The following is a 72,089-nucleotide window of genomic DNA, read 5'->3' as shown; positions in this document are numbered from 1 at the left end:
TTCACCTCTAGTTCAGTACTTCTAGAAGTTCCTTTCAAATTATTTTCTCTTTAATTTGTAGTTAAATACACATTGATTTTTGAGGAGCTCATCTAATATAAAACTGAATATAGACCTGTGGCGGAAATCTTTGCACACAGTAGGCATTTAATATTTTTCTGACTAAAGATCTGGAAATACAATTATTTCCTCTTGAGTATGTTCAGTAAGGAATCAACAATTAACCAAAAGTATTTTCAAACTTTTGTCCCCTCCCCCCCCACAACCCTTGATTCAATACTGCTAGGAGACCCTTCCAAAATATCAGTCCTTCTTTTCAGGGTCTGATCTGCAGTTCCGTTTCTTAAACTCATTATGAATTTGGGATTGTATGAATGACAAGCTACAGAGCCTCACTACTGCACTAGCTATAAAGGAAGAATTTACTGAGAAAATTAATATTGTAAACAAGGTTTCAGGGGTCGCGCTTAACCTCCGCAAGAGAACTGAGCACACCTAGTATAAATCAATATTGCTGATTACAAATGATTTATGTTTATTCATTAAAACAGATACCTCAGACATCTGACAACCTTTTAAAGCTGTTAATTCAAGTTATTGAATATACTCAAGAGGAAAATGTCTGCATTTTAGATTTCCATTCTATTCTTCAGTCAGAAAATATTTACTGAATGCCTGCTACATGCAGAGTCCCACTATAGGTATATCTCAAATTATATAATAGATGTACTCCTTTAAAAGGTGTATATCTTCTGGGGAGGCTAGGTGGCTCAGTCAGTTAAGCATCTGACTCTTGATTTTGGCTCAGGTCATGATCTCAGGGTCCTGGGATGGAACCCCATGTTAAGCATCTGACTCTTGATTTTGGCTCAGGTCATGATCTCAGGGTCCTGGGATGGAACCCCATGTTGGGGTCCCTGCTCAGCATGGAGTCTGCTTGAGATTCTCTCTCCCTCTCCCTCTGCCCCTCCCCCTGCTCCTGCTCTCTCTCTCTGTGTGTCTCTAGAATAAATAAATAAATCTTAAAAAAAAAAAAAAGAAAGAAGGGCAGCTGGAAGAACAGTAATGCTGTGATTAGGAGTCAGGAGCTGAGAGAATCAATGTTTCTCAGCAAGCAGCATGTAAAATGCAAAGTTCATAAAAGCTTAATTTACAAGACTCTAAATTCCTTGGGGGCAAAAGGCTGATCATATCTTATTTGTCTCTCTAATCACATGGCTTGGTGAATGGTTGAAAATTCAAAAGACACCAATCAAGCTTACAGGTGATTGTACATGGTCACAGCTTTGTACTTAGCAGGACTTACTTAGCAGATGGCAAGGAGGGAAAGTCTGGAAATTGGATGACTAGTTTTCAAAGTTCAGTTGTAGACTAAAAGCAAAGTTTGAGCTAGGCAATCTTCAAGAGCTGAAGAATGTTATTGATACGGAGTGGTGATTGGTATCTGGGCAGCCTAGTAAGTGCTATTACATAAAGGAGTCTAATTTCCTGCTCTGTATTTTTATCAGAGATTCCAGATGGAGAATTGGATCATAAGTTTAATGAACCCCTCTTGTAAGAATTTGTAGTAGATAGGAGGGTGGTTTTCATCAAAGCTTAAGTGGTAAGGACAAAGGGACAAGATCTGAGGTTGTTATAGGAACCTCTTTCCTCTCAAGGGCTATCAGCAGGATTAAATAATGGCCATGGTGCACACTGCAATAGTAAGGACCACAGAGTCTGGAGAAGAACAAGATGGAAAAGAAAATAAGTAGGAGTAGGAGACAGGGGAAGAGAGAAATAAAAGGAGGGAGGGTGCTAGTGCCACCACTAGCAACTTTAATCACTCCATAGTCATGGTTTACCAGTCTCTGAACCTTCTCCATTGTCTCTTTTCACCATTTGAGTCTGTGTTCTCAGGCCACAGTCAGGCAACAGATAGCTACTCAGTGCCTGTTCTGTACCACCTACTATGGTAGGTGCTGTGAGTGATACAGACATAATTAGAATATGGTTGTGGGGGGTGGGGAAGAGCTTTGCTTTGCCTGGCACAGGAGGCTGATAGCTTTATTCCAAGGTGGGATGAAAAATGCCAAGAGAGGGATTCAAGCAAAGTGCTCAGGTTGGAGGAAGCAGAGAAGACTACCTAAAGGGAATGGTATTTGAGGTGTTCCTTGAAAGGTACAAAGGGCTTCAGTAGGTGAGTTTGGGAAAGAACATTCAGGGAAGAAGAAATGGACTGAGCAAAGAGAGGAGATGGGCATAATACGGGTACAATTATAGCAAACTCTTGCCCTTTTTGTTGTTATTTTCAATACACCAGGAACTGTGCTGAGCACTCTGGATGCATTGCCTCATTTAGTCCTTATAATAATCCTATGGGGCAGGATTCCTCTATTGTACCTATGGTATGGATTAGAAAACTGAGACCAGAGAGGCTATATAAATTGTCCAACATCACACAACTATGAAGTGGCAGAACTTGGGCTTATCTGAGTCCAGAGCCGATGCAGCAACTAACCAATAAACTATTTGCCAGTCAGGGTATGGAAAGCAACAAAAACACAGTGTGGCTGGAGCATAGAGCATGTGGAAAGGAGGAATGGCAGCTGCAGTCAAACTGTGGAGCATCTTACTGGCAGCCTAAGGAGTGGGGGCTGGATCCTGTAAACAACGGGAAACCACGGGAAGTTTTAAAGTAGTAGAGTGACAGTCAAAGTGGTACTTTAAGAAGATTAGTCTGTCAGCAGTACAGAGGATGGATGGGAAAAGGGAGACACTGGAGGCCGTTAAGAGGCTATTGCAATATAATAGTCTGGGTGTAAGGTAGTGTATTAGTGTATTAAGCACTTGAGCTAAGAAAGCCAAAGAGGGGAATGGACAAAGGAGAGACATTGTGAAGGGAAAAGAAAAAGAAATTGTGACTAACTGGATATGGGGGTTGAGGGAGACAGAGAGGTAAGAATTAAGTAAGTGACACTGAGGTGTGGAGGCTTTCTAACTAGAATGGTAATGCCATCATGGAGTTGTGGGACTGCTGGTTTGGACTGGAGATTGAAGCTGGGAGAAATCTCTAAAAAGTGATCCTGCAACTATGGAAATTACTAGATTAATGTGGGGAGAGACAAGAGCCAAAGGTAAAAGCTTGGGGGATGCTTCCATTGAGTTGATGTGGCAAAGAGGGACAGTTATAATGGAGATTGGCAATAAATGCTATTGGGAAGGGGAGGAAACCGGAAATAGTGGAATAGGGATTTGGGGAAGGTGGAGTGATCAACATTGTAGATATGGGAGAGGGGTCAGAGAAAAAGGAGGATGAGAAAATATTATTGATTTGGGTGATTAGAAGATCTTTAGTGATTGACAAGGAGCAGTTCCATAATAGAGCAAGATTTCAAGGGGATGATGAAGAGAGAGAGTAGGGGTCACACATCAGAGACAATGGCTATAGAGAATGCTCAGAAGAATTTTTGTGATGAAATTAAAGGAACAGAATAGATACTTAAGGGGTATTAGGATTACTGAAAGACCTTCTTAGGGTAAGCATGATCCTAGCACACTTGTTAGCTAGGAAGGAAAGTTAATTACCATGAAGGAAAATGTTAATTAACATTTGCTAGTGCACATGTAGAGATTAAAGACTTGGGGTCAGATCGGGAGTAATAGTGGTTGGAACAAGATCCTGATTAATGTACAAAAGGATCAAGAACTAGGCGAAATGTTTGCTTTGGCAAATATGGGAGTGATACCTTCTTTGGAAAATGAAAAAAAAAAAAAGAAAAGAGGCCAACTGAAGTTACATAAATATTTAGAGATGGAAAGATGACATTAAACTGGAAACATTCTGAATTTTCAAGGAAGTTTGTATGCCATGTGCTGACTGGTCTTGGTGTTGCCAGTAGATTATCTGCAGAAGGAAAGGAGAGTGGACATAGGGCTGAGAGCTTCAGGAGTGTGTCCCCAGCAACTGGCACAGTTCCTGGCACACAAAGTGCTCAATAAATAGTTTTTGAATAAATAACTGAATAAGTAGACAAGATTTAGAACAACCGCTATGAAGCATGAATCATGATGTCATAGTAAGTGAATAAAAATATTACAGAACAACAGCCACTGGAATGGAGAAGATGAGAAAAATAAATGACACCAGAGTTGGTGAGGATGTGGAGGAACTGGATTGTCCACACTATGCTGGAGAAAGTGTAAACTGGTACAATCACTTTGAAAACATTTGGCAAGCAATATCTACTGAAGCTGAACATATGCATACCCCACGATCCAGCAATTCTACTTCCAGGTATACACCCAAGATAAATGAGTACATTAGTTCACCAAAAGACATGAACAAGAATGCCCATAGAAGACATAGAAAATTCATACACCCATAAGGGTTAGATGACCTGCCTGAAGTTGCTTAGGTCATAAGTGGAAGAACTGGGATTTGAACTCAGGGCTTTCCCCCTATAAAGCCTATGCATTTGCCTCTGCACCACACTGCTACTGGATGTCATTTATTATGCCCATCACTTTACATGTATTGTTGCTAATACTTACAATCTCACAATATGTATAGTATTACCTACATTTTACAGATTAATAAACTGAGGGCCAGAATCTGCTTGCACAAATTCACACAGCTAGTGAATGGTGGGTAAATTTTCCCACTCAAGAGCTACAGTGTGAACTCAGATTTGCCAAGCTCCAAAATCCATGATCTTTTTCTTCCATCAAGAGATGGAGGCTTTTCTCAAGTTTTGAGAAGTTTTAAGAAGAAAGTATGGTGAACTGATGTAGTTGAAAACATAGGAATGGTTCAGTGAGAGAATCTTGGCTAGCCTAAAAGGCAAAGACCAACATCACAGTCAAGTAATGTCCTCCTCCATCTTTCTGTGATCTACTCACTTTATTATAAGTGCCTGGGAGCCAATGATGGCTCTAGATATACCGGTCAAGTGGACAACTATGGTTTTAGCAGTAACCACTCACCTCCTTTTTCAATCCTTTCACTTACTGTAGGCAACCCTCTCATATATTTGGCACACACACACACACACACACACACACACACGTGCACGCATGCACAGTCCTCTAAAACTATCTCCTTACCAATCAACACTTTACTGCAGTGGATTTGTTAAATACTCAAAGTATTAAAGCCTGAGGTGACTTAGTGGCTTTAGCCATCCAGTTTAAGGATACAGATCAAGAACTATCCCCACTCACTTATGAACCAGTTTGAACTCCCTTCTTGGAGGGGGTGTTCAGAGTTTTGTGGTAAGTATCTCAGACTAGTTCTTCCCCATGCCAAGAGCACCAGAACACTCCAAGTGTAACCCTGATTCCCCATGTTCTAATATCTTTTCCCTAAAAAGGCCCCTCCCTGACCTTGAATCATTGCTTTAATAGAAGCAGTTCTGGGACGGGAGATCCTAACCAAGGTGGACTGAGCCTCAGAGGACAAAGCAAGTTTTGAGGACTCCAGGTTGGGCATAGAGGCTCTGACCTCTGTCAGGTCTTCCCTTACTCCCAAACCAGAACATTGCAGAACAAGCCCTATTGCTCTTTCTATCCCTTCTTTCACCCTCCCTCCCCTGAATGGGAGATGTGAATTCGTTTTCATGGCAACCTGTGGCTGTGCCTGATAGTCTCTTCTCTCAGCCGGTTCTAGGCCCTGGACATCTGTTCTCAGTTCACTTCTAATACTTCCCAAACTAAGCCCAGTACCATATGCCAAGTTCCACAGTTTCTGTGTGTAGGTGATGGAGAGTCCTTCATCTACATCCAAGGTAAGACAAACAAGAAAGAGGAAGCAGAGTGCTTAAAATTTGCTTTCTGGGGACAAGGAGGTGAGGGCCATTAATTTAAGTTATTTAAGGGTTTACTACCTGCCAGTCATGGTAATGTCCTGTCCCTTCTTTCATTTAATTCCCTCAAACAACTTTATGAAATAAGAATCACTATCCTGATACACTGCAGGGATGAGGGAAATGGAAAGTGAGAGAGGCAGTGATTCGCCTAACATTGCACAGCTGTGATTTCAACTTAGTCTTTATCTTAGTTTCTAAAACACAGTCTCATTGGAAGACACTGATTTGTGGTTCTTCATTTTTTGGAAGGAAAGTAAGAGCTACAGAGAAGTCTTTCCCCAATCCCTGTGCCTATGAATTTCTCACAGCCTTTCCCTGGGAATAGGCTCCTTCCTTCAAATGTGGCCCTTTTTCAGACATCACCTTCTCTTTCATAGCTCCTTTCCCCCTCTTCATTAACCTCTTTCTACCTTCCTGAGGCTTCTACAATTTCTGGCCACTTTTCTCACATTCTCAGGAAGATTCCTGACATGGGGCTTCTTCTGTAGCATGGGAAGGAGAGTGGGATGGGCTGATTTTCCTGACACAAGCAGAACAGAAGACTCTTGTGTTAGTTTCCTATTGCTATAACAAATTACCACAAAATTTAGTGGCTTAAAGCAATACAAATTTATTCACTGGGCTAAAATAAGGTGTTAGTAGGGCTGTGCCCCTTCTAAAGGCTCCAGAGGAGAATCTGTTTCCATGTCTTTTCTAGCTTCAAGAGATGCATTCTTCGTGTTCCTTGGCTCATGCCCACTTCTTCAAAGCCAGCAGCCTAGCATCTTCAAATCTCTTTGTGAGAGATGTCCAGGGCCTAAAACTGGCTGAAAGAAGAGACTATCAGGCCCACCTGACTAACACAAGGTAATCTCCCCATCTCCAGGTTGTTAATCTAATCACACCTGCAAAATCTCCTTTGCTCTATATAAGGCAACATTCAGAGTTTACAGGAATTAAGAGCTGAATATATTTGGGGGCCATTAGTCAACTGACCACAGCATCCATGACAAATAATTGTACCCTTATAGTGGGAACTGGTTGTCCTTCATCTCAAGTAAATGAACTGGGACCTCAGGAATTAGAGACAGAGTAGAAGGCATAAGCATGTATGAAGTTAGGAGAGTTATATAAACTTGACTTGTTTTGAATTGAAGTGAGGGACGTAGCAGGTGACTCCTGCTCTCTGAGGAGAAGTCTCTTTATTTGCATACTACCCCTGCAGAGAGAGGTAGAAAGGAAGGTAGGGCTTAGAGGTGAAGGCTTCTCCCATTCTCTTTTCCAAAATGGTTGCCTTATTGTTCTTCTGTCTGTCTGGGTGCTTTCCTGGCAGAGGAAGTTGAAGGAAAGGGTGAAGCTCTGGCTCCATAGACAAAGGAAGGGCAGCTAGAACCCCTCTCTAGTTGAGCTCTATTCTCCCTCTCCATCTCCATATTCAATCTTCCCTTTCCTATCTTTGTGGTCAGTCAGGCACCTCCTGATTGTTGGGAAGTGAGGCTAAAACAAAGTGAAGTCCAGGGTAATAGAGAACGGAGAAAAGAAGGCTTCTGTAGGAAAAGCCCTCATGTTGGCCCACCCCAGGACAGAGAAGCCTCCTCCAATCAAGCAGTCTGAGGGAGGAGAGGAATTGGGGATGTCTGCCAAGAAGAGTAACCAGGAGTTACAGGGTCATTCCTTGATAACAATTAAATTCTTTTCCTTAGCACTGAATATTGCTATCTAGGATGTAGAGACCTTCAGAAACCCCTTTCCCCAGGTTCTTTGCCTGATGTTTATCACAAGGAAGAGCTTCAACCACATCTGGCAGGTCTGAGCTAAAGCCTAGTAAAGAGAGTAGAAAGTAGGAATTTGGGACACTCAGACTCTGAAAACCATGAAAAGACTGTTTGGGATGGGAGTGTGGGGGTGTGCCTGGCCCCAGACTAAATTTTCATGGTCTTGGAGTGTCGGCAACAGCATCACAAGCTCAGTGAGGTTTTGATTTATGAGCACCAGATGCAGAGTTGTGAACTGAGGTTTTTTGTAGAGTTCGCAGCTGGCTTCCCATATTTCGACATCACATATTATATTGTTCAATGCTCCTCCTTATATAAAACCTCATGACAAATTCTTATCCAAAATCAGGGCCAGGAAAAAAAGTTTGCTTTTCCTAGTGAATGTGTCTGCTTTCCTTGGCCAGACAATGAAAGCAATGAAACCCATCATATGGAAGTACCCCTCCTCCACACCCTAGCCAGAGGGTTGACAAAAACTCTCCAGCTGTGTGAAAAATTTTGGGTCTGCTGAGAGGAGGAATGTCAGAGGTGAGGAAGAAGCCAAGGACAGCTCATATAGCTCCCCCCAAATTGGAGAAACAGGGTAAGCCACAACTTCTGAAGAGGACTGACTAGCCGTATCCAAAAACCTAACAGGTTGTTATGAGGAGCACTAGGTGTTAAATGTAAGTGATGAATCACTAAATTCTACTCCTGAAACCAATACTACACTATATGTTAACTAACTAGAATTTTAATAAAAATTTGGAATAAAAACAAACAAACAAACCTAACAGGGAATCTAGAGAATTCCTCTGGCAACAATGATGGCACCATCAAATTCTAAGCTGAATCATGCTGGGGATTCTCTAGCAGAAAATTAGGAGCTGGGCCTGGCCTCCACAGTTAGGAAGAAGCAGGAATATGTAGGAAACAGATCTCAGGTGAGTCTTCCCCTTGAGTATCACTGATTTGAAGGACCAAGAAGCTCTGGAAACTGGTAGTGCTCAGGCAAACAGAAGAAAAGGCCTAACTGTCCATGGGAAGTATATAAGAAGATCTGCTGATCTGATAGCTTTATAGAAGTACACTGAGGCGGCCATGATGGGGTATAAGAAATATTTGATTTTCTAAATCCTACTACCTCCCAATTCAATTATACTTTCTTACTACCCTTGTTAATTGATCATGAGACAAATGGGTCGCATATTGCAAAAATCCATGTGGAGACTAGCATGAATGGTACTATCATAATCCAAGTGTTAACATAGTATTTTGATTTTCACCTTGGTTGCCAGGAAACTCAGTTATAGATTGTATGCTCAATTGTTTCAGCATTCCAGAAATATGAGGGGGGTTAGTGTACTTTGTCTCCATCTCCTTCCCTTTGCACTGCTTTTATTCTTTGTTGACAGATTTCCATCTAATTGTACCAATAATTTACTAATTGTTTTTTTAAGTTTCTTTTTTAAAGTAGATAAAGAATAAATAAGCATATAGATATGATATTTTCTTTGTGTGCTCATCAAATTCCTCATATGCCCTTACTTAGATTTAATGTAGTAGGGATATTGACTTTGACTCAGTCTATGCTCACTTTTGTTCTGCAGATTTGTTGCTATCGGCCATGAGGGGGTCTGGACCAGTGTATGTTCTGTTAGCAATGGGTACAGTCACTGCTGCAAAGGAAAGAAAGTACCTCCTTTTGTTAGATGCTTTTATTACCCGTGGCATCACAATAACACTTTCCTCAGGTTTCTTGCCTTGGGAACACCTAATGGCAAGATGTTTTTGGTACTTCAGTAACTAAAGCTACTTTAATGGGGTTCATGATGGACCTGCCTTGTTTTGTTCTATAGAGAAAAATGTTATAAGGAAGTTGCAGTATATATTTTGTTGGTAACGATGCCTTAAGCTATTAAGGCCATTTGTTATTTTCTGAAAAGCAAGAGAGATAATGCTCACTAATAAAATTCACCGCACTGCAGGTAGCCCTAAGTTTCTTCCCTACAAAGTGTTCCATGGCTCTCATGGGTCTGCCTCCTGTATTCATCTTTCTTATGTCCTTAGAAGATGGGGAGGGGGCATAGCTCTTTCAGTGCCTGGGAATTGGACTTCATCTGAATCACAAATAAGTCACAAATAAGAGCCAGCTTAGTGCAAACTGCACTACCTCCTTACAGTCCCCCTCTCCTGTCCCTGGCTTCCCCGTTTGCTTCTCCCAGTCTCCTGAGTCCAGCCTCCTTGGGCCATCTCCCTGAAGACCCTGTCCTTTACTCTATTCCTGCTCCTTATCCAAGATTCTGGCATTGAAGTTCCCCTTAACCCAATTTCTCCCCGAATTGAAAATGCAAATGTGCCTGCTTTATTGTCTGTATGTATTAAGCTTCTACAAAAGGCTTTGTGCTGAGCACAATGCTCTGTATGGGGCAGTACAGGAAGGTGGGTGTGGAGGGAGAAGAGTGGCCTCTGAACCGCTGTGGGTCAGCAGCTGGAGTGCTTTGCACTATTCAGGCATTGACTGGGGTGAGAAGAGCAGAGGGGGGTGGATGGGGACAGAAGCAGGGACAGGTACTGTGGGCTCCATCATGAAATCGGAGGGAGTTGAACTGGAAATTTGAAAGCCATTTCAGGGAGATGAAGTGCAATTTCCATCTTACTCCGTCTCTAGGCACAAAACTATTCACAATTCTGTCATAAGAACTTCAGCTCCTAGTAATGGGAGAAAGGCACAGAAGAGGGTGGCAAAGGAGAAAGATTGTGAGTTTCCCATCTTCCAGACCAAATCCAAGAATCTGGAAAATACTTTTCCTCAGATACAATGCTGTGCTATGTTACACACAGGGACCTGAGGCCAATTCCACATGAGTGGGACTCTTGACAACTTTGTGTGCTAATAGTTCACCTGTAATACTAATTCATGATGTTTATTTCCCTAGCTTCTGTTTTAAAAAGCCACTGGAAGTTTGACAATATGAAGTTTCAGCTTTGACATCTGATAGATTAAACCCACTCTAGAGGGCTAAATTTTATAATCACTATCTGACTGGACTCAAGTGTATTTAAAAATAGAGGTTTTCACAGGGAACAGGCAGGGGTGATGGCAGTATGTAATACATAGATGAACAGAACATAAAAGCTATTTCCAGCCAAAATTCTCAGAAACACTATAGGAAATTAGTATAACTGATTGACGGGATCTAATCTAAAAGAAATGAGAGTTGAAGCTTTATCCCTCCAGAACAGGTGATTAGAGGAAAATGAAGGGCAGGTTCCCATGGCAACCATTTGGCTATCTCAGACCCAAAGGAGGTCTCTGAAGAGGAAGTTTGAGAAGGAATACAGATTTTCAAAGGGAAGAGATAGTAGGCCTTTGTCTTTTAGGCACATGGTTAGGGAATTAAGTCCATGTGGAGGTACCTCTAGAGTTGTTCTGTGAGTGCTAGGGAAAGATTTTACTGTTCCAGTCTCTTGATGCCTGAGAATCACTCCTTCATTTGGTTATTCCTCTCATTGGAACCTCCTCTGAGGGGAGCCAATGTCTCTCGACAGTACTGCAAGCCTTCTCAGGGCCATGGTGGCTGTGGGTGTCAGGTGAATTCATTAAGCTCAGACCCCTCCTTTCACCCCACAGATCTGCCCTCTCCTCCTTGAACTCAACCAGTCATTCTAGCCCAGAATGGGTTTAGGAGAATCTTTGGGGTGGCAGTGCTTGTGCTGAGGGAGGTGGGGCAGGACATGACACTTCTTTTTGTGAAGATGTGTGGCTGAGAGCTCCCTGCTGGTTCCCTTTTAGTCGGTTAAGGTCCTATTTCATGGTAGCCACCAGGGGTGGGGGGAAACACCCAAGGGGCATTGCTCTTCTTACTCCAAAGACTTCTCTAGTTTCCCTTGATCACTCCTAAACTACAACTTCTGCCCTATCAACCTCTCTGTCCTGCCTTTTTCCTCCCTCCTTTTGTAAAAGTATTACAAAGACTTCTGTTCTTTTCTTTCCCTAGCTACTTTCACTTCTCCATGGTTCTACCCCCCAACTCCTACCCATTCCCCTCTTCCTCCCACACATACTCCCAAGTCCTTTCCTGACATCTGAGATGTCAGATTTGATAAAAAAAAAAAAGTCTGTTTGTCTGTCCCCTGGAATCTCGGGGGCTTTAAGGGGATCCTGATCTAAACCAACAGGATCACTGAAAAACAAGGATAGGTGTAACATTTTCTAAATTCCTACTACGTGCCTTCACATATGCTGACTCACTGTATCTACAGAACAGTCCAGCAGAGTAGATTTTATTAGTCATTCCCATTCTGCAGATAATGAGACTGAGACTCTCAAAATGCAAGTGACTTCCCCAAGGGATTAGAGTTTGTAAGTACAAAATCAGGATTTGCATTCCAGTCTTCCAGCTCCAAAGTTGGCCCACTCCCTTAGGAGAGTGGGGAGCCTTGAGGGCAACATGTTCCCAGGAGATGTTGTTGTTGGTTCCTGAAGGCCACTGGAGCGTGGGAGGAAGACCTTCAAAGACTCATTCTGTTTGACTGTTACAACTCCAGGGGCCTTGCCGTTGTGCCTGACCTTGAGGCCTCTAATCTGTTTTCACTCAGGGTGACAGCAAGTAATTCATTCTCTTTCTCCCATAGGAGAATATCCTGTTCCCACCATAGGCCTTAGATGACCTGAGTCAGAAGTTATCACCACTCTGGCTTCTTGATTTTAGTCATTCATTCCTTCATTTGCACATTCATTCATTCAACTCCATTGAGTATCTCTTGGGTGCCAGATACTATGCAAAGAGTTGAGGGTCCAATGATAATAAATCCATAGCCTCTGCTTTTCTGTAGCTTATGGATTTCTGGAAGATTAGAGACTTTGGTAGATAATGACAATGTGATATGGTAACAGTGATACAACTATGGACTGATTTGTAGAATGGAAACTTTGACCAGAGTGGGGAGAGAGGGCCAGTTGTGAGGGTTTATCTTTGTAGGAAACAACCTGGCTCCCAGTCACCCCCTCCCCATCTCTTCCCCAGGTTCTTATGAGTAGCAAATGTTCAAAGTCGATACTTTATTTTTTAAAATAGGGTTATTTTTTGTGGGATAGGGAGGGTATGTTCATCATATGAATCATCTATCAGTGTCTTTAAAGAAAACAGAAAAAATATAATGCCCAAATGCTGTTTCCCATTGAAATTCTGGGAAATATGCCAGGAAATTAGCCCACAACTGACTAATGTGATCCCCTCTAAAAGAAATCGTCCTGTACAAACATATCCAATCAATCTAGAGAATGTGGATTGCCTAGGTTCGTAAAGAAGTAAAGGGGATGCATTTTTTTTATTTACCTGCTTTGTAAATAAATGTCCCTGTATTAGAACATGATCTTTAAGTGCTGTCTTCTATGCAACCGTTTTCCCGTCTTTCTCCCTAGGGTGGGTGCCCATGTACACAGCAGTGACCTTTTCTCCCCTCTAATCTCCTTCTTTGAAAGCTTGTTTTCTCTGTTTGTTTTTCTGGAACAGACCTGATACAGAAATTTACACTGTGGTGTGAATAGATGAAAACAACTTAATGCAGTACCTTTCATATTTGCATTTTAATAAAAACCAGTCAGTTAATTTGGAGACAATAAGTCTTTCTTTTAAAGTTTTCATGCCACAGTCAGCTTATTTTTTTAGAAACCCATGCAGAAGTCTCCACATTCCAGGTCTTTCAGACTTAAAATTCTAATGGGAAGATTTCAGAAACCTGTAAATTTGACTCATGAGGAAATATTTTGGAGTAGAGGTGGTTCTTTCTCCTCCCTATCAAATCCCAACTCTGGCATGGTTGCTTGGGGTGACATCTGTAATTTCTCTCCCTTTCTGGAAGTACTTTTGGCTCAGCAGATCTCTTATGTCTTCACACTCAGCCATTGAATACTTCTAGTCCATGCAGAGTGGAGTGGTGAACTGAAGGTGTGCCTCTATCTTTTTTGAGGCATGACGATAGGGAAGATATTACATTGCTGTTGGACAATTGACCTGATTCTGATTGGTTGTTAGGATAAGAATCAGCCTCTTCCTGTGCATAAGCTCTGTGCAGGTAAGCTCATATGTCAGTTCATATATGCATGTGACCACATGTGCTCTTGCATGTATTTGAAGATAAAAGGGTTTGGGGGTATTGCTGAAAGATGGATAATAATAATGGTTTACTATGCTGTAGACCCTGTGCTAAGGGAGTTATATATCCTCAGAACATCCACATGAGGTAGGATCATTATTACCATTTATTAGGTAACCTTTCTGCCCAACATGGGGCTCGATCTCATGACCCTGACATCGAGTCACACACTCTATGGATTGAACCAGCCAGGCGCCTGTGTTATTGCCATTTTAAAAACAAAGAGACTGAAAATCAGATGCATTAAATAAATTTCTTAAGATCACACGTAAGGGGAACCTGGGTGGCTCAGTTGTTAAGCATCTGCCTTCGGCTCATGTCATGATCCCAAGATCCTGGGATTGAGCCCCACATGAGGCTCCCTGCTCAGCAGGAGGCCTGCTTCTCCCTCTCCCACTCGCCCTGCTTGTGTTCCTTCTCCTGCTGTCTCTCTCTCTGTCAAATAAATAAATAAAATCTTTAAAAAAAATCACACAGTTAAGTGTGAGAGACAAGATATGAACTTCAGTCTTGATCCAAAGCATATGCTTTTTTTTGGATTTAATCACATTTATTAATCACAAAGTTTCATTCATAAACACATATATCTGCCATGCACCCCAGTCCAACATACAAACTTGTCCATAATCTATTCAGAACTTCCAGTTTTCATCATAGTGAAACATGAAACAAATTCAGTGGTGGATTCAAGGGCATATACTCAAAGAAGTATCATTTTCACAACTAATTAAAAACTCAAGAAGCCTGCTTGCTACTTACTGTGTTACTTCTGTATGTTCTTTTTTTCCCTCTATGTACTTTTTTTTTATTATGTTATGTTAGTCACTATACATCACATCATTAGTTTTTGATGTAGTGTTCCATGAGTCGTTGTTTGTGCATAACACCCAGTGCTCCACGCAGAACATGCCCTCCTTAATACCCATCACCAGGCTAAACCATCCCCCCACCCCCTCCCCTCTAGAACCCTCAGTTTGTTTCTCAGAGTTCATCGTCTCTCATGTTTCGTCTCCCCCTCCAATTTCCCGCCCTTCATTTTTCCCTTCCTACTAGGAATCTTCTCTCTTTTTTTTTTTAAACATATAATGTATTATTTGTTTCAGAGGTACAGGTCTGTGATTCAACAGTCTTGCACAATTCACAGAGCATATACTTTTGACCACTATACTGTACTACTGCCTTTCTATGGGAGTGGGTAGAAGGGTGAGGTTGACTATTCCAAACTGGAAGGAGATATAAGTCTGAACAATGTTCTAGGGGTAAGAATGGCCAAGGTGTGGCCACAGACACTAAGTATCCCAGTCCAGTGTGACTAGAGGCAAGAATTCTTGTAGGGTAGTAGAGGGAAGAATTCCTGTTGTCTGGAGCCATATTGTGAAGGGTTCAAAATATTTATCTAAAGAATGTATCCTTTGTACTTCAGTTATTAAAGATCCAGTTTCAGGAGCTAAAGAAATTTTCAGAAAGTATAAATGAAAATATTTTCAGAATTGTATGGAGGACTTTGTAGATAGATCAAACACTAAAGCCTGAACAGAAACATATTTAATAAAAGTAATCATTCAGCACCATAAGGCATTAGATGAGGTCTATTGTGAATTATTTTCCCTTTGCTCATCACAGAAAAAAACATCCAGTATTGTGATTACCAAGGTAATTTGTCTTAGGGTTAGTAGGTGGTAGGAGAAAATGATGTTTTGTTGTGTTCCATTCTACAGGGGCCAAAAGGTTCTGTTTGGCTTATATAGCATTTATAAAGAAGGTACTGGTCTAGTAATCCCCAAATGACAATCCTGGTAACATCACAAAATGCCTCCTATTGTTGGTGGAACAAGAGGGATTCTAGGTAATAACAGGGATGACTACCTATGCGATGTTCCCTGGCCTGGGAGACTAGGGGTCTGGATTCCAATTCCAGTTCTGCCACTAATGAACTGTGTGACTTTGAGACAATAACTCAGTTTCTTTTGAGGTTGGTTTTTTTCACTTATAAAATGTGGGAGTTGCAGGAAAACCCCTGACTGTCTTCCTTGTCACCTTTTTGTGTGTTTATTTTTTAAATGTATTTTTTAAATTTCACAAGTAATATTTTTTTTTCTCATTGTAAAAATGTTAAACAATACCAAAGTCCCCCTTCAGCCCTCTACTTCATATCTCTTCCAAGATAGAAATTATATTTGTAGTGCAATATTCCAAATAATTGTTACGTATCTATAGACATATAGATATATATTATTTTGTGGGGGTTAGTTTTAAAATAAATGGTATCAAACCACATTTGTTGTTCTACAAATTGACTTTTTCATTCAACAGCACGTCTTGGGGATATTTTCATGTCAGTGCATATAAAACTGTCTCATTTTTAATAACTGCTGCATAGTATGCATATACTATCATTGGCTTAGCTATTTTTCCTACTGATAAATATATAAGTTGTTTACAAATGATCACAGTTACGATTCTGCAATGAACAACCTTAGACATCTCTTTGTACACACGTGCAAGTATTTCCTTGGGGTATATTTCTCTGATGTGGAATTGCTGGTTCTGAATATTTCAGTTTTATTAAACACTGTCAAATTGCTCTTGAAGCCAATTTATACATATGCTAGTAGTTTCGTGGCAACTTTATCAAAACTTTTTCATTTCATTTATTCTAATCATTCAGTGATTCTATTGACACAGATAGGGACTTTTTAAGCATGACTCTACTTATTCATTATTTTATGCATTTAGGTATTAATCAAAATTTAAAAAAATTTAGAGTGTGAACATGGTTGAATTATATATAAGAACTCTGAGGAACCGTGGAAGATAAGCCAATAAAACTTTATTAGAGAGATCAAATAAATGATAAGATAGAAACTAAACTCCAAATCAACAAAAATAGAACCTTGTAGAAAGGGAAATGAAAAGAGTGAAATATTAAGATGAATTAACCCAAAGAACCACGTTATAATAGTCAATTAGGTGTAATCAACATGGAAGAGCAGAACTTGGAAGTATGTGTTACAACTGGAAGCTCAGGGCACTGAAAAAAAAAGTAATGTTTTATGGGTGCTAAAATATGATCTGCTACAATGGTGTGTGTCATGTTGGGAATAGCTCATGAAATAATTTGAGGCATCAAATTATTGGTGATTATATAATTTTTTTAAAGATTTTATTTATTTATTTATTTGACAGAGAGCGCACAAGCAGGGGGGGTGGCAGGCAGAGGCAGAGGGAGAAACAGGCTTCCCGCTGAGCAGGGAGCCCTATGTGGGACTCATCCCAGGACCCCGGGATCATGACCTGAGCCGAAGGCAGTCGCTTAACCGACTGAGCCACCCAGGCGCCCAGGGATCATATAATTTTTATATCACAATCTGTTAATGTAGTGAATTGCATTAATAAATTAAATAATATTAAGCCATATTCATTTCATGGGAAAAGTGTTATTGGTCATGACTCATGCTGTATTTTCTTTGAACACATTCCTGGACTTGAAGTGCTCATGTTCTGCTTAGTATTCTGCATCTAGGCTCAGAAGCAAGCCTGGCTCCATAGTTCTCTGTTTTCTGGAATCTTTGCCCAATTTTTGGCATCGAAGTTTTGTTAGATTTGCAAAATGAATGGAGAATATTTCCTTTTTTCGGTATGCTCCAGAGCATTTTATAGTGCACGAGAGTAACTTGTTCAGTGAGGGTTTAATAGAACTTGTCTACTTAACTTTTGGGTCCTGTTCCTCTTTTACAGGGTAGATCTATGATTATCTTCCAGATTATTGGTCTGTTCAGGTTTTCTACATTTCCGTCAATTTTAGCAATGCGTGTTTCCCTAGAAAATAGTTCATTAAATATTGATTTTCAAAATTTTACTGTCAGAAAATTATGCATAACTACATTTAGTACAACATTAAATATCCTCCCTATATATATTTGTTATAGCTATTGTTTCAAGCACTGCTTATACTTCCCATCTGTTTTTCTTGTTCAAACTACCCCAAAGTTTTATCTATTTTAGTACCCTTTTCAAATAAATTGCGTTAGATTTTATGGATCCACATTACCTTTCTCTTTGTTTTTGTTCTTATTAAAATTTCTTTAAATTATGCTTTTACATTTATATTCACTTTTATTTTCCCTGAGTTAACCTTCTTGTTCTTTCCCTAACATCTTGAGTTTTCTAATACACTTATTTGGACTATGATTTTTCCTTTCAGTGCCATTTTGGCCATGTTCCAAAAGTTTTGCTATATAGTGCTTTTTAAAAAAGTTTATTATTATTATTATTTTAGTAGTCTCTACACCCAACATGGGGCTCATATTTACAACCTTGAGATTGAGTCGCATGCTCTTCCTACTGAGCCAGCCAGGTACTCCACTAAATAGTGCTTTTATTCTTGTTTATTTCTAAATAGTTTGTAATTTTAATTTTGATATTTTTCTTTAACCTGGAGTCATTGAAAAGAAACTTTAAAAGATTTTATGGAGAAATTTTCAAAACTTCTTTTCATTCAACAGTATTACTAATTTCCAATTGTATTGATATGTTCAGACTATATAGCCTTAATGTTCTCTGCTTTTCCTAATTTGTTGAGATTTTTGTAACTTTGCACAGTCAAATTTTGTGCATGTCCCATATATGCTTAAGTAATGCCAATTCTCTGCTTGTTGAATACATGCATGTTCATGTCTGTTGTATCAAACTCATGGGTCCTACCAATTCTCTTCTTTTGTATTCATGTTTCTACTTGATCTATTGCTAGGTTTCTGAGTGAGAGGTGTGTCAGAGTTTCCCATTAATGTTGTGGATTTCTGGTTTCTTCTTGTTTTCTTATCCATATTTATTTCATTTATTTCAGTTATGTTTTTATAACTAATCTAATAATTGGTATAATTAATTGACTAATTGGTATGGTAATCCAGTAATTTGTATATCCTCCTGGTGGGTTATACCAATCTGAAATATCCCTTTTGTCCCTTTTAATTTTTGTTTTTGTTTTCTTTTGCTTGGTATTACTATTGTTACACCTGACTTCAGTTTTGTTAGCATTTTCTTCATGTGTCTTTCTCAATCTGTTTTCAAGTTTCATGTGTCATTTTGTTTAAAATGTGTCCCTTTTAAACTGGATATGGCTAGATTTTCTTTATTTCTCCAACCTGAAATTATCTGTCTTTTAATAACATTTATCTATGTAGACTGATATAATTCTTGATGTTTATGATTATTCTCACTGTTTCACCTTTTCTAATTATCATGACTTCTTGTATTGTTTTTTTCTTTTCAGCACCCTTTTGGAAGATAGCATTTCCTGTGTTTTATTTTGTGTCCTCTAGTAGTTTTTTTTGGAAGTTTTACATTATATCTCATATTCCAGTTGTTACCCTTAATTTTTTAAAAAGTATTTAAACAGTTATTTTCCATACATTTCTAGAATGTATAATTATTTATATCCTGACCTTGAAAAAGACAACAACCATAACAATAGTTTACCTCCTTGTTCTCTTTTTTCCTAAACCCCTTAATTTCCCATGTAGAGATCATCTGGGATTTAGTTCTATATTGTTATTGTTTTCAATCAATGGTTACTTAGACTTCATTATAATTTCTACAGACTTTTGGATCTCATTGCTTCTTTTACTGCACATCATTTCCTTGGGTTCATTTTTCATTTTTGTGAGAGTACATCCTCAGTAATTCATTCAAAGATAAATCTCAGGTGGGAAAATATCTGAATCTTTGCGTGCCCAATGAAAAATATCTTCATTTCACCCAGGCCCTAACCCTTCAACTGAAATACTGGTTTTTCTGAGTATAACATCTTTAATTCCAAGTTCTTTTTTCTCATTAATTTGAGGCTAATCCATTACTATTTTTAAACATTGAGTATTGCTGATGAGCAATCTGATGCTGTCTTTATTCTCATTCCTGTGTAGGTTGTCTATTTACTGCTTGGAAACGTTCATAGATTTTGTTTTCTCTCTCTTTGGAGTTCTGAAATTTCACCATGATGTGTCTTCAGTTTGGATACCTCTCCTGGTAATTGGTGTGTGCTTTTTATTTGAAAATTTTTGTCTTTCCTCATCTCTGAGAAGTTTTATCCTTTTCTTCTTTGTTAGATCAATTTTCCCTTCAATTTTCTTTGTTGTTTTTAACTCCTACTCTGTTTCCTGGAGCATGAGTCCTGATTCTTGAGTTTGGCAACTTTTTGTTAGGCTTTCCCCCCCACCAATGTTTGTGGATTTTTAGTTAGTTCTCACCTTGGATTTTGAGAACCCCTATTTGCCTCCAGATGATGTTTCTTTTTCTCACAGTCTGCACAGTTAACAAGAATTTAAGAAAAAACAGGGCATACTTCTGAGTGGAATGTGTAAGTAACTCATTTTCTGGTCTTGGATGCTTCCTGTTTCTCCTGGGTGTGGTCAACCACTTAGGTCCCTGTCTTGCTTCTCCAGCCCAAGAATCCATAATAATTGTTCTAGACTGGGACAAACACTTATGCCACACATTACTTGACACAGCTGGACAGGGAATTCAGGGATTAAACCATTTAGCTTCTCAAGGGGCTTAGAAATCATCTGGGGTCATACCCACCTTATTCAGCCATTCTCTACAATGTACATTTTTTAGGCTGTTCTTTTCTCCATTAATCTTATTCTCTCTACCTTAACACTGAAAAAGGATTCCTCAAAATTTGTTTTAGACAAATTATACTTCTTTTTAATTCCTGTTGGAGAGATATTAACTTCAAATATATAATTTTTTCTGGATTTAGGGCTTGAGGGAAAACCTGACATGTGAGCCCAGTCCACCTTTAGTTACTTTAGTTACTTTCTGGCTATAGGCATACTTCCCTTACTTCCAACTACATCCCACCTCCAATACAGAAACAATTTTTTAGGAAGTGCTTCATGCAAACTTTGAAATTGTGAACAAAGTTTAACAATCCATAAGATGATGATTTGTGAGGAATGTCCTGTGCTCAAAGGGAGTAATCCTCATAGACTACAGAAAATGACCTGCACTCACTTTTAAATTTGTTGAGTCCAGATACAGTGCAGAATCTGCCAAATTCCTAGACAACTTTGTCAGTTGATTGTTCTCATAGAACATTGACTTAAGAGACCTGTCATTTAGAGTTTTTATTTATTTATTTATTTATTTATTTATTTATTTATTTATTATTTATTTATTTAATTAATTTATTTAGGTTTTTAACTTGCCTTAATACTTAATCATTCTTTTTTTCTAAGTTAATAAACATAAATCATCATTTCTAATTCCTGCATATAATTTCTGCCTATTTCTGTGGCATAATTGTTAAACAGTTATTTTTGTGTGTTCAGATTTTTTTCGGATTTTTTTTTAATTTAAATTTTACTTAAAGTACAGTGCAATATTAGTTTCTGGAGTAGAATTCATCACTTACATACAAAACCCAGTGCTCATCACAAGTGCCTTCCTTAATACCCTTCACCCATCTAGCCCATCCCCCTGCTCACCTCCCTCCATCAACCCTCAGTTTGTTCTGTATCTTTTTTTTGTTTTTGTTTTTGTTCTGTATCTTTAAGAGTCTCTTATGATTTGTCTCCCTCTCTGATTTCATCTTGTTTTATTTTTTCCTCTCTTCCCCTATGATCCTCTGTTTTGTTTCTTAAATTCCACATATGAGTGAGATCATATGGTATTTGTCTTTCTCTGACTGACTTACTTCACTTAGCATAATATACTCTAGCTCCATCCACGATGCTGCAAATGGCAAGATTTCATTATTTTTGATGGCTGGGTAATATATATATATATGTATATATATATATATATATATATATATATACCACATCTTCTTTATCCATTCATAGGTTGATGGAAATTTGGGCTCTCTCCATAGTTTGGCTATTGTTGATAATGCTGCTATAAACATCGGGGTGCATGTACCCCTTCAAATCTGTATTTTTGTATCCTTTGTGTAAATACCTACTAATGCAATTTCTGTGTCATAGGGTAGTTCTATTTTTAACTTTTTGAGGAACCTCTGTACTGTTCTCCACAGTGGCTGCACCAGTTTGCATTCCCACCAACAGTGTAAGAGAGTTCCCCTTTCTCCACATCCTTGCCAGCACCTGTTGTTTCTTGTGTTGTTAATTTTAGCCATTCTGACAGGTGTGAGGTGGTATCTCATCATGGTTTTGATTTGTATTTCCCTGATGATGAGTGATGTTGAGCATCTTTTCATAGTCTGTTAGCCATTTGTAAATCTTCTTTGGAGAAATTTCTGTGCTTGTCTTCTGCTCATTTCTTAGCTGGGTTATTTATTTTTTGGGTGTTGATGAGTTCTTTATAGATTTTAGAGCTTTTATTAGGAGGGCACATGATGTGATGGGGACTGGGTGTTATACACAACTGATGAATTATTGAACACTACATCTTACTATATGTCAGCTAGTTGAATTTAAAAAAATTAAAAATATCCATTTTCTTAAGGAAAAAAGTAAAACAAATGAAGAAAAGGGTAGTTTTAAAATTCAAATTTGTAAACACCTACATCTTAAAAATTCAACTCTTTCCACAGATCTGAGATCTTCAATTGAAGATAAGACATGAATCCAGTGTCTTTAGTGTGTTAAGGCAAGAACTTTTATTTATTTTTTTCAATATTTTTTAAGGATTTTATTTACTCATTTATTTGCCAGAGAGAGAGAGAGAGAGCACGAGCAAAGGAAGAAGCAGAGGGAGAGGAAGAAGCAGGCTCCCCGCTGAGCAGGGAGCCCAATGCAGGACTGCATCCCAGGACCCTGGGATCATGACCTGAGCCGAAGTCCCCTGGGATCATGACCTGAGCTGAAGGCAGTTGCTTAACTGACTGAGCCACCCAGGTGTACCAAGGCAAGAACTTTTAATGGAGTCAGGTCATATTGGAAGTAGTACCAGTCAGGCAGTTTGGTGGAGTTGGATAAAGAGTGTTTTGCAGTGTCAAAGTGGCTTCACTAAAGAATAAGAAGAGGTCATTTGCAGCTAAAAATTTTGTATTCGCTATAAAATTAGCATACACATCTGATGGGTTCTCATCTAATAAAACTGAAGGTGAGTGCTTGGTATCATAAAGGCAAAACAACTTAAAATTAACCTATACGTTTCCATGTGCTTAAGTACTGCAAAACTTCAATGATGCATTTTTCATTAAGTAACTGGGTAAATATAATTGTCTATACTAGAAAATCTAAGTCCTTATTCTAATTTATTTAAATTAGAAATAAAAAAACTTATTTAATAACTCATCAGTGTTTGGGAGACAGAGGAGGGGGCATCATTTTATTGTGGTTCCCATGAATGGATTAAGAGGGACACTTTGAGTTCTAAATAGGCTTGAGCCAAGAAGACTATTCTAGGACCCACTGGTTCTTTCCAGATACTTTTGTCCCAGTCCGAAAGGGCTAGGCAAAGCTCCTGCTACCCCCATCTAACTTTTCCAATGTATGATGGACTTTCTGCCATTTTGTAAGAACCAGACTGAGCCAGGAAAAAGGGAGCTAGGCGAGGGTGTGACCTTTGTATTTTTGTCATGATCTGCAGGATAATCCTAGCAAGGGAAAGACAGACCAGGGGCAAGGCCAACCTAGCCAGTGCTATGTGTGTTGGAGGGAGAGAGGAGTTAAGGAGCAAGCTCCTGCTTGGGTTGATGTGAAGAAGACCTTAAGATGGAAGCCTCTTGTCCCAAAATATATGCCTCATTTGCCAGTCCTTTTTACCAGAGATTCCAACATTAGTCATTCAATCCTTTAAGAAGTCTCCTTTTAACATGCAAGAACTCTGGAGAAGTATAAATTATTTATATCTCACCAGTACTTTAAAATTCTGGAATCAGATCCATATCCAAATTGTCACTTGTCTTAGGTATATTCTTGCTTTAATCACAGTTTACTCATCTGTCAATGGGGATGATAATCTCTACCTCAAAGACTGATACATTAAATAAGAAAAGCAAATGTAATAGCACCTAGGAAAATGCCTGACATGCAAGAGATGTGTCCTGGCTTCATCTGGATCAGTCATCTTAGGAGGGAGGTGCCAAAGTGGGATACGAAAATGGCCTTCCAAGTATTTAGAGGAGTGGGCTCCGGCTGGAGAAAGTAAGATACAGAAAGACCAACTCTGAATCAGAATTATATCCGGAGTAGGAATTGCTGTGGACCTGGGGCCTGGAGATAACAAGCAGCAGCAGCAGCAGCAGCAGCAGCACAAGCCTACTTCTGGGCTTAGCCTTGGTTCTCAGCCAGTAGAGGAGGATTCTGCTTCTTAGTTGGATGATATTGGGCAAGTTACTAACCTCATTGAGCCTCAATTTCCTCTTCTGTAAAACTGAGAGTATAATAGTGCTTTCCTAAAAATTATTGTTAGGCTTAAATGAGTTATTATGCATATAGTGGTTGGCACAAAGTAAGTACTCAGTAAATATAACTTGCCATTAATATCATCAGCCTCTCCATTATAGCGATTATTTTTTTAATATATATGTGCATATATTTATTTTACAGGACCTTTAAAATATTTATATTTTTCTCAATAAATGCTATTTAAATTCAATTCAATTCTGGAGTCTTCTGGTTCATCACTGAATATTACCTAACATTTTTCATTATTATTATTATAGCCTAAGGTTAATAAATTAGTGGGAATTTCCAGAGCATTCATTTCTGGGACCAGATTTCAGATAAATTTGGAGAAAACAGAAGATTCTTTCTGGTGTTATTCTACTTCTTGTTTCAAGGTCTTTTTAGGTCTGGTGGTACTCTCTCCCCAAGGGTCCAATGCCCTGTTTCCCTCTCTATTCTTTGCTCTTTCCCAAACTGTGTCCTCAGAGTTTCTGTAGGGAAGACCCCAACACTAATTTATGCTAAGTAAGACATGAATGAGTATTAACTCAAATGCTACACTTTCTATTGAGTATACACTTTTAATAAGGACTTAATTTCAGAGTCTATTAGTTATTTCATTCCCTTCAAACTCCGGGAATGGATTAGCAATAAACAAGTGGCTCATGTACAGACTTTTATGGTCAATTTTTCATACAAACTAGGAAATGAAAAACAGCTTGTGATGGAAGTAGCTTCGACCAACATGATGAGGGCATGTGAGGAATGACCTGGGTCCAAAGAGAGAGATTCTAATAAACCAGGAAAATGACTTTCTTAACCCCCATTGTTCATTGACGTCAACCCCCAAAGCATAGGCCCAGGTGCTGAGCAGGCTTGCAAGTCACACCAATTTAAGATCCTTAAAACTGGGGTTTCTTTTCAGCCAGACAAAATGGGGAAAAGAGAGTTTGACAGTATGCATTTAAAAACCCCAAATCAGAAGAATGCAGAGGTACATCTTGACCTTCTTTTTGCCATTTCCTCCCCCAAAGTACTTTTAATCACGTAGATGTTAAGTTTGGAGTCAACAGAGGATGAGAAGGCACTTTGGGCCCTGGAATCAACTATTAAGTTCTTTAAATGAAAATATAATATCCATATGTTCTTTCAAGATAAAATTCTCAAAGACACTCCAAAGAAATTAGCCTTTAACAGACTGATGTAATCTTCTCTAATTTAAATAGTTCCCTACAAATATGTCCAATGAATCTGGAGAGTCTAGATTGCTGAAGTTCTGGGAAAGATGCGTAGGATGATGTATTTTGTGATTAAGTGGCTTGGTACATCAAAGTGCCATGTTAGAATGTTAGAATTAAGAGCTTTCCTCCATGCAATTCCTTGCTCCAGCATTCCTCAGTGATCCCTCTTTTGCCCTTTACTTCTTTCCAGCCATCCCCTCAAAATTTGTCAGAGACATTTTTTTTTGCATTGAATTGGGCAACAAAAATTCACACTGTGGTGTGAATGAATAAAGGAACCCAGCTCAAAGAGATGTTTGCATTTTAATAAAGGACATCAAGTCCTAAAGATAGAATTTCAGGCAGTAGTAATTATGGAGTAGGGGGCTTCTTGGCCAGATGGAGCTTTATGATGTCTCTTTTTACCATGAGCCTGCAATATTTAATTAGGCTCAGGTCATGTCTGTCTGGCCTTTTAAATCAGCTAGCTTGGGAAGAGGTTATAGGTAGCAAGCAGTAGCTGATGAGAAGAGGCTCCCACTGGGTTAGTGGTAGAGTTAACAAAATGTGGCACATACAGGTTACTAATTGTATTCCAGCAGGCTATGTTCACCAACAGAGGAAACTGAAACCGTATCTGGCATTCTTTCAACATGTATAGAGTAAATGCTACTATGTTCCAGGCACAGTGTTAGATGCTGGGTTACAACCATTAGTAAAGTAGGGCTCTTTTCTTGAAAGAGCTCAGATTCTAGTGGAAGGGACAAATGAATATTAAAAAATACAAAGTGATTACACAGCTGGCTAGCCATTCAAATAAAATACCTGAATCTGTACCTGATCCCTTACACCAAAATAAATTCTGGATCACTTGACAAATATTTAAAAAAGGAAAAACAAGGTACTAGATGAAAGCAAAGGTGATTGTTTTTATAATCTTGCAATGAAAGAGACATTTCTAACTAAGTGTACTACAAAAACCAGATACTCTAAAGGAAAAGATTAATACATTTAACTACATAAATATTATCACTTATATATGGCAACAGCGAATGAATAAGCAAGTCAAAAGGCAAATGACAAACTAAGAAAAAAAGGGTTACACATTTAACAAGATTTTTTTCAAGCCCTTTTTTAAAATTTAAAAACAATAATTAAAAGTATATGTACCAATATAATAAAATTTAAAAAGTATATGTACCAAAAACTTTTACAGTGCATGAAGGGAAACGACCCCACAGAAAAGTGGCTAAAAATTTTAACAGGAAAAGAAATATAAATGTCCAATGAATATAAAAATTCGACTCAAATATGCTGATGATTAAGGGTAAATCAAAACAATGAAGTATAATTCCCTCTACCACACTTGAAACATGATAAAAACCTAATGCTTTTGAGGATGTAGGGATACAGTAACTCTCATTTGCACTCCGCTGGAGTGTAACTTGAGGTACACTTTTGGAGGGCAATTTGACGTATTTATCAAGACTGTAAAAGGCCATACCCTTTAACCCAGTGGTTCTACTTCCAAGAATTTATCCTAAGTGCATATGCATATAAAGAAGCAAATATATATTTGTAAGAAGATGTTCATTACAACACTGTTTCTAACAGCAAAGAAAACCAAAGCAAGAGCAACAGCAAGAAACCAAACCAACAACAAAGACAGACTCCTGGATAGGTAAGGAAATCATGATAATCTATGCTTGAATATTTTACAACAGATTAAGAACAAATACATATTTCGATATGGGAAGTTCTCCAAGATCTTCAGAGTGAGAAAAGAAAGGTGCAGAGCAGTATGATTCTTCCTATGTGAAAACGAAACATATACAGATATTCTTGTATATGCATCCAACATTTCTGGAAAAATACAATGAAAAGCAGTTAACAGAGATTACTTCTGGAGATTAAGACTGTGGTGGGAGGGATATAGAAATATTCTATTTTTTCACTTCATAATCTGCGCTGCTTGTGTATTTTAACCATGTGTGTTTATTATCATTACTACTACTATTCTGATTAAATACATACTATTTTAGACGGAACTAACATATAATAATACATGCCATAAGTATTATATATATATGTGTGTGTGTGTATATATATATATATAATCATCTATATGGATAGAAATTCAGATAAAAACAGAACTGCTGTAATAGCACAAGGGACAGTCCTCTAAGCCAGACAGTAGAGCCCTGTGTGTGGTGGTGTGTGGGTGCCTGGGAAAAGTTCACTGGAAGGAGGTTGGCATCTGTACTGAATTTTGACTGACAATTAAGAAGTAAGTAAAAGGGATGCAAGGGTTATTCCAGGCAGAGGGAACATTAACATATTCGAAGTTGTTGGTTTGAACTGGAGTGTGGTAGGAGGTGTTAGGATGGAGAATGGGGGCAATTGAAGGGCTTTGCCTGTAGTCCTGTAGTCCTAACTACATTAGGATGAAAGTCTCAGAGACTAGTTTTCTTGGAAATGATGAACTAAAAGATTCACACTGTGGTGTAAATGAATCAAAACAGGTATTTGCATTTTAATAAAGTACAGAATGTTCCAAAGGTCCAATTTCAAGCATTCACAATCAGGGAAGAGGAATCTCCCGTATGTCCCTCAATTCACACATTTATGAGAAGATGACACACCTGGTTGTCTGGGTACCAGACTGTTCTACTCAGTGGGGAACCTGCCACCCTACTGGAGGTGGGAGAGAATTTTATTTTCCTGAAGCCCCTTTGTCCAGGACTGGTAATAAGAGCCTAGGGGAGAGAGGGTGGCTCCCATGGTAACCAGTCAGCCATGCTCTGAATCCTGCAGACTTCCGCAGACTTCTGGGGTTGAGAACTGGAAGGCAAATAGGTGTCCTAACCAGCTCAGTCAGCTGGTTTCCTTCCATTGCCACTACATGCACAGTGCAGGGAGAAGTGCACAGGTTTTGGAGTCAGACGTATTTGGATTTTCATACCAACTTTGCCACTTGTTAGCCCTGTGACCATGGGCAAGTTATTTAATTTTTCTGAGGTGCAAGTTCCTTGAAGGGTTGTGTAAAATAACACTTACAAAGTGCTTAGCACTGATGTGTAGGGAGTAGTTGCTAAGTGTTGCTTTTATAATCACGATTATTCCCTCTTCTACATGAGCCCATTAAGGATTACAGTGATCTTTGCCACATTAATTATAATCCTCATGATCCATTCTTAACCATGAATCTTCCGAGAACTTTAGTCCTCTCCCTCCACAAGGCCACCACATATTACTATTATTGTTGTTTTTATGATCATTCCTTCTTCCCTATGAGCCTATGGTGGATTATTGCTACTGTTGTCATTTTTATTATGGTTGTCACTGGGGTTATTAATTGCTGTTCTCCATGAGTCCTAGGACTACACTCCTCACCCCGTCTCCACCTCATGGCTTCTCCAGACCCCACCACTGGAGGGAGCAGCAGAGCTGACACACCACTCTGTGGTCTTTTCCAGAGCCGCCCAGGGAGCTTTTAGCAGGTGTAGAGGAGGGGCCAAAAAGGCAGAGGTGGAAGGACTGCCTTTCTCTGCCTCCCATCCCGCCCCTCCCACTCCTGCTCCGCAGGGTTGCAAGGTCTCTTACAGTTTTGGGGTGTGTTTCCTCTGCTCCTTTCTTCCTTGGAGTGATTGAGATAAGTAAGCTCAACCGATGGGTGGAAATATGTCAGCTCAAATTTTCCCATAAAGCAAAAGAGGACCTAGGAGGAAAGACAATGTGAAAGAACTCCTCAGATGTGGATGGTATCCATGAACACAGCCCTAGAAATTCACAGACCCAGGAGGTAGGAACACAAGCTAATGAGAGCAACTTCCTTTTACTGAGCTCTTAGGCTGTAACAAGCCCATTACATCCTTACTACAGCCATAGGAATCGGGTAACCTGGTTATTCTCCTTCTGCAGATGAGGGAACTGAGGCTGGGGGAAATTAAGGGACTTGTCCAAAGTCATAGAGCTGGTAAGGGACACTGATGGCATGTGATCCCAGGCTTTTTTGACTCCTAGACCAGGGACTTTCTTCTCTACCCCAGACTGCAGTTTAAAGAAAAAGCAAAAATCTTGAACTTCAGCAAGCCTGGAGCAGAGACAGCTCAAGGTTATTTCTATTCATATTTCAGTGATTACCTCAGGTTGTGATTTTTATGATTTTTTTCTTGTATGTTCCTTTCAAATTGTTGTGACTTTGTAGCCTTCAACTTTTGTTTGCAGTTAGTATCTTTTAAACCTCACTAGTTGTTTTCTTTATAGTTGCCACAAGAAAAGTCTAGAAAAAATAAGGAAAACTACTACTTATTGACCATTTACCTACTGCATGCTAGGCAGTTGACATACATAATAACCAATCCTCATAACAACCCTTTTAATTCGGTACTATTAGTATTCATTTTTATTTGACATAAGGAGGGACAGAGGTACCAAGAATTCTAGTGGGCATGCAAGGGTGTGCAGCTGGTAAGTGGCAATGGGGGATGCAAACCCTGGGCTTGCTCCTTCACTCCGAAGCTCATATTCTTCACCACATCATAAAATGAACTATTTGTGTACTGTGCCACTTCAGAAGGGTTCGTGGTTTGCTTTTGGACAAATGTGGAGGATTAAGAGTATCATTGTGTGTTAGCCTTGGGGGAATGAGCGGGCACAGTCTAATAGACAGTGTGGAACAATGCCTAGGGCCCATGCAAGAAAAACCTCTCAGACTAGTGTTGTCTCTTTCAGAACGGTGATCCTTGAACTGCTGATGCCACGCTGAGCGGCATCTGGAACTAAGATGTGTTACAAGGGAGCGATTTTTTGTTCTCCTTGACTTACCAGGCTGATGGAAAGTTTAGAATGAAATGCTGGAAGAGGTGTGGAGGTGTGAAGGGAGTGAGAAGTAGGGATGAGCTCAGTTCTGAAGGAGGGGGCGATAAGTACAGTCCCATCTCTTCTTTGTCCTTGGGAGGTTCTCCAGGAGGAAATAAATCACTGGAGAATCTTCTGACAGGGCCCTTCCTTCTTTGCAGGAGCTACAAATTCTCCTTCCCAGGCCTTCCCTTTTTAGATTCTTTAATGTATGCCCAGGGCATAAAAAGAAGGAATTTGCTGAAAGTTGACTCTAAATGTAAAATGGTCAATAATGTAATAATGGTGATCTTATTAGCAAGCCTCAGAGTGGCCCTTTTCCACGTTGTCCCAAAGGATTGTCAGGTCTGGCACCAGCAAGAATTGCTGCCGAGGGAGGATTCTTGCCTAGAACTTTTTTGAGACCTGCCACCATCCGGTCTGCTCTTTGTTCCTCTTTGAGCCTGGCCTCATTTGGCCGTTCTCCCTCTGGTATGCCTCTAGCTAGAGTGCCAGCCAAGCCATTGCCCTTCACACACCCCACCCGCAGACCGATGTGCTTTCTCCCTGTGCTTGGCTGCCAGGAAGAGGATTTATATCAGCATTGCTCAACTAAGAAATGCTCAGATCTATAAAATTCCAATGGCTGCTCTCTGTTATAGTTTTGTTCTTTCATAGTGTTGATCCTTAACTTTTATGTTGAGGAATCTTCATGGAAGAGACTATACCTTTGGATGACTTGTCTTTGAGTCTTATGGTTTCATATAACGTGTCTCAAAGTCTTTTAGTTCCCTGGGATAGCTTGTCTCTCATGTCATTAACCCACTATCAATAAAGACAGAGTTTGTTTAACAATAAAGCATATTCTGTTTTATTTGTGTATTCACTCTGATCAAAAGAGAGATGTTTACTATAAGTGGAGTTTTCTGTGGCAGTCCAAGCCAAACCACAACCTGACCATTTCTATAGTACTTTCTAAATTGTTGCACAAGTGGTAGTGTTATATAAAACAACCCACTGGGGAAACGTGAGTTTCTATTGCTACAAAACTATTTCTAACCTAACCTTCCTCCCACACATGTCACCCTACTGACCCCTCAATTATGGTGGTAGGCAGCAGTAAGAAAGCAAAAGTAACCCTAAAATTACCAACATTGAAATATAGTCTCTTACAACACTTCCAATACTCTTGGTTAACAACATTCTACTAAAAAGGAGTGTCTTTATACATAAGCTTATAATAGCTAGGTTCTGCAGTTGCATGAGTCAAGGGATAAAGTTTGAGTTCTCCTGAAGACTACTGGCCAAAAGATTAAAGATAACTAGTTTTAGAAGAGTGCTCTCAACCTCGGCTGTGCATTGGAATAACCCGAGGAGCTTCAGGAATACCCATTCCTAGGTCCCAACCCCAGAGATTTTACTTTAGTTAATGTGGGGAACAGTTTGGTCATGGAGGTTTTTAAAAGCTCTTAAGGTGATTCTAGTGTATATCCAAGGTCTAGAATGATTAATCTAGAGCCTTGCTATGCAAAGTATAGCCTGTGTACCCACAACATGGACATCACCTGGGAGTTATGCTTAAATTCATACTCTTCCCCAGATCTACTGAATCAAAGTCTTCATTTTAACAGGATCCACTGGTGATTCATGTGCCCATTAAAGTTTAAGCACTGCTCTAGAAGTGTGAGCTCTTGTAAAGCATCCCCTGGAAAGGACACTTTTACATTGTTAACCAATCTGCCATTGACATCCTGGGTTTTCTAAAATAAGACATATAAACTCTATAACCTCAATTGCAGAGGGTGTGTCTATGTCAGTCTAACCAAAATGAATTCTCCCACTTCAATAAAATGAGGAAAAGTGAAAGACAGCTTAGGAGCTAGCATTGTTTCTTTTTGGTCTGTCTTATAAGCTTGGATATCTCTGTTGGTAGTCTCCAAAGATTCATGGATCAGGAGAGAGGTGCCAAAAGACTAAATGAAACAATGATTTTTTTTTCCCCCTACAAGGCAAGGAGAATCTACAAATGCTAGCCTGGTGAGTTTGACGTCGATCCCCAGCAAATTTCTAGAATGGATTATTAAGAAGATGATTTCTGAGCCCTTGAAAAGGGACTTACTAATCACGAAGAACCAGCATGGGTTCATTAAGAGCAAGTCATGCCAGACTAAGCTCATTTCCTTTTGGATGGGCTTACAAGAGGAAGCTGCAAAAATCACTTACCTGGGCTTCAGCAAGGATCTTGACAAACACTTCTCTGATGTTCTTTCAGACAGGGTAGAAAAATGGGGTAGGCTGATAGTATGGACAGTTGAATGTTTAACTCATTAAATGATCATATGCAAAATGTATGCATTTAATAAATTGTTTCAAACCCAGAAAGGCATGTACTTTCAATTTTAATGAAGATAAAGGGAAGACATTGACCAAATTTGGGATTAAGGCCAAGTTTGGGGGGATATATGTGTACATTGTACAATACAAAATAAGAATCCTCATTGTCGTCATCATTAGGCCTTATAGTGGCATGATACTTTTCTAATTACAGGGCACTTTCACATATGTTACTCATTTCATCCTTACCACAGCCCTGTAAAATTAGAATAGTGATTATCTCCATTTTACAGATGTGAAAACTGAGCCTCACAGATTCAGTAATTTGCCAAGGGGACAAATAGCTGTTAAGCCAAACATCCAAAAAGAAGAAAAAAAACCCTTCTTACTCTAATGTAGTTGGGACAAATATGAAATTGTATGTTTCAGCTCTAAAATTAACTACAGAGTGAGGGCAAGGCTTAGAAATACCTCTTTAAAAGGCATGGAAGGGGCGCCTGGCTGGTTCAATCCATAAAGCATGTGACTCTTGATCCAGGGGGTTGTGAGTTCGAGCCCCATGTTGGGTGTACAGATTAATTAAAAATAAAATCTTATGGTTCGTCTCCACCTCTGATCCCCCCCTTCATTTTCCTCTTCCTTCTCCTAATGTCCTCCATGCTATTCCTTATGTTCCACAAATAAGTGAAACCATATGATAATTGACTTTCTCCGCTTGACTTATTTCACTTAGTATAATCTCCTCCAGTCCCATCCATGTTGATGCAAAAGTTGGGTATTCATCCTTTCTGATGGCTGAGTAATATTCCATTGTATATATGGACCACATCTTCTTTATTCATTTGTCTGTTGAAGGGCATCTTGGCTCTTTCCACAGTTTGGCTATTGTGGACATTGCTGCTATGAACACTGGGGTGCATACGGCCCTTCTTTTCACTACATCTGTGTCTTTGGAGTTAAATACCCAATTGGAGGGGGAGACGAACCATGAGAGACTATGTACTCCAAGAAACAAGCTGAGGGTTTTAGAGGGGAGGGTAGTGGGGAGATGGGTTATCCCAGTGATGGGTATTAAGGAGGGCACATATTGCATGAAGCACTGGGTGTTATATGCAAACAATGAATCATGGACCACTACATGAAAAACTAATGATGTAGTGTATGGCGACTAACATAATAAAATAAAATAAAATCTTAAAAAAATAAATAAAAGGCATGAGAGTTTTGGTTAGCATCAAGTTTTGTATTGGCTCATGGTGTTATGTGGTTGCTATATATGCTATTGAGATTTCAGGGCTATATTAATGGAAGTATAGTGTCCATCACATTGGAGGTGATTTCTTTGTATTTAAAGTTGGTCAGAGCATCTTTAAGGTATTGTTTTACTCTGGTTGCAACATTTGAAGAAATGTTTTACTTGGAAAAGCAAAACTTAAGGAAGGATTTTGTGTTAAACATTTTCTGTGGGCCAATGGGTACAAAAGCTGAAAGAAGGAAGCTTTCAGAACATTAAAAGAATTTCCTCACCATTACAGTTACCTGATAATTGAAGGGACAACCACTCCTTAAGACTCCCCCACCCACTCCTACACTGCCTGCACCCCTCTTCCAGAAAGTTTCAAGCACAGGTTGGTCAGCCATTTGTTTGGTATGTTGTAGAAAGTTTGTGCATTTTATCATCTCTGATGGCCTTGACAATTCAAATATTCTTCAAGTCTAGGATTCCTTCACTGTGTCCAGATGCGTATGGTCAAGTCTAACTTTAGGACAGCAATTGATGGACTCCCCAGGATTGACTGCTGGGTTAAAATGGTACAATTGCTTGGGTAATGATCCTGCAAAATAAGGGAACTTCGGCTAATTTTGAAAAGTTTCTTATGACATGCCACCCTTTACAGGATTTGTTTCAAGCTCAAAATTAATTCTAGCCCCTGAGATACATTTTGCTAGCCTATGATATTATATGGATCATCCTTGGGCCTTTAACATATGGTGCCAAAGATGGCCTTCTGAAATAAGGGATTTCCTCATTAAAAGTCATCCTTGATGGACCAATAAGTTGTGTGAATGGCTTCAATTTCTCCATACGTCCTTACCATGCCCAGTTTAAAACATGACTCTAGCCAGGATCCTATAGACTTAATTTACCATAGTCTGATATAATGGTGTGTGGTCTAGGGGGCCACAGTTCAGGGTGGTGAGGTGGCTGAGGGAACATCCTTCTTCTCCTGGCCACTACTAACATGCCACCACCAGCTAAGTGGGCTTTTTTTTTTTTTTCAAATATTAACCCAGAAAGGGGATCATTTAATCACATTGGGTCCCTCCTTAAGGAGGGGGCTTGAAAAATTTGGTCTACGTAAGAGCAGTGTCATGGAGTTCTGGGAGGAAGGGGAGAGATCAAGACTAAGTTTGGGGACATGAGCAAGTTTTCCTTCTTACTAAGCCTGGAGACCAGCTTTCATCGATGGGAAAGGGAAACAGAAAAGAGGGAGGCCCAACTGGATTTCAACAGGAGGGCCGTGGGTTTAGTACTGGGCAGTGGACGGTGAGCTAGACTGAGGTACCTCCTTCCCTTGAGAGTGCAAGGTCAGGATCTCAGAATAGCCTGAGACAGCATAGCTTAGTGGTTATAAACACAAACTCTGGAGCCAGACTGCCTGGGTCCAAAGCCCGTCCCCAACACTTGTTGGCTGTGTCACCTAGACATGTTGCTTAATCTCTATGTGGCTCTGTTTCCTTCTTTGTAGAAAATGTGAATAATGATAGTACCTATCTCATAAATTTATTGTAAAGATTAAGATGCCTAGTAAATATAAAGCTCTAGAACAGAGCCCGAGAAATACCAAGTGAATATGAGTGTCAGCTCAATAACATGAGTAAAAAGTAGGGTGTAAAGGTGGCCGATTTAACAAATATTCAATGTGCACCTACTATGTTCCAGATACTGTGCTACCCAAGATTTAGCATGGGAGAATCTGGCTTTGGAATCAGGCAAAATTGTATTCTAATTCCAACTCTGCCCTTGGCTATGAGTTGGGTGGCCTTGGGCATGTTACATAACCTGCTCAAGCCTCTGTTTCCTCATGTGTAAAATGTGGATAATAATAGCACGGGGCCACACAGAAATGCTGTTAGGAGTAAATGAGGTAGGTAGTGGTTATATGCATGGCATATTGAAGGAGGCTCATTAAGTGGTAATATATGATGTCTGTAAGCTGGGGCCTGTCTGATGAAATGTAACAGGAATAAATGTCAGGTCTTATATCTGAGTAAAAACTCAGTTGCAAAATAGTACATCACTTGCACAAGAACAAGAAAGGATTGAACTGGGAAGAAGATCTGCGTGAAAAATATCTGTGGGTTTTAGTTGACCATAAGTTTCCTATGAGCCAACAGAGTGATCTGGCCGCCCAAGGACTAATATAATTTTAGATGGCATTAATAGAAATGGTGAGTTGAGATCCTGGAAAATGATCGTTTCACTGTCCTTTGTGCTCTGTGCCAGTCAGGTCACTTCGGATGTGCAAGATTGCATTTTGCTCACAGTATTTCTAGATAGACAATGACAAACTCATTGACAAACTGTCCAGAAGTGGTGACCTGGCTTGGGAGGCATTGGAAAACTCTTTCTTGAGGATGAGATTAAAATAACCCGGGGAGGGAAACACTAAGGCAATATTTGAAGCTGTTCTTTCTTAAATGAAGATGTTTACAGAACACACCCACATCCAATCTGTCAGCAAATTCTGTTGGCTCTTTTCTCAGATTATATCAATAATCCAACCATTTCTCATCACCTCTCTGCTACTGTGCTGACCTAACTCCCCACCCCCTTGCCCGATTATTGCAATAGCCTCCTAGCAGATCTCTCTGCTTCCACCCTCGCCTCTCAGTCTACTTTCCATGCAGAAGACTAAACAGTCCTTTGGAAATGTGAGTCTAATCATGTCACTCCAGTGACTTCCTATTTTATTCATGGTGTAAGTCAAAGTCCTTACAAAGACCTGCAAAAGTCTTGCTTGGCCTGGCTCCCACCACCTCTGTGACCTCATCTCCTGTTCTTCCCCTTACTTACTCAGCTCCAGCCACTAGAGTCTAGTCACAGTTCCTCCAACTAGCCAGGCATTTTCCTGTCTCAGGGCTGTTGCATTTGCTGCTCCCCCTGACAAGAACCTGCTTTACCTAGATATCTGCGTGCCTTGCTCCGCATGCCCCTCAAACCATAAGTCAAATGTTATCATCTTGGTGAGGTTTTCTCAGCCACCCTTTTTATTTTATTTATTTATTTATTTTAAATTTTTATTTATTTGTCAGAGAGAGAGGGAAGAGAGAGCACAAGCAGGGGGAGCGTCAGGCAGAGGGAGAAACAGTTTCCCTGTTGAGCAAGGAGCCCGATGTGGGACTCAATCCCAGGACCTTGGGATCATGACCTGAGCTGAAGGCGGACGCTCAACCGACTGAGCCACCCAGGTGCCCCTCAGCTACCCTTTTTAAATTGCAACAATTTCCCCACCGTACACACACTTATGTATTTCCTTTCTCTGTTTTATTTTTCATCACATCATTTAATCGTTGTTTAATATTCTATAGCATATTATTCTATACAGTAATAGATAAAATATGTAAAAGAGTTGCTGTGGTTGAACCTGGCAGGAGTTGGGTGGGCATGAACTCTACCCCCTCCGAAGCCTGGGTAACTGAGTTAACTACAGAGAGATACATTTACAAATGAATGTTGGCCGAACCCTGGAAACAGCACTAGTGGGATATTCTGAACGCAGGGAGGCCAACTTATATTTTCTGGGAGTTGTAAGACTATTATATGTAGGAAGTAGATTCCGTCTGGGTTGCGACTTGAGGCAGAACTAGAGCTAGTGAATACAAAGGGAATGTACACAGGCAGACATGGGATAAATCAATTTGAAATTCTCCGGTTTTGTCATGAAGTAGTGAGTTCCCCATCCCTGGAGGTGTACAGAAAGAGGCTGTAAGCTCTGCTGTGGGGATTGTGTACTGGGTTGGGGATTGGACCACACCACCTTGACAATTTTTGTAGCTGTGAGATGCTGGGACCAAAGGTGTGTGAGCTCAAGGATTAGGGGTAATTTACATTTGTTTTTTAAACATGGGGAGAGGATCTTTGGCCTGTGTTCCTGGAGTCCCAGAGACAAATTCTGCTCCTAAAGGTCCATTCCACCCTAATTGAGATTCCATTTCCCAGAAATTACCCGATGCTAGGCTGATGATTAGAGGCCAGCCAGGGGTAAAGGGACTGATTCCCATGGCAACCAGGTTGAAAAAAGTGCCATGTGGAGCATTGTCAGCAACAAGCTAAGGTTGCATTATAAATAGATGTTTAATTCATTGAGATAGTTTGTGACGACTTCTGCATTATAAATAGATATTTAATTCATTGAGATAGCTCTGACAGCGAGTAGGAAAGTTAAATCCCAAAGCCACTCTTTGTCTTTAAGTATTTCACAGTTAATTGACAACTATTTTTTTCCCTTCTAAAACATGTAGAACTTTGTTCTCTAAGTGAAAGAATGGTATATGCGAGTGTTTTTAGAAAACCAACTAACAGTCCAGTGTCACAATATTTCTCACTATTTGTTTCTCATTGAAAGGTTTATCAAAATTTTATCTGATTCCATGAGCGCCTGTATTTAAATCTTTTTCACATAGGAGACCCCAGGTTCAATGTCTGGATTTCATAGGAGTCTTTTTTTCTGTCATTTTTGCCTCATCTTCTTCCTGCTTTTCTAACTCAGAGGCTTCTCTAGATTTCAGACCTTGGCCCTCTGCTCTTTTCTTCCCATTTCTCTTTCCCTTGGTTAACAGCTAAAGTAATCGCTTGCTAACTTGCACAGCCCTGCCCCTAGCCTTAATAATACACTTTGGAACACCTGATGATTGGAAAACAAAATCAGACCTGAGCAAAGGACTTCTATCCTAAAACCAAGGACCAAGAACAAGCCTCCCTTTAGTGTTCAAAATGTACAGCTTGATTGAGGGTTAGGGATTAAGAGTTTGAAGGCAGAGAGTAGTGCTCAGCAGAAAGCAACAATTAGGTTTTGCTAAATTCAAGTGTAAAAGCACTTTTGAAATGTAATTTTTAGAAACACCATAAGAAATTAATATAAACGACTAACAGAATCTCATCAAATGGAAATCAGAGTGAAACTTTGTACTTCTACATTCCAAAGAGCTTAATGCAAATTAATCTATAGTATTCCATGTTTCATTCTGTAAGGATTAAGGGAAATGGGATGCATTTTTTTCCATTAAGTTGCTGGGTAAATAAGCTCCTTAATGTAAAATTTTATTTTATTTTACAATAAAATTTTATTGTAATCTGGAATAAACAACTCACTGTGTGCAGCACCCTTGTGCATTGCTCTACTGAACAGTGTTATCTTAGAATTAAACAGTGTTGGGAGGTAAGGAACTTTTGGGTTCAGGTCTGAGGAATCATGACCTCCTCTAGGACCTGTAGGTCAATTCTTCTGAGATCTTGGACAGGTTCAAGGAACTAGGTAAGTCCCCTTCCCTAATCCAATCCCCCTGATGTATATATACTGAATTCCCACCCATGAAGCAAATGGCATGTTGATCCAGGGAGGAAGATCAGGGGCTCAGAATGCAAGCTGGTCTCCATCTGGAGTCCTGGGAGCATGCCCCCCCCCACCCTTCCCACTCCAAACCAACCACCTCAACCACCTCACTTGCTTACCCACTCCCTGAGATCCCACTACCAGAGGCCCATTCCTTTTGGGAAAACAAAACTCTTTTCAGTGAATGGCAAAGTATTCGGCTTTTACCAATCATTTACACTTGAGTGAATTAATGTACACTCCATGATTGTTAGGTAAGGGCCACAAAGCACACTTAATTAATTTCAAAGTTCTGCAGAGGGCTAATCCTAATGTTTGAAAGCAGACATACTATGGACTTAGAAGTAACATGGTGAAAGGGATATACTTTGTTTTATTTTATTTACTTTATTTTATTTAAGTTCAATTAGCCAACATATATACATCATTAGTTTTTGGTGTAGTGTTCAATGATATACTTTCAATGTTTGCCCTCCTTGTGCTGAACTCGGAGGGAACACTGCCATCCATCCATCCATCCACCCATCCATTCATTCAGTAGTGAGACTGAAGGACAAAAGGACATTCTACTCACTGAACCATGTCTCAAACCAAATTGGGAAGTAGTCTTTTGGAACCTTCCCTCCTCCCCCACCCCATCCTTAAGCTCTTTCCTTTGTGCTAGCAGCCCCATACTCTCTTATTCTGCTGTAGAGGTCAGCTCCAATACACAATTTCTAAGCTATAAGTGGACAACAGACCCATGGAAAAACCACTGCCATAGTTTTTGCAGTTAAATAGTGAATACTCTTTTTATTCAGAATACATTTTTTAACAGAATTTCATGCACCAGTAAATCAGTACAGTGAGGAGTTACAGGGGTGGGGAATCTCTCTTCAGGAAACATCTCACCCTGGTAGAGCTCTCAACTCCCAGAATCCCCTTAACCCAGCTCAGATGATTAGTGGCCAAGGAGCAGTAGATGGGGTTGACTCCCAGTATAACCAATAGGATTTGCAGGTCTCTGAGGATAAAAGAGAGGAGAGGAAAGCTCTTGTAAAGGAGGAGACTATTATATCGGGACTGGCAGTTCCACTGAGGTTCCCTGAGAGACTGATGAGGGAGAGCTGGTGTTGGCGCCTGGTTCTCCTTCTTGATTACACTCTTCAAGGGCTACGGTCTGGTCTCTTCCATCTGTCTCTGAGTCCCTGTGTGGAGAAAAAGACATGACTAAGGGAGGATCCAAAACTATCAATCTGAAAACAGGTTGTGTTATGGGGCTCAGATATTCGAGGAGCATTCATACAATTTTTTTTTTCCACCAGCCTTGAGTTTATAGAAGGAGGCTGACATGAGGCATTTACCTGGTTCGGAGTCGAGGCCACTTCTTCCATTCTATGGCTAGCACCACCCCCAAAGCTACAACTACCACCACAATCAGACTACTTCGGACAATGTTCCCCACAGTGCACTCCTGAGCGGCAGGCCCTGTGATGACAAAAGAGTAGACACCAAGGCTATGGAAGTTAGCACATGTACGTTCCCCAGATCTCTTGTTGTCCCCTCATCTGGCCTCCTTCAGGGTTCACTTGGGAGCCATGTTGAGAATGCAGAGGGGTTGGTCAGAGCCAGTGCTTATGCTGAGGAGAAGCTGCCCTCCTTTTGGGGGTGGAAGAGGCCTTGAAAGTAGAGGCCTGCTCATATCTGTGGGTGGATCTGAGGTCCACCTCCTCACCATCCCTAGGAGAAAGATGACCACACTTGAGGTCTCTGACTCCAAATCCTCCCACCTCCATCTTTGGTGGTCTCCATCCAGACTGTCTCTGGGATCCCAGGTGGGTCATTTCAGAACCATAGAGGGATTATCCTCTCACCTGCCGCCCCCACCAGCTCCAGGGCATTGCTAGGCTCTGACCAGATGTCAGGATAGGCCTGGAGGCGGTAGCTGCAGCTGTAGTTGCCAATGCCTTTTCCTTCTATGTTGTTGATGACGAAGTCCCCGTCCTCTGAGAACTGCTGAGGTGCTTCTTCTCCGTCATGTTCTAGGACAAATTCAACACCTGGCAGGGGTCCTCGGCACTGAAGGGTGATGTCCTTCCCTAGCTTGAACACGGTGCTGGGCCAGGCTGACAGAGAGGGCTTAGGGGGCTTATCTGCAACCAACCAGGACAACCAACCAGAGTTAGAAGCAGTCCTGAATCCCCTTAGGGCTAATTACTTCAAAACTACAAAATATAGACTATTACTGAGGTCTCCAGGACCTTACCAGTCACCCAGATCTCCAGGAAGTCACTGCGATTGGAAGCCGCAAAGGGAGCAGAGTCCAAATAATAAACACAGCTATAGACCCCAGAATCGTCACCTCTCACAGCTGGCATCCAGAAGTCAGCCCTGTACCCGCTTGGGCTCTGTTGCTCCAAAGGCTCTTGAGTGCCCTCCTTCAACAGGACAAAGGTTGAGTCTGGCAGTTCCCCTTGGCATCGAAAAGTCATATTTTCTCCAGGGGCCACAATGGGTCCAGGCTGGGCTAAGAGGCTGGGTTTAGGGAGCAAACCTAGAAGGAATTAACTCCTGGTCAGAGAGAGGAGGCCACTTTCCAGTGTGCTACCCCTAGAGTCTGTTCAATAAAGAGGAAAGACTATTGCTTGCCTCTCCTTGAGCTCTTTGAAAACTATTTCCATGAACCCTCTCACAGTCCATTCTCTCCTCTCTACGCTCCCATGCCTGCTCCAGAGCACCTTCCCATTACCTGTGACTATGAGTTCCAAAGTGTTGCTAGGCTGTATCTTGATAGGGCTGGTCCAGTCGGGGTGGTAGCAGCAGCTGTAACGCCCTATGTTAGCACCAGATATGTTGGTGATGGGGAATGCCCCGTCATTACTGGTGGATCCCCAGAGCTGCACTGAAGGGGCTTCTCTTTCTTTGTGTAGAATGTACCCTACTCCATGGACTGGCCCCTGGCACCAGAGAGTAACATTCTGCCCCATAGGAACCACAGAACTGGGCTCAGCAAACAACCATGGCTTGGGAAATGTGTCTAGAAAGAGATCAAAGATATAGTGAGTATAGATACTTATCACTTGCTGCATTAACCCTTCATCTTTCTCCTTCTGGATACAATAGCTCCCCTCTCCATGGTCTGGCCTAGCCTTCTACCCTCCCTAACCCCTACTCCAGTTGTCTCTGTCCCAGTTTCATATCTTGTCTGTTCTTTTTTTTCATATCATTAATTACTTTATTTTTTTCTTTCTCAAATCTTTATTTAAATTCTAGTTAGTTAACATATAGTATAATATTGGTTTGAGTAGAATTTATGATTCATCACTTACATATGTGCGCATTACAAAAGGTGCCCTCCTTAATTCCCATCACCCATTTAGCCCATCCCCAACCCACCTCCCTCCATCAACCCTCAGTTTGTTCTCTATCCTTAAGAATCTCTTATGGTTTGCTTCCCTCTCTTTTTTTTTTTTCCTTCCCATATGTTCATCTGTTTTATTTCTTAAATATATCTTGTCTGTTCTTACCAGTCACCCAAATCATAATGGACTTGCTGAGATGTGATCCCCTATTTGACATGGCTGTCTCATAGTAGACACAACTGTAGTTCCCAGAGTCCTCTGCTCCAACAGTGTGGAGATGGAAATCAGCTGAGTTCCCGGAGGTGCTCTGGAACTGTAAGGGAACCTGGGTTCCCTCCTGCAAGAGGGCAAACCTCATGCCCTGGAAAGCCCCTTGGCAGCGCAGGGTCACATTCTTCCCAGGAAGCACCACAGGACCCGGCTGTGCCAGAAGAGTGGGTTTGGGGTAGAATTCTGAAATTCAAGAGACCACAACATGAGAGAAGCCTGCCCCCCACTTTCTGCAGATTGCTTTTTTAGCATTATTGTAAGAAAGAGTATGTGTTTATTTAGCAAATTAGAAAATACAGAACAAACCTAAGAAAATACAATTCTACCATTCAAAGATAACCACTCTTTATACATGTCTCTATATCTCCTTTTCATTTTTTTCTCTATGTGTCCATGTCATTGTAGCTGTAACTATTGGCATAATTGGGATCCTACTATATGCACAGCTGTGCAGTTTAATATTTTTCACTTAACTTTATGTAGTAAACATTTTCCTATGACGTTAATCAGCCTTTGAAAACTATCATTTGTAATGGCTGCATAATATGCAATTGTCATTTCAAGGTCTTTGCCCTTTCTCTGAGGGCCATCCAGCCCACCAATCTCTGACAGCTCAGCTAAAGAAAAAGTGAACATTGAGCCTAAAGCTCAAGGCCAAGCCACAAAAAGATTTTAGAAATAGGGCATGTGAGCTTGGCATTGGGGATTGGACACCCCCATCTGCCTCATTTCTTCCCCTAGAAGTGAATTACTTACCTCTCCCCTCTCCTTTGTCTCTTCTCCCTGTATTAGTAATAATAGAATCTGCTGCCTTTCATGGACTATTTACCATGTGCCAGGCACTTTCCTAAGCATTTTCTTGATGATTTTATTTATTTATTTATTTATTTATTTATTTATTTATTTGAGTAGGCTCCACATCCAATGTGGGGCTTGAACTCACGACCCTGAGATCAAGAGTCCTGTGCTCTATCCTGGTGACTTTTAGAAGGAGCACTTTTCCTCTCCCGCTGACAGCCCTTCCACCCATTGTCCCAGGGTCAATCCTGCCTCCATGTGTGTTTCCCCACTCCTGACCTGTCACCACGAGCTCCACAGGGTCGCTGGGCTCAGACCAGATAGCAAAGTCATAATAGCGGCAGCTGTAATTCCCTCCGTCACCAGTGCCCACTGAAATGATCAGAAAGTGAGCCGCACTGGCCCCTGGACTTGCCCAAGACCTGTCACTGGATGCTATTTCACTTCCATCTTTGTAAAGAATAAAGCTCATGTGCTGCTGGGGAGTGGAGCAATTGAAAGTCACTCGGGCACCAGGAGTGACCACAGGGCTGGCCCATGTCTTGAAGAAGGGCTTGGGGTACATTTCTAGAAGGCAGAAAACAAAAACATGACACAAAACCGAATTAAGAAAAAAAAAAGATAGCTAAGATAGCAAATGTTGGTTTCTGGAAGCTGCTTTGTTTTCTATAGCATTACATTCAGAAGTAGGTGCATTTAAAAATCAAGGCAAATCCACTTTGCAGATGGACTTCTCCCAGGGACTCCTGTCCGCCCCCCCCCCACCTCCTCCAGCTGAATCCTGCCTGTCATCAGGGTAGGCAATGGAGCCTAGCTAAAAGAGTGAACTGTCATTAGGGCTCTGCTGGTCCCCTGAGGCTCAGTTTGCCCATTTGGGCAAGAAGGGGAAATGGTACCTCCTCCGCCTCCCTGGAATATTTGGCCTATATCTAAATGAGATAATTGATATGAAAATAATTAGAAAAATTAAATCACCCTCCACAAACCCCAGCTATTAATAACAATTATGGCTATTAATATCGTGCAGCCAGAGGCCCTGGCACTCCCAGCGCCACGCCTGCCTGGCTCTAAGATTGGACACAGGCTCCCAGGACCAGCAGCAAAGTTTGCTGTGGGGAGAGGAGTGTCTGACCCAGAGCTCTGCCTCCCCCTCCTCCCTTACACACCCTTTTCAGCTCTACCTTTTATGACAAGCTCTAGAGGTTCACTGGGCTCAGACCACTTGAAGGGGCGCTTTTCAGTGTGAGTACGGCAGCTATAATTGCCTTCGTCTTTATCTTCCATTCTTTGGATTGTAAAGAAAGCTTCTCTCCCAACGGCACCAAGTTGCTGGACAGGTTCCTGCACTCCCTCCTTATACAGAACAAACTCCATGCCCGCCAGCCATCCTTTGCATCGGATTTGCAGTTTCTGGCCCCGGACTGGGGGGGAAGCAGACATGACAGGTTTGGGGAGGATGTCTGGAAAACAAAATGGGGTGGAAAAGGAGGCTGAAGTTTGGAGGCACCCAGATGGGACACTTGGAGTCACTCTGTCAACAAAAAAGAAATTCATCCTGGACTGGCCTTTGGCTCTTCCTATCAGTCTCCTTTCACTCTCTTCCCCACCCCCCTCCCCCATTTCAGGGCCCCTCCTCTCCTACTTGCAGCACAAGCCCCTTGGGCTTCAGGTCGCTGTGCATTCCCCCCACCCTTAGGAACAGTGTTGGAGTCACAGGGCACTGAGGGTCACCCCAGGAAGAACCTCTACCTTTTCTTACCTGTCCCCACCAGCTCAAGTGCCTCACTGGGCTCCGACACAGCCATCTCCTCCCAGGAATGGCAGTGGTAACTCCCGGTGTGGCTCTGGGTCAGGGCTCCAAGGGGGAAGGCAGCCCGGACCTGCTCTGAGGCCGGGCGAGTTGCAATCCACCCGGTCCCATCCTTCAGCAATACAAACTCCTTAGTTGAGCCAGAAGGGCTTCTGCACCAGAGGGTTAAGTTCTTCCACGGGGCAAGAGGGAAGTTGGTCTCTGCCCACAGCTCAGGCTTAGGGGTTGGCATGATTATTTCTAGAAACAGCAGAGTTAATGAAGCCATCTTCCCTCCTCCCTCCCCTCCCCCTTTCTTTGCCCTTGAACCCCCTCCCCAGATCACAGTGCCCAACTCCCCTTTCAACACAAACCCAAACTCTTTCCTTCCTTCTGCAGGTGCTGGGGAAAGGGGAAGATTATGTCTCAGCTGAACCTCAGAAAAGTGCAGAAGCTTGGGGGGAAATTTTGCAGGCAGAAAAGCAGAGTTGGAGGCTGAATTTTGCCAGCAGCTTTAGCAAGTGCCCCTTCCTGGCTGTCCTTCCCTCCCAACCAGTCACTCCCTGGCCACTGACACTGACACTCTGTAGTTATTTCGGATCTCCAGGAAGGAATGTCCCAGTCTGGAGCAGGAAAAACTCACCAGTCTCTTCTGTCAATACCCCATTGCACAGTCCTGCAAAAGAAATTGCTGCCAGAGCTCTGCCGCCTCCTCCACGGGACTTCACCCGGCCTTCTGCCCAGACCCCTTCCCCACCCCCTTGTACTCACCACAGCAGAGAAGGGCCGTGACTATGAAGAGCATGGTGACCCCTTGAGCTGTTCCCAGCAACCAGGCTTCTCTAGTGAGACCAGAAAAGAGATGAGAGGAGCTGCTGGGGTTAGGGGGAGGGCGGAGAGAAGGGGGCGGCAATTTATGTCATTGGCTTACTCACCACCCAATAGGGATTGGATTTGGGCAGGATAATGGGATATAATCTTTTCTGACATCGATGACTTTTCTTTTTGAGGGCCTCACCACCTACAAACCCCTTGCTCTTTCATGACCCACGTGCCCCCCCCGCCCCCTTCCCCCCTCCTCAGCCTGTATCAGATGTCAGCTCCCTATGGCCCCTGATTAGGCTGTTGCTGGAATTGAGTTGTCAGATGTGAAAATGCTTTTGTAATTCCAGCTCTCAGAACCTCTGGAGCTCAGAGTGATCGGCAGCTCTGGGTGGCGGGTGTGGGGGTGGAGGGAAAAATCTTGGGTGTTTCTCCCTCATCAAGTTTAAGTTTGGAAGCAGTTTTTATTATGGCAGTATTGGTCCTCAGACCGACCTGCCTCACCTGCCTTTGTTATGGAAGGGTTGCCTAGGCAGCCACAGTGAATTACCCAAAGATTGTCAGTGCTGAGCTAAGCTTGTCAGAGAGTGGGATCTCTCTACCCCCACCCAGATTATGACTAGCAATGTGTAGCAGCTTTGGGGTATGGGTCTTGTAGAATTAGATGATATTAAGCCATAATCCATTTGGCAATTTGTACTTAGAAAACACTGACCCTCCTTCCTGGTCAGGAAAACATGCTTTTCAAGCTGCTTTCTCTGAAATCTGCTTCCTGAGCTCATTCTTTGATGCAATGGTCCTGAGCTGAGGTGGGGCACTTGAAACTACATTTTTTTTCTAACCCCTGGCTTGGAGGTTACCCCAAGGTGCAGGACTCAGGATCGATTCTGAGGACAACTAGGGCTGGCCCCCCACTGAGACTTTTTGAAAACTCAAAGGGTGGTGAGTTTTGCAGATTTATGGTGCTCCCTTCTAATTACCCAAGCACTCTGTCCCTCAGATCCTGGTGGAAAACACAGACATATACAATCATAGTCATCATCCATCATGTATTGAATACTCCCAGACACACAAAGGCCCATGATCATGGTGAGGGTCTACAGCCAAGAGCAGAAGTTTGGGGATAGTAGGTAAGGCCTTCAGGGGCTGAGGCCCCCACCAACATAGTAGCTGTCATTACCCTTCCTGTTGTCAGGCAGAATCGCCTGAGCACAGGCCATGGGGATCAGGGAAAAAGGAGGATGGCCCAGGGGACACCAAAGGATCAAAGGAAATGGCAAGTTTGGTTTGCCATTTTGTGGTTCAGAGGAAGCAGTTTGATTCCCTGGCCCAATCCACTGCCTCATCAGATGCCCATCCAGGTTAAGATTATATTCTCAGGATGCTCTGCACAGATGGTTGGAGGCCAGAGCGGCAGAGAGACTGGTTTCTATGAATACTAGGATGGACCATGAGGCTCTCTAGCCCTTGAAAGCTAGGGGTTAGGGTGAAAAGTTGGGATGGGAGTTGGATTACACCCAGGGAGATAGGACAGCTTGGCTTCTTACAAGAGAAAAAGTTCAGACTAAGTTCATTTGGGAGACATCAGTCATCTCTGAGTGGCCGAGTGGTTTGGGAGGGAGATTTGGGCATTCTCCTGGGTAGGGGCGGGGAGACAGGGAATCAGTGAATGAGGTTCTGATTGCTTCTCCCTCTGAGAATGTTTCTCTACCCTCTGGCTTGGGTCCTGACTTCTCTGTGAGGTGAAAGAGAAACGGCTGGGATGAGAAAGTCTTGTTTCTTAAACCCAGAAGGTGGGGGATACAAAGGGTGTGACCCTGTGGCTTATCTCAACTGGGGTATGACCCATTTCTGAGTCTCTGGGGAGCCTGGACTCAGCTAGACTGAAGGACAGGGGGCTAGAACAAGACAGTTACCTGATTCTGAGCCTCCGACACTTCCACCTTATCCACAGCACTACCAACAGCAAGGCAACAAGCTGCATGATTAGGGACAACCTGATAGCTTCATTCAGAATGTAATTCCAGGTGAGAAAGCCTGTGGCCAGAGAAGACCAGAAGCAGGAGCCTTGACAGGGAAAGGGGGAGGTGAACACATTTGGGATTGGGGTGGGGAGGAGGGAGGAGGAGTTAGTTACTGAAGGTGAAGGGAAGATGAGACAGAAGTGACCTTATTTTTCATGAAGAATGGGAACTTTGAAAGTATCCTGCTCATTGCCTTTGAGTGATTCTAAGACCACCCCAGGGGAAGTATGCCTAAACCCAAGGGCCTTGATTTACATGCCCTTGACTCCCCTTTCCATTGCTTTCTGGGCACTGCTTCGGGATCACACAGGTATCATAACCAAAGCCATGGAGGGGCAACCCTAGGAAAAGTTGTCCTCTCACCTGCTGGCCCCATCAGCTTCAGAGGCTCACTGCGATCTGACCAGATGTTGGGGTGTGCCTCTATGCGATAGCTGCAACTGTAGGTCCCTGTGCCTTTTCCTTCAGCATTACTGATGATGAAGTCTCCATCCACTGAGAATTTTTGGAATGTTGCTCTTTCTTCCCATTCCAGAGAAAATTCAAGTACTGGATGAGGTACTCGGCACTGAAGGGTAATGGCCTTTCCTAGCTTGAACATGTTGCTGGGCCAGGCCGACAGGGAGGGTTTGGGGGGCTTATCTGCAACCAATCCAGAAACCAGAGTTAGAATAAGTGACCTTGAACTCAGTACCCCTTCCCCCAACAAGTTTCTCGGCTTCTTATGTGATCTTTCCTGTCTTTCCACTTCCACTAGATCAGTGGTCTCAAAATTTGACTGTTCTTTAGAACCTCTTGGTCCACTCCTCAGTACTCTAAAGATTCTTGTGTTTCTACCTTATATCACAAAGACCTCATACCTGTAAGTTTCCCCTGGCCAGAAGGAAAATAACATTTCCCGGGGTCACAATGGGGCTAGGCCATGCCAAGAGACAGGGCTTATGTAACAATCTTGGGAGAAAAAGTATGTAAAGATTTTGGAGAAAATAACTCCAAGAGGGTACAGGACTGCTAGCTCCTTCTTAGAATACTGTAATGATGATAAAAACAAACGACATTTGTTAGCACTTGCCTACAACCACAAGCTCCACGGTGTTGTGTGATGTCATCCTGATGGAAGTCTTCCAGGAGAGGAGATAGTGACAGCTATAGATGCCAGCATCACTATAGGTCACATTGTTGAGGAAGAATGACTCATTGTCATCAGTGCTGGTGGTATCTAAGAGCTGAAGCAGTCTGTCTTCTCCTTTCTTATAGAGTGCAAGCCCCACTCCATTCACTGGCCCTCGACACCACAGGCTCACGTTCTGACCCATCTGGACCACAGGACTGGGCTGAGCAAGTAGCCAGGTCTTGGGAAAAGTGTCTAGGATGAGACCCAAAATATAAAGGGCTAGTGGTCTGACTCCCCTCTCACCACTAAGGGTTCTCTTCCTTCAGTCCACCCTTGGAAAATCCCATCCTAAGCCCAGTTGTACAAATTCTGCTCCCTTCCCCAGTGTTAGCCCTGGCTGCATGATCAGGCTCTCCAGGCAGCCCAGAGGGAGTTGTATATCCTGAGCCCCTAACATAGGTCCCCTGGCATTCCCCTCTCTTACCAGTCACCCAGATTTTCAGGATATCACTAAGGAGTGAACCCCTGTATGACCCATCATAGTAAAAACAGAGGTAATGTCCAGCATCCTGGATTTTCAAAGCCCGGAAGAAGAAATATGCCTCATTTTTTATTGGCCTCTTGCGGTAAAAGGATTTCTCCAAGTCTTCAAGCCTTATTAGAGCAAAGGTCATTCCATAGATTGGCCCCTGACACCTGAGGTTCATGCTTTCCCCGGGTGCCATAATGGGCCCAGGATACGCTGTCAGAGTTGGTTTGGGATAGAGTCCTAGAAAGGGAAGAGACCCTGAATTAGAGATAGGATGATTCTTCCCTATTATCTTTTAGTTTTATTTTTCTAGTTTTTTCTAAAGACAGGGAGTGGTAGCTGAAGTTTAGCCTTTACTCCCTCTCCCTTCCTTGAATCTTGGCCTCTTCTAGGAGATAATCAAGGCCATGTCCTCCCCTCTCACCAGACTTTATCAGCTCCACTGAGCTCTAACTATGTATAGGGCTGTGTCTCAGTGGAATATCCACATCTGTAATTGTCTGTATCTTTAGGTTCCTGAAATGCCAAATGTACTTCTTCCAACCGCCCAAGAAACCAAGCTTCTGAAAATGACTTTGATTTCATCTTTGTAGAGCATGAATACTACTGCAGAAATAAAAATGCCCTTTGAACACATTAAGCCCACATAAGACCCTACTTCCAACATGAGATAGGAAGAAGACAAGGAGGGATTGGCCAATAAGTCTTTGACCCAAAGAAATCTCTGTTAATGGGGCCACACCTTCTTTTCCATGTATTGTTCCCCCAAGGGGATCATACTACAAAATAGAGGGCAAAACTTACTCCGATACCATTCCTTCTTACCCACTGCAATCCCAGGTAAACCCACCCATCTGTTACTGGAAAGATAAGCTCTGTCATATGCTCATTGAGCATTTAGGATGTGTCAGGCATCATGTAGGTCTAAGGATGTACAAGTAAAGAAGATACAGTACCTGTCAGCAAAAAGTTCATGGTCTAGTGAGAGATACCAGTGAATAGGTAACTCTGAAAGTGTACGTTAGTGGAATCTACTCTGGAAGGACATTCATACAACAAACATCCATACACACAGTTCAAACAAACAGTTTTTGTTATTCAATCCTCAATAAAAAGCTATACTAATAAAATTAATATCTACCATTTATTGAGAACGTATATGCCAGGCACTGTACATATATTATATTTAGGCAAATCCTCACAACAACCCTGTGAGGTAGGCATTATTATTATACCAATTTTGCAAATCAGGAAACTGAGGCACAGAGAGGCATCATACAGTACGTTGTATAGATACTGTTATCCCATTTTAGAGTGGGGGAAACAGAAGCACAGAGAGGTGAAGTGACTTGCTTAAGATCACACAGGGAGGCAGTGTCAGAGGTGGAATTAGAAACCAAGATTACTGCTTCTAAGTCCAGGGTACCTTCTGTGGCACCTATTTAGACTGATGGAGGAACTAAAGCAAATGTGGCCAATTCTGTGTAAAATCATCCAGGCCATGGGGTGGGTGAACTGGGGCTGGGGTGTGTGTCTGGCATTTGAACATTTTGGGGAGACTTCTGTTGTGTCTAGATCTTGATACTGCCTTACTAGATCTATATATATAGGACTAAAGTAATTTATACGAAGCCATTTCTAAAATACGAGCTATCACTTTTTGTAATTTTTGTTTATTTTTATCGATGCTAGCACAATTCTATTTCTTGCGCGTAAAAATAATCATCACAAATACAATAAAATGCATTTAAAATGTAAAAACCAGTTTATAAGACTGCAGTGGCAGTGCCTGGCACATAGTAAGTGCTCAATAAATATTAGTCAAATGAATGAATGAAAGCATGATATTCAACAAGTAGAGAACAACAAAACTGACGAGCTGAAGCTGCCAGACATTTGGTTGGGCTCACTCATTAGCCAAGTGATTGGCTCCCACATATCTTCCTGGTAGCATATGTGATTCTAATTTGCATCTCAGGAAAATGTCAAATGACACTAGCTCATAGGCCTTGCAGGACCTAGGACCTGGCTAAGGAAAGGAAAATCAGAAACCCTGGTTCATCCAGCCATGATCCCAGGGACAACGATCATCAGACCCCAGCAGCCATAGCCACACCCACCTGCCACAATCAGCTTCAGGGGGTTGCTGGGCTCTGACCACAGAGTGGGGAGCATCTGGATATGAGTGCGGCAGATGTAAACCCCTTCGCTCTCAGGTGTCATGTTGGCAATGGAGAATATGGCCACTGTCCCAGTTGGGATTTGGTAATCCACGGGCTCTGCATATCCCTCTTTGAACAGCATGAATACCAAATCCTGCAGCCAGCCATGGCAGAGAATGTTAACATTACATCCAGGAAGAAGGGAGGTCTCAGTCTGGATCCAGAAGATGGGCTTGGGCAGCTGGCCTGGAAGGAGAGAATGAGCTGGAATTCAGGTAGAGCAAGGATAGTGCTGCTCAGTGAGCAGGAGAGGAGAGCGCTACTTAAATGAGCCTTCCCTCATTCATGATCCTTATTTACCACCCTTCCTTCCCCCTATCTGGGGTCTCCCCTATGTTGAGAGCTTGCTCTCTAGATCTGTTCCAGAGACTGCATCCTCATCTGCATTGCCTATAGAGAGTAAGCACTTACTAACTGTGGAATGCCTGCATGTATGCATTCATGCATTTGAGGTAAATGAATTAACTAATTAAAAAAACAAAACAAAACAAATCTTGCTCTGGGAAGGCAAGTTTGAATTCCAGGAGCTGGAGTTTATTCTTGATTATCTATTGCTGTCTTCTTACCTGGTGCCTCCAACTCTAAAACTTTACTAGGCTCTGACCAGCCTGTCTCCTTCCAGTAGCAGCACCTGTAAAGACCTGCACTGGACTTAGTAAGGGCACCTATAGGGAATGAAACTTGGAAGGTCTTGGAGGAAGGGCGGATCCAAGTCATCTGTGTCTTATCCTTCAGCAGCAGAAACTTGCTTGAAATCCGAGAGGGGCTTTTGCACCAAAGTGTGATGTTCTCCCAAGGGGTCTGGGGGTAGTTGGTCTCTATCCACAGCTCCGGTTGAGATTGCACCACTGTTATTCCCAAAGATCACAAAGATATGAGCAGTTCAACCCTCTCCCTCCCATAACGTGCCCCACAATGTCCCTTAAAATTAGCCCTGACCCAAATTCTTCTTTTTGTCTTCCCTTGGGGACAAGAGTGTCTGCTCATGTGGGGGATGGGATAGGGCCCCTAGGATATTTGTTCGAGGGATTCAAGTGAGTTGGGGAATACAGTGCAAGTCTGGCTTCCATTCCACCTGAAGTAAAGCTTTTTATTATTCTGTGGGAAACCAAGTCATGAAGTGAGGTGTTCTGGTCCCCAACCAGCTCAATCTGGGAACCTTTGTGGTCTCAAGGTAGTTATATCCAGTGCCATGGAGGCAGCTTATGTCTTGGAACCTCCAGGAAGGAAGGTACCTGAGGTGTCAGGACTCACTTACCCATTGATGTCATACCCAGACTCAGCCCTGAAAAGAGAGATAATGGTAAAGAAGGGCTCTCACATTGACCCTACCAACCCTCAATCCTCAACTCTCTTCTTTCTCCCTCCCCAAGGTGCCCAACCATAGGAGTACTTGTGACAGGGTCACCTGCCCCTCACCCCTTCCTTGTACTCACGAAGGCAAAAGAGCAAGACAGTGAATGTCCACAGCATGGTGGCCCGCTCCCCTGGCCTGTCCAGGGTCATGGGTCCTCTGGTGTTCAATGTGTGCTTCAAGTCTGGAAGGGCTTTGCCCCTCAGCAGGTGGTGAGATCTAAAAGTAGAGGTGTTTTTACTCAGGGGACTTGGCCTGCTCCTCAAAGTTTAGTTTGGATCACTAAACTGCACCTGACAACCCTACCTTTCACTCCTTCAGAGGCATGAAAGGTACTACAAGGTCACCTGCCCCCTTTCTCCACCCACTTCTCCTTGCACCCAAGGTCTTTGCTGGCATCTGAGATGTCAGATTTGTTGAAATGTCTGTACATCCCTGGAATCTCAGAGGCTTAGAGGGCAACCTAATCCAGGCCAGAGGGGAGCTCTTGGGAGGAGAGAGATGGGAGGTGTAGAGAGTCATCTTTTTAGATCTCTCTCTCTCTCTCTCTCTCTCTCTCTCTCTCTCTCTATATATATATATATATATATATATATATATATATATAGTCTGAGTCCTCCAACAACCCAGCAAAGGAGGCTTTCCTGCCATCCCCATTTTGCTAACAAGGAAACTGAGGCTTAGTGGGGATATATTTAATTTGCCCAAAGTCAAAAGATTAAATATCAGATATTTATATAATAACTCCAATGCTTATTCTTTAAAACCAGTTTTAAACTCCCCCTTTCTTACCTTTCCTCACACCTCCTTCCCCTTCTATAGATTGCCTCAGATGCAATATTACTCTCATTCTTATCTCTTACCCCCCAAAGCTCAAAACCCTATCTCAAGTAGGTGTTGGAGAATCAAGCTACTTGAGCTAATTAATATAAGGTGTAAATGATGTATTGGCTGCCCGTAATTTATAAGCATTTTTTCTCATTGCTCCTAAGGAAATATGGTAAAGATATTTGAATTCAGGGAGGCCTTTTCATTTTCCAAAAAATCACTATTGACCACATGTATACAAGATAGACCCTTTCTGCTTTCCTGCCTCTTCTCCACCACCACACCCAAAGTATCCTTTTGCCAAGGGAAGGTGTATCCCCACCACACAAACTCAAGCTAACTCTCCTCCGCCAACTCTCTATTTAGAGTCTGAGGTCCTGGCTGTTTCATCCTATCTCAGTAGAGTGGGGGTAAATGCAGCTCCCAGAACAAAAAGGGGCTGATTTCATTTCCCAGAAGGGATCTCAACACTGCAGCCTCGAATTTGCTCCAATGCTAACACTGGGTGGGATGGCGGAGCAGGAAAGCAAGATTCATTTTCAAACATCTGGGCTGTGGGGAACGGGTGGACCATCAGAGATTCAAGGAGACAGTTTCCTTTTGCATTTCTCACTTTGCACTGAAGGATGCTCAAATTACCCTCTCTGAACTTTTCTTATCTGTAAAGTTGGGGAGTAATACCTATCTAGCATTGATGTTGTGTTGGATCAGAAATAATATCTGTACAGGACACATGGTAAACATTTCATTACAAGATGGCTATTTTTCTTCTTCCCCAAGGGGGTATTAACCTGGTGTAGGACCCTAAAGATGCTTTTTCATCTCAGCTCCCACAGCCCCTTATCCCCCACTCCTCTCAGGGCCAAGCCCAGGCCCAGGCTTGAGTGCCACCCTGTTGCTTGGTTCCCCCAAGGCTTTGGGCCAGGATTTATTGGGGAAGCCAGGTTCTACTGCCAAGGGAAAGGTTCAACCTGGTACTCTGCCCAGAAATGCCAGCTGAGATTCCAGGCTTGCCACTTAGACCCCTAAACCAGGGTTTTGCCTCCTGGGGACTTGAGTGAAATGAGGGAAGGGGGGCTTCTCAGCATGGCTAACCCCTCCTCAATCACTAAGGAAATTGTACCATTTACATCCAGCCCAAAAGATGAATCTTATGCCCAGGGAATGTGGGAAAAAGCCGCAAGATTCAGGTTAATTGGCCACGCCCATTTTTGGCCTTTCACACCCCCACCCCCACCCCCAACTTCCACAGTCTAGTCCTTTTACCCTCCCCTTCTACTCCAACCCAAGCACTATCCCCACCCTTAGGCAGCGCCGCAGTGCTTTTGAGGGTGACATACCCAAAATGTCTAATGGCTCGCCCCCTGCATAGCTTTGAGGGCTCCAGGAATCAAAGAGGTTGGGCTCGGCAGGGTGGCGGGTACATGCTTCGCTGAGGGTTTGGAGGGAAGACTGAGAAGGAAAAGGGAAGATATTTACAGTGCCCAGAGATTCTCAGCGAGGCAATGCTGGGATCCGTGGAGGGACGGAGAAAGGGAGGGATAGACTGGGGAGCAGTTTGATTTGCGGCAATTAGTTACAGCAGGGAGACTATTTCGGGGTTTTGTTTAGGATCTGTTGGCCGGTATTAATCTTCAGCCACTGGGCTATGCGCTCATTTGCAGGTACTTACGGTAGTTGAAGGCCCGCTCCGCTGTTGGAGATTCTCCAGTGAGCTCCTCCAGATGCAGCAAACTGCCGGGCATGAGAAGAGCTGTCTAAGGACAGCCTCTCGGGCTCCGCGCCCCGCCTCCCTCTCTCCCCCGCCTGCTTGCCGGTCCGCTCCAACCTCCTCCCCTCCCTCCCCCAGGCTCTGGGAGCCCACCTACACCAACTCGGCCTGACACCTGCAGTCCTCTGACGACCGGGATTTCTACGCCCCTCCCAGTTCCCCGCCTCTCCCGACTCCCTGCAGAGGTTGCTGGAGCCAAATTCAGGCCCCTGCCCCCTCTCCTGTCGCTCTGAGTTTCATTGGGTCATTGTATCCTGGAGGGGAGAGGGCCAGCTCTTCAGACTGCCAAAGCTGTAGATCCTTCCTCTCCAGCTCCCTAATGCCTTTAAAGGGATCTCAGATCTTCCTCTGCCCATTTAATGCCCCACTTATGCATAAACATCGCCATCATGGTTTAAATGCCTCTGGGCCCTGGGCAGCTATTAGTTCTAATCCTCCTAGCAACCCTACAAGATGTTTTACTTCCCTCAGTTTTACAGATGAGGAAACTGAATCCCAGAGAGGGTTAAGTGACTTGGACAGCCTCCAGAGTCCAGCTTGGGATAAAAGCCCAGGCTTTAGGGACATACCAATCTGGTTGTCAGTCCAGGTTCCACTATTCAATAGCCGAGTGACCTGAAGTGAGTTAAACTGTCTGAGTCCCAGTTTCCCCATCTGTAAAAGACAACAGCAGAAGAGGTTGCACGGGGCTTTGTTGGAATCATGCAAGTCAAACTTCTAGCACAGTATGCCTGGTACCTGGTAGGTGCTCAATAAATGGGAGCTGCTGCCGCCACTACTGTTATTAATCTGTAAAGCGTTCCCCAGATGCCCTAGAAGAACATGCTTTCAACGATGTAGACAACCTTCCACAAATGTAGTTGATCACGAAAGACTTTTTGAAGTGAGAAATATATGGATAAGATACTAACCAAAGCTCCTGACATATGTCGTATGATGGGATTAAAATGCAGCATCCAATAAACTGGCAGATCAATTGATGGTTGTAAAAAAGAGCCATATTAATCATAAAAGATTACAAATTATCTAAAAAAATACTGCAATTTAAGAGCAAACCACATAAAAATAAAACAACGGCTCTTTTTAACAGGCAAAGTGAGTATCATCTCTTTGTGCATCAGGTGATATAAATTGTGGCTTCCTGGCATCCTTTGTTCTTACGCACCATTATAAACTGCAGATTATCCCCCAAGGAATAGCATAGCCATATGAATACAGATATATGGGGCTTTTGGGGAGGGCAGGTTATTTAAACTTTCCAAGACTCAGTTTTTTATTTGTAAAATGAGGATAATAATTGTACTTACTATCATACAGAGTTTTGGGTCAGATTGAATAACAATCTCCCTGTAAACTACTCCAGAGTGCCTGGGCCACAGCAAGCCTCCATTAATTTCCATGAATGTTTGTTGAGTATTTTCTTTGTGCCAGGCGTTGTCATACATGCTGATGATTTAGAAAGAATGGCAGTTTCTGCTCTTTGATTTCTTGTTATTATTCTTTAGTTTCTGCTATTAAGGAGTTTGTAGTCTAAGGATAAACAGTGATGGAAAACACGAAAGAGATAGCTGGAGGAAGGGGTGCCATGAGAGTCAGAGTATTGCAATAGGAAAGAGCAGCGAGACCTGGAGGGCTGCAAGCAGTTTGCTGTGACTGTGTGCCTAAACTAGGGCAGTGGAGCCAGTGAAGGAGGGGAGAGTAAAAGTTCCCGAAACATCTGAAAGGTAAAATTGGCTCAACATGATGATTGTTTGGAACACGGTAGTGATAGTTACTGTCAAGATGGAAATACCCGTGCCAGTTTCCAAAACATGTGTATAGAAATCACTATGATAGTACCAGGCACTAAATACTTTATAAATCTTGACTCATCTTCTCCCCATAACAACACTATGGGATAGCTATCATTATCAGCCCCATTTTACAGATGGAGAAACTGAAACACAGAGCCAATTGAACAAATTGCCCAAGGCCAACACAGCCAGCAAGTGACAGAGCTAGGATTCACATCCAGCCAGTCTGTATTTACAGTCCCATGTTCTTTTTATTTGTCTTGGTTTTAACATATCTATAAATGGGTTTTATATAGAAAGGATTTCTAAGACTTTTTATGCAAAGTAACTGAACCTCTTAGCTCTTTCATTCTTTCTTTTTAATGAAGTATAATTGACATACAACATTATATTAGTTTCAGGGGTACAACATAATGATTCAATGTTTGTATATATTTGTGAACTGCAATCCCATGTTCTTTTTAAAAAAAATTTATCTATTTATTTATTTGAGAGAGAGAGCACGAGCTGGGGGGGAGGGCATGAGGGAGAGGGAGAAGCAGATTCCCCACTGAGCAGGGAGAAGGGAGCCCAACAGAAGATAATGCTCCATTCCAGGACCCTCAACTGAATGAGCCACCCAGGAGCCCTGCAATCCCATGTTCTTAATCACCCTAGGCTACCTCTACATTGGATGCTTGGAATGATAAAACTAAAAATAAGTAATTAATTAAAAAATTTAAAAACCAGATTTTACTTAGTAAAATAGAAAAGCACTGTTAATAATGTGGAAAAAGGGCAACGATAGTGTCCCCCTGCTCTCTGCAAGTCCTTGGGCTGAAGCTTGTGCTTTGGACCAGCAACCTGAATCTAGAGCCCAGATTCCCCACTAAAATTGTCTCTGGAAGCCTGCAAAAGGTCCTTGGACTCTGTAGGTAAGAACACGATTCACTCTTACCTTTTGCTCCAGGACACTGTGAAATACTGAAGGGACTTATTCTTCAGGTTTCATAGAAGTGAACTGATTCAAACTACAGCTGGCAATTGAGATAGAAGAAGCTTCATCTCTAGGCTCCCTCTGTGGGTCTTGAATCTTGCAGCCTGCCTGCAGAAAGAGAGAGAGTCTCTGGACAACCTTTGTAGAGAAAACTTGAGTGGCCCAATATTATAAAGCTGGTGATAGGGGCCAAGAGAGTCTAGGGTTAAGACTTAGCTAGGATGGAGTTCTTGACTTTGGCTCTGCTGACCTTCCCCCATCAAGAATCCACTGGGCCTGTGCTTCTGTGACTCTGAATCTTTCACACACACACACATACACACACACACACCAAGAAATCTGGGATTCTGTCCTGGTTGATTAGAGTCGGCTGGTACTAAACAATTCTCCCCGTTCAGGGAATGTTTTAGGAATGATCAGTCTCATTCCTAATGGTCAGGGTCCCTCTGAATCTCCATCCCCTTAAACTGGCCGAATGGACAGGAGAGGGCTTGTATGGGATCTCCCAGCCTCACCGTCCTGGGGCGGGTGTGATACCAGAAAATGTTCCTGAGCCATACCCCTTCTTACTTTCCCATCTTGAACATGGGGTCTGGAATAGGGTTTCTCATGCCAAAACTTCAGAATCACCTCTATGGATTATGAGACAACTGTTTTACACAATGTTTTATTGAGTACATACTATATACATTGAAGTAAGTTGTGTGGCTGAGTGTAGAGGCAGGACTAATGTGATTTGTAAGAAAGAGTTTTCTAAGCTCCAAAAACTCTCAGCTTAGAAGAAAAGAGCAACTCTCGTATAAAAGCTGTAGTGGGAACCAGAGGAGTGCTAGAAAAGCTTCAAGAAGGTGGAGCTTGAAGGAGGAGAGGCATTAAGGGCCAGGTACTGTGCACAGGGTGGTCTGGGGAGTCTTTCTCCATAACTGAGTCCAGTGTAGGATGAGGAAATCTTTTTAAAGCTAAATCTGACTTATAGTAGTCCAGGCAGGAGAAGCACAGGGCAAAGCTGACCTCTTCCCAGTGAGGTCCTGGAGCTGGCTAGCCTTGGCTCAGGAGAGCTGAATGTGTGCACCTTATCCCAGCCCAGCATTCAGTAATATCATATTGGCAGCTTAAAATTGGCCATGGCCAGAGAATTTATATCACTGAATAAGAAAATGCTACAAATCAGTTTTTTTTCCTCCAGAGAGCTCTTTGTTAAACATTTACTAGCAAACCATTTTCTTTCAGTTTTATGTTTTAGGACAGTGATTCTCACTGGCAAACAGGAACTACCAAGAATCCTGACAATTTTCTCACACCCTCAAGAGAGCAATGAGCGTTGTGGCCCCCTCCTCCCACCCCCCCACTTCACTACTGTGGCAAACCACCTAAGGACTGTGTCAGATCTCTAGAGTTTTTGGTACATTTGGAAGGTCGCTAATATTTTAGCACTCCTTCCCACTCCCTGGTAACCCTCAGCCATCAACCTCTTTGGCAAGGGAGAGGGTATGTGGAGTAAATAAGGAATTAAGGGGGAAACTAGACAAGAGGTGGTCTGGGACAGTAGGGAGACCCAAGCAGACAGGTTAGGTTCCAATAGCAAGACCTGGTTGGGGTTTGAGCTCTGGAGGTGGGAAGCACCTCCTTTTGGACATAGAAACAGAAGCTGGAGACTGCCCATGCAACTTGGGTTTCAACTGATCCTTTGTCAAGCATTTCAATTACTAAGGGCATGGTTTCGGACACTAAGTCACTTGCAGAAGCTATAACTGAGGGTATTTTCAGGACCTTGAAGGAAGATTCCTAGAATAAATCAAATATAAGTGATGAACCAGAACTGAAACATTTAATCAGAACACACATTGTGAGCCAGGAGGCATCGTAAGCTGTAAGGCAGAGAGGCCAGTACTATCAGGCTCCGGGTACCTGTCACAAAGCAAACCAACAGTGTGATTACCCAATTGAATTTAACTTAAGGTTAACGGGTGGACAGAGAAAATGAGGTTTTGTTGTGTTCCGATCTAGCAGGGCCACAAGGTTCTGTTTGGCCCATGTAACATTCACCAAAAAGGTAAACTACTGGCCCACTGTTCCCTACCATAATCCTCCTAGTGTCAGAAGGTGCCTTTCATTTATATGAGCAACAGTGAGAAGACGCGTGTGAGCTTATATGTTGTGTGCGTCTGGGTACATGGGAGCAGGGCTTCAGGGATAGATGGGTAAAACAAAGGCAGGCTCTGAGGGTGGGCTGCAAAGTATTTCAGTGTCCCCTTTTCCAGTGTTGAATGAAGTTGATGGCCCCAGAAGGAAAGTGGTGGTCTCAGCCCCACTGGCTGGTGTGGGCAGGCAGAGTGGCTCCTGTGAGCAGTTTAGGTTTGACATAGGCAGGATGCTTCAAAGTGCCAGTGCCAGGAAAGCTTTTTTCTGCTTCTGAGCCTAGCTTGCCTCCAAGTGTGTCCAAATTGTAGGCATTTTCATGGGTCGGGGAGGAGGAGGAAGAGGGGAGGGAATGCTGTTTGGGAACTTTTAATCACTTGTCCAAAGGAAAGTGTAGAAGTCAACAACTGGGTTCTTTTATTCCCATTTATTGTATGAGTAACCAATTATATAATTAAAGTTAAATGGAGATGTGTAAACGGCAAGAGCAACACAAATTAGCAATTTAAAAACACATCACGGCAACATCACCCACTGTTTACAATCTGTTTCTAAAAATACCAGTTTGGAGGCAATCATTTCAATGTGCATGCATCTTTTCCAGTTTTACTTGTTTAGTGCTCTAGGATACTGTCAAATTTTCTAAAAGGTCCAAGTACCCTTAACAGAGGGCGGAGAAAGACTTTCTGTAAACAAGTCTGTTAATACAGTTTATTGCTTTCGTATTCATAATAAAATTATTTTTCCTATTTTAGCTATCATATTCCAGTGTCTCCTTATTCCACCAAATTTTTTTTCTTTTTTTAAATTTTCTTATTGTTATGTTAATCACTGTATATTACATCATTAGTTTTTGATGTAGTGTTCCATGATTCATTGTTTGTTCATAACACCCAGTGCTCCATGCAGAATGTGCCCTCCTTAATACCCATCACCAGGCTAACCCATCCCCCTACCCTCCTCCCCTCTAGAACCCTCAGTTTGTTTTTCAGAGTCCATCATCTCTCATGGTTCCTCTCCCCCTCTGACTTACTCCCCTTCATTCTTCCTCTCCTGCTATCTTCTTTTTCTTTTTTCTTAAAATATGTTGCGTTATTTGTTTCAGAAGTACAGATCTGTGATTCAACAGTCTTGCACAATTCACAGTGCTCACCGTAGCACATACCCTCCCCAATGTCTATCACCCAGACACCCCATCCCTCCCACCCCAACCACTCCAGTAACACGCAGTTTGTTTCCTGAGATTAAGAATTCCTCATATCAGTGACCACCAAATTTTTATCTTACTGTATTCACATCCTCTCTCCCACTTACCCCTCTCTCATTCTTCTTTTTCATTTTTAATTTTCTCACACAGGATAGATAGATGATAGATAGATGATCGATCTATACACTCGACTCGGTCAACATTACTTTTGTTACTTCATTTTTCACTAATTACCCTGGCAAAAATACAATTAATCATACAACTAAGATCTACATTCTATTACGGAACTTGGCTTTGTAAATCAATTTAGTCCACTTATCTCCAGGAGCACCCTGTCCCTGGGCTGCAGCTATTTCCAGTAAAGCCAGGAGTTTCAGAGTTCTGCTGACAAATGCCTTGAAGTCATCTTGATTGTCAAAGATTCTTCTTTCACCCTCAAATAGGTGGCTGGATGGTTCCCTCGGGGCTTTAGACACCGGACCTTCAGCTGGTAGTAGATCTTGCTCCAACTCTCTCTCTTCTTCTGTAAGCAAGGCACAGGGAGGCGTCAGCCCTGTCTTTAACTTATTGAAAATCAGCTCTCCATTTTTTCTAAGCAGCTTGCGAGATGATTTCTTTTTCTTTCAGGTTTAAGAACTTTTCAATTAGGGGCACCTGGGTGGCTTAGTCAGTTAAGCGTCTGCCTTTGGCTCAGGTCATGATCCCAGAGTCCTGGGATCGAGCCCGGCGTCGGGCTCCCTGCTCAATGGGGAGCCTGTTTCTCCCTCTGCCCCTCTGCTTGTATGTGCTCTCTCTCTCTCTCAAATAAATAAAATCTTTAAAAAAAAGAGAGAACTGTACAGTTATGTGCCTTGGACTGTAACTTTGAGAGTTGTATTTGAGTAGGGACCTGTAAATTCTCTTTATATGTAAGCTGAGCTCTATGCTTAGCTCTGGACAACGTTTTTCAGTAATTTCCTTAATGGTTTTAAGGTTGCTCTCATTTTCTGTACCTTCAGGGATGCCAGATATATGAATATTATAACTCTTTGATGTGTTTTCGAGATCCATTACCTTCTCTTGTACTGTGAAGAGCTGTTTGCTTAAGCTTTTTGACTTTTGAGACTGAAGCTCAATTTGGTCCTCATTTGGACTGATTCTCTCTTCCATGATATTTATTCCGTAATTTTCCTCTCTTGGGGGTTTCTTTTAGCTCCGTGACCTCATTTATCAGTGTCCTGTAGTCTTTGATGAGCTTTACCTGTGTGCTTTTTAAAATGCCCACGTGGTCCTGTATCACTTTCCAGGAGGTAAATATCAGCCCCCTCCTGTTGGCCTTTTCTCTGGCTTCTGCCTAGTGCTCGCTCCTCCAGGTCAGCTGTATATCTTGAACATTCTGAAATCCCTGGCTCCTCTGTAGCATCGCAGTACTTCTTGTTTGCTCCCAAGCTTGTTTTCATCATTTTTCTCATTCTCTTTTAAGCTTAGGTAGTTTTTGTTTCCTATTTTCCTGCTCTCGTAGCTGAGGCTTCTGTTGGCTTCGAGTTGTTTCCAGAGCTCAGCAATTTGGTTCTGCACACAACTGCTCTCTCCGTCCTTTCCCGCAGAAGCTTAAGAGTTGGGGAGGGGCGGGTCTTTCAGTTGAAATTCAACACCAGTTTGAAGGTGAAATCCTCAGAAATACTGTAGGAAATTAAGGTATAATTAATTGATATGCTCTCTTCTAATTGCTTTGGGAGTAAGAGCTTCATAGCCCTACAGGTAAGATAAATACATAAATGCATAAATAAATGCACACAGGTATAAATACATGAGTATGCCAGGTACTTGAATACATAAATATACAAACATATAGGAAAACATAAAATAAAGGCACAAATACATGAACATGGAAATAAAGATGTACGTAAAATGAACCTCATGTATTCAGAATATTTAGCTTCTTCCTGACTGATGGTGCACAGAAAATGTTTCTGGTTAGGCAACCAGGTGCTTTAGAACTATAAAGTAGAGAGTGAGAAGAGTTCATCTAAATGTTCCAGTGTTTGTGGAAAGAGATTTTGACTTTGTATCAGGGGGCTTGAATTTCAGTCCTGGCAGAGCTACTTACTAGCTGGGTAATCGTGTGACATTTGGCAAGCTGCTGAAAGTTATTTGAGTCTCCATCTCCTCATCAGTCAAATGAGTATTCAATAACTGTGAGTTAAATCTGAATATAGAACTCTCGATTAGCCTCAGCATAATCATGTTTTGTTTTTTTTTAAATATCTCTTTACAGTGGTATCTGGGATTTAGGTTGGTGATGATGGTGGGGGTGGAGACAGGACAGTGATGAGGAGGGGGGAATCTGAATAAGACTCAAATGGATACCCTATTGGGTCTTATAGCATCATCCTTCTTTTTGGACAATTAAAAAACATGTATTCAGCCAGATTATACCCAAAGCATTATAAAAAGTGATGAGAGATAGGGCTTCTGGGTGGCTCAGATGGTTAAGCGTCTGCCTTTGGCTCAGGTCATGATCCCAGGGTGCTGGGATCGAGTCCCGCATCGGGCTCCCTGCTCCTTGGGAGCCTGCTTCTCCCTCTGCTTCTCTTTCTCTCTCTCTCCCTCTGTCTCTCATGAATAAATAAATAAAATCTTTAAAAAAAAGGGATTAGAGATATAAGAAAATAAAGATAAACACTGTCTTCAAGATTATGATCTAGTGGGAAATGTATTCCCATTCATAGCTAAGTATAATATAATGCAGAGCATGGTAAGCTTTGAAAGACCTACTGTCAAAGCATTATGGAAGCCTAGCAGAGAAAACTGAATTCTTATTGTCAGCACTTATGAAGCTCTCGACCTAAGTTCCCCAGACTCAAGCATCCCTATCATTAGGCCTGGTGAGGGCACTTATAAGGCTTCCTACAGCAAAACTTTTGCCTGCCTCGCCCATCTGATGTCTCCCTGATGTTCTACTCCGCAATTCACTTTTTTGGGGGAATACGGGGCAAAGAAGTGCAAAGTATGGCAGCACAAGATGTGTGGAGAGTGGCTGGAAATGAGGCTAGAGACCTGATAGAAGCCAGATCATTCAGGGCCATGTGTGCCCCCTAGCAATTTTTGGTAAAATTTCTTATTTGTGCCAAATTGAAAAGCCAGGCCATGATCTGAGTCCAGAGGGAGGGCTTGCAACTGAGAAGAAAATGACCTTATCTGCCTGCCATTAGTTATGCTATCCTGGGCACAGATCCTCAGGGACAGGGCTCAGAGGCCACTTCTAGAGCTGACAGTCCACCTGTCCCTCTAATTCAGGCTCCTAGTAGTTCAGGTTTCTGTTTCAAAAGAAAACAAAAACTGAAGATGGGGTAATTACAATTAGAGTTACACATATTAAATACCCATGTATGAAAAGATCGGCCCTTTTCAGAAGTCTGGTAATTTCCAGATCAGAGTCTGTGTTAGATTTCAATGTGTCCAATCAGACAACTGTCCAATCAGCACATCAGTTAATTATGGGGCTTGGAGGAGGACAGTTTAGAGGAGGACATGGTGTGTAGGGAAAAGAAAATCAAAATTAGGTGCAATAAATTCAAATGCAAAAGTTGATTTCATCTGATTCTCATCTGAATTCTCAGAAATACTCAAAATTCCTATAGGAAATTAGTATAAGCACTCAATTGGATTCACCTAATAAAAATTAGAGGAGCTGTTTGGTACCTCTACCTTCAAAACTAAAAAATCATCTTCAGTGCTCAGAGTGCTTAGGCACTATGAGATCTTAGGCAAATGGGATTTATTTATTTGTGCATTTATTAACAAATATTCATTGCACACCTACTTTGCTTTCTAATTCTGAGGATACATGAGTAAGCAAAACAGAAAAAAACTCTGCGTATTAATCAATGAATAATTTTACTAAGTATCTGGACAAATACATTTTCCCATGCTTGAATATGAGAAGCTATTTTCATAACTTTGTCAGTACTAAGGATACAGAACTGACTAGCTGCAAACTATGGCCACTGACTTTTTGGATGTCATTTAGTAGTGTCTGAGATTGGGGTGTAGATGATTAGGAAGAGATTGGTGGATGGCCCTATCAAATCTCCTTTCCCTGAACCCCTATGAGCAAGTAGAGGAGGAAGGGTAGGAATGCAGAGAAAAAATATGGGAAGTCTTCTACATGTCCTAAAAGGAGTAGAGGAAAAGGTTTGGCCACTTGGCATTAAAGATCTTTTTGATTAACTATGTGACCTTTACTTACAGAAGATTTTCTCTTAGTATTTTTAACAAGATCTCCAGAAACTTAGGATGGCATAATACAGTGGGGAAATTGCAGTGCCAAGGAAATCTACACTACAATTGCCGTTAGGCGCTGTGATGTTAAAAATATATATTAACTAATGGAAATAGTGCTGGACACTAATTAAAGTATCCAAATGACTTGCCATTATTAATAACTCTGTACTTCAACAAGGAGCACTTGCTGTGGAAGTTCTGTGACTATCCTGGGCACAGCATGACAATATTTTAAAAATATGTACACCATGAAAGAATCCCACTTGAAATAGCTGTAAGATGGCGCCAAAAAACTTACCAAGTGGAACTCAGCACAGACTCAACATGAAGGGGAAGTTTGTTCTTATGACCTCAAGAAGTAGCTTAAATTTTATACTTTTTGAAAATACATGAGACAGACTTGGTAACTATGTTTTCTTGAACTTCATATGGTTAACTCCAATGCTTATTCATTTAACCAACCTTTATTAAATGCCCACTACAAAGAAGGAGCCCTCAACTATTTGGTGAAATATGATGGGTGAAAGATGGAAGGAGGGAGGAACCAAAGAATGCAAAATGCTCTGTGCCTATGTTGGCAGCTAAAAGATTAATACAACACATTCACTGCCCTTCTAGTAACTAAGTCTAGAAGTGGAGCAAAGACGCATAAACAACATTAATAGTACAACGTGTTAAAGTTTGATAAGAAAAGTGCAGAAAAAAATGGTCATGGAAGTTTAGTAAAGGACAATATTCTTAATATTCTTTTTAGCTGAGAGGATCAGTGAAGGCCTTGTGGATAAGGTCACATTTGAACTGAACTCTGAGATATGGTCAGATTAATCTGACAGCTGTAAATACTAGATGGTTAGTTCTCCAAAAGTAGAGAAGGGTGACTTACTCATCTGTGTATCTTCTATGCCTAATATGGAAATAAAACTAATACTAGCTACTATTTATCATGAGCTTCTTATTTTTCAGGCACCACATTAAGATTTTCCATACATTGTCACATTTCCCTTCACAACACTCCTGCGAGGTGCTTCTAACAACGACGACAATGACATTTGTTGAATGCTGACTGTGAGCCAGGTTCAGCTTTCATAGCAATGCATCACTGTTAGTATTCCTTTCTTACGCACCAGAAAACTGAGGCCCAGAGAGGTTAAGCAGATTGCCCGAAATCACACAAGTTAGTGAACAGTGGAGCTACAATTCGATCCAGGCCCTCTGATTCTAAAACCTGTGTTGTCATAGTTCAGTATCTGTCACCTAGAAAAGAGTTAGGAATTTTGAGTTAAGTAAGTGGCTGAAAACTGAAAGAGGAAGGGAGTTATTGTGAGGATAGAAACCACTGAATCTAGAAACTGTTGGTGGGGAGAAAGAGTGAGAGGCAAAACTGTCACTGTTTTTTACAGCCAAAGCTAAGAAATGCAAATATTTTCCCCTATAAAAGATGAGCTGCCATGTACTGGATTTTTTTTTTAATTTTAAGTTCAATTAATTAACAATATAGTGTATTATTAGTTTTAGAGTTCAGTGATTCATCAGTTGCATACAACCACCCGTGCTCATTCCATCACGTGCCCTCCTTCATGCCCACCACCCAGTCACCCCATCCCCCCCACCTCCCCTCCAGCAAGCCTGTTTCTTTCCTATGCTTAAGAAGTCTCTTATGGTTTGTCTCCCTCTCTAGTTTCATCTTGTTTTATTCCTCCCAGGTTTTTGGTTTTTTTTTTTTTAACTAACCAGAATTTTTAGAAACTATATTGATGAAGCTTTTGAGAACTGTTATATGTTTTACAAATATACGGTGATATCCCATAAAGTTTACATAGAAAACACTTCAAAGAAAATAGCATGTTCATTCTGCTCACTTTTTTATGTGGTGGGGAATTATTTGTGATATTGTTCTTTTTTCTTCATGCATGTATTTTCTACTGAGACAACAAATAATTTATGATTAAAAAGAGAACTTTTAAAAAAGTTGTGGAACATTTTAGAGCAGATTTAAAAAATAATCAGGATTCCTTGTTGTTAGGAAATACGCACTATTTTAAGGGTGATGTGAGTATTATATTTTCAACTTATTCTTAAATGGTTCAGGAAAAAAGTATATGTATATTACACGGTCTATATACATATATAAAGAGTAATAGAAATACATATATTAATATAATATGAAGGTAAAAAATACATATATAGAGAGAACAAATATACTAAAATGTTGAAATTTAGAGAATCTGAGATCAAGGTATTATCTGGGAATTTTTTACAGTGTTCTTGCAACATTTCTCTAAATCTAAATTTATGTTCAAATTATAACAAACCCACTAGTTTGAATAGGTAAAGCAAAAAAGCTGAGAGGAAATGTGTGTGTAAATATATATACCTATATAATGTGTGTATAATTTATAGTTCATATATATAATTTATAATTCATACATACATATTACAGTTTTAGATATGATAAAGAAAACTAATCAGAATCATAACATTTTCTACTCTTCTTGTCACGTTTATTTCTGTTGATTTTCCTTCCTTTGGCACTACAAACCTCTCCCTCCTGTAGTTGTCGGGTATAGTGGAAGAAACCCATTCTTAGTTTGCACAGTTGGCCATGTTACCTACAATGTCATCTCAAAGGCTAGTATCTGTTCATTATCTTCAAAATCATCTTGAGATAGTCAAATCCTAAGGCATTTTGACCAATTTTACTGAATTAACTAGCTATTTGGTTGAACTTACTTGGATATTTGTCCAAATGGACAGGTGGTAGGGGGCTTTTGGAGAACGAGGTGGAGAGAAAGTTTGGACTAATGGTGCAATTAATCCCAATGGTGAGCCTTTTACACAAATACAGATTGCCATGGAAACAAACAAACAAAAAAAGAAGACAGGTTTGAAAGGTTTGTGAAATTGCTTTTAGTTCTGCGGTCCAATTTCCATTAGGTCAGATCTGATGACTGTTATTTTTATCATAATTCTTTATCTATGTATAGCATTGTTGTTCCTTCCTCCCCAAATGCCCATAAATCCATCTTGTTCATTTACCTTCACAACAATGCTGTTAAATTTAGAGCCTAGGTACATGAGGCTAATGCTTATTTTCTTAGCTAGCTTAGTATACAGCCCCTAATTGCAGAAGAAACAATCTGTTTAGAGGCAATGGTGTCTTTGAAGTGAATTCTGATATGTCATACATAAATAATATAGCTATTATAACTGATAATGGACATAACAACTTATGATACTTTTGAAAGATATTCTTGAATGATATTCTTAGCAGTTATAAAGGACTGGACATAAATTGAGCGGAGCTGGAAATATACTAATTATGCATTCTAGATTGAGAAAGTTTTCTTTGAATTTGTGTTCCCTCAGTTTAGGGAGAAAAACAAAAGCTAACAACAACCTGCATTTTCCCTTAAAATGAGAAGACCATTCTGTAATTTTTTAAATCCATCACCTTATAACTTAATGACATCTGCTGGAAATCATTCAAACGGAAAACATCAACAAAGATATTTTTCTAAGACTCATGTTTATCACAAAGTAATAAGGTTAAATTGAGTTATTTTAATGTAATTTTAATTTTGGCTCTAAATAACTTGTATCTTTTTCAAGGATGAAAATACAGAAAGTACACATAAACACTAAGATCTAAAAATTTCCTGAAATACATTAACACTTATATAACAAATAACTTATTTGTTTGTGGCCTATCTCAACATTCAGCTAAAAATAAGTAAATGCACAAATAAAGGGAGTCTGATTCCTGATGCTTCCATTGCCCAGCAACAAGGGACTATGGTTGTTTTTGCAGCATTGCACCATTTTAGGAGGATAGAGACAGTCTAAACATATGCCACTTTTTTCCACCTTAGGCTGAAATCAACAGCAAAATGAATCTAAATCTGTTATTTATCAACAGGTTAAATTTGAGAACATTTACATTTTAAAGATGAATTTTGAAAATCTAAATGCCCTTGAAAGCTTAATTATCTGTGCCTTCATTCTGAAAATTAATTTTCAGAATGAAAACAAAACAAAACAGGACATTTACTTGACTGCAAAATTTATGAGCGTTATTTTCAAAACATTATTTTCAAAAACATCTTAAATAAGCTTAATAACACATGCATCGAAAATAATTTTTAAATGTTCACAAACTATTGAACATGAATGTGAAATCCTGCATTTGGGTCAAAAAACAACCAGATGCACAAGCAAAGGAGGAGACATGGCTAAGTAGCAGCACACGTAAAAAGATTTAGGGTTTTTCAGGGACTGTAAGCTCAATATAATTCAGTTGTGTGTTGTGGCTGCACAGAAAACTAAATCCATCTTCATCTGCATTAATAGAAAGATAGAGTGAGAAACAAGGGAGTGATAGTGCAGCCCAGCTCTGTGCTTGGCAGACCTGTACTTGCAGTGTTCCATGAAAATAGCAGGATGGGGGTAATATTTGTGTAGCAGCCATAAGCTAAAATGCACTTATTTAGCAGGGAGAGAATCAGATGCTGAATAGTCTGGAAACCATGCAGGTGAGGGACTGTTCAGAAGCCTGGCCTCCCTTAGCCTTTTCCCCTCTTCTTTGCCCCTTCTCTCCTCTCCTTTTCTTTCTCCTGTCTTTCCCTAAAGCTATTTCACAAGATAGTGATGTTTCAATTTGGTTCTTTGATGCTGGTACTATTTCCCTACATACACTAAACACCATACTTCCTTACGGCCCCTTTCGCTTCTCCTTGTTTTTGGGCTTACTCACTTACAACTAGCAGGACTGGACCACAGTAAGTCCCCCACCTCCACATTTCATTTAAGGAAGGGCCTCATGATCCTGGGAAAGGAAACAGAATATGAGTTAACCAGCACAGACTCTCAAGCCAAAGCCTTATGAAAAAAGGCCTATGTACAAAAGGAGCAATTCTAATAAAGCTATAAAATGAACTTCTTTAGTCCCCCTAATGCTCACTGGCATTAGACATGGGAATCTGAGCACGGGTCCTCATGGGTGGGCTGAAAGTGCACCTGTAACACACTAATCTAGGATGCTTAAATATATCAGGTTCCTATTTAACAAGAAAAGGAATGGGGGAGTCTGTTAATACAAAATCTGAACATAGAACATCACCGCCTGAATGATTAAACCTATTTCAGAGGGCTGAAATACTAATGACTCCAATTTGTCAAAACATAGGAGTTTTAATGGGGGGCAGGAAGGGTTGGCAGTGGTATGCAGCATAGGAATCAACAACTGCATGTTTTAAAGCAAAACATAAAAGCTCTATCCGGCTGAATTTTTCAGAATTGCTATAGGAAATTAAGTGTAATTGACTGATGTGATCTAATGTAATAGAAATGGGACTGAGTGCTTAGTTTCCTCCCAGTTAAAACAAGTAAATAAAATGAGTTGGCAGTGCACAAAATGCTTATGGTGTGTAACTGTTCACATAAGTTGGCTATATCCTTGATTTAAACTTCTGTAAATACAAATTTCTATAGCAGAAGATGACAGGGAAGGAAGAAGGAAATGAAAGGAAAAAGAGAGGAGGAGGTAATAGGAAAGAGGAAGGACAGATTGAAAAGATAGGGAGAGAAGGAAAAGAAGAAAAGGGGAAAAAGAGGAGAAAAGAGGTATAGAAACTGAGGAGAAATAAATGTAAATAGGAAAATACAGAAAATGGGAGGGAGAGAGAGAAGATGCAAATATTTGAGTGACTACAATGCATTTGTAGTCACAAAAATCTTTGAATGA

At 41.4% G+C, this 72,089-nt stretch overlaps 1 protein-coding gene across 1 annotated transcript; it reads right to left on the bottom strand.

Annotated features, from left to right (window-relative positions):
* Positions 1-39,880: 39,880 nt before the first annotated feature.
* On the bottom strand, positions 39,881-55,979 carry IGSF1 (immunoglobulin superfamily member 1). The gene is made up of 20 exons (XM_025852573.2): positions 55,870-55,979; positions 53,452-53,588; positions 53,274-53,300; positions 52,582-52,863; positions 51,914-52,201; positions 49,749-50,033; positions 49,223-49,516; positions 48,514-48,792; positions 48,043-48,163; positions 46,076-46,146; positions 45,948-45,980; positions 45,275-45,565; positions 44,697-44,975; positions 43,795-44,082; positions 42,613-42,900; positions 41,835-42,122; positions 41,352-41,639; positions 40,960-41,238; positions 40,450-40,573; positions 39,881-40,293 (listed from the first exon to the last, which is right to left on the bottom strand). The coding sequence occupies exons 2-20, from the start codon at positions 53,519-53,521 to the stop codon at positions 40,158-40,160; spliced, it is 4,011 nt and encodes a 1,336-aa protein (XP_025708358.1). The 5' UTR covers positions 53,522-53,588; positions 55,870-55,979; the 3' UTR covers positions 39,881-40,157.
* Between the last annotated feature and the right edge of the window lie 16,110 nt (positions 55,980-72,089).

Source organism: Callorhinus ursinus, unplaced genomic scaffold (assembly GCF_003265705.2).
Source record: "Callorhinus ursinus isolate GAN/ISIS: 27379988/994484 unplaced genomic scaffold, GSC_fseal_2.0 scaffold33, whole genome shotgun sequence".
Classification (NCBI taxonomy): Eukaryota; Metazoa; Chordata; class Mammalia; order Carnivora; family Otariidae; genus Callorhinus; species Callorhinus ursinus.
This window is presented reverse-complemented; position numbering and strand designations above follow the sequence as displayed.

Coding starts and splice junctions, on each gene's coding strand:
- IGSF1 (XM_025852573.2), bottom strand. CDS start 53,521: ATGACCCTGGACAGGCCAGGGGAGCGGGCCACCATGCTGTGGACATTC. Junction 53,301..53,451: donor TGTCTTGCTCTTTTGCCTTC/GTGAGTACAAGG, acceptor CTCTCTTTTCAG/GGCTGAGTCTGGGTATGACA. Junction 46,147..48,042: donor TGTCGGAGGCTCAGAATCAG/GTAACTGTCTTG, acceptor TGGTCTCACTAG/AGAAGCCTGGTTGCTGGGAA.